General features: G+C 43.7%; 2 protein-coding genes across 2 annotated transcripts in view; both read left to right on the forward strand.

The window, feature by feature from the left end:
- Positions 1–20711: 20711 nt before the first annotated feature.
- RAB11B (RAB11B, member RAS oncogene family) lies at positions 20712–52908 on the forward strand. Its single transcript, XM_053463822.1, has 5 exons — positions 20712–20834; positions 30596–30791; positions 39627–39820; positions 51240–51320; positions 52447–52908. The coding sequence occupies exons 1-5, from the start codon at positions 20795–20797 to the stop codon at positions 52590–52592; spliced, it is 657 nt and encodes a 218-aa protein (XP_053319797.1). The 5' UTR covers positions 20712–20794; the 3' UTR covers positions 52593–52908.
- Positions 52909–70896: 17988 nt separating this feature from the next.
- The window catches only part of MARCHF2 (membrane associated ring-CH-type finger 2), a 33154-nt gene continuing 31961 nt past the window's right edge, over positions 70897–72089 (forward strand). Inside the window, exon 1 of the mRNA XM_053463812.1 lies at positions 70897–71160. Within this exon, the coding sequence (XP_053319787.1) occupies positions 71122–71160 (39 nt within the window). The 5' untranslated portion in view covers positions 70897–71121. The remainder of the gene's footprint in view (positions 71161–72089) is intronic.

The raw sequence follows: 72089 nt of genomic DNA on the forward strand, positions 1-72089 counted from the left end.
CATGTCCGCCAACCACTGTTCAAAGTGATCGCGTGTTTTCTATGACTGGAAACATACTGAGTCCACAGCGCTCACGCATGGCACCTCATCTGATGGAGCAGATTGCCTTTCTTAAATTCAATCTGCCCAAGTTGGGTTACCCAGCTCTTAGCTTGGAAAGTTAATTTTTTTTCTCTGTAATGTTTAAGGTAGTTTCTCCCCCTGGTTGCACGTGTTTGTGGTGTGGCAACGTCTGCTACCTCCGCCGGTGTAGCCAATTTACGCTAGGGACTAGTGTCTGAGTTCTGGAAGTCCGCTCCCAAACGCCATGGACTGACAGTGTTTGGATGCTTTGCTCTGGGGTGGAACAGGTGAGCGGGTCGTCAATTACCCACTCATTCGCCTTTCCCAATTCTGCTGCTGCTGCTGGTGGTGCCAGCGTCTCTTCTCTGCCAGTTCGCTTCCTGGCTAGTGTCATGCCTCAAATGTCCCTAATGGTAAGGGCAGTTTCTCCCCCCTGGTTGCACTTGCTGCAGTGTGGCAACGCCTGCTACCTCCGCCAATATAGCCAGCTTACGCTAGGGCCTTGTGTCTGAGCTCTGGAAGTCTGCTGCCAAACGTCTAAGACTGACAGTGTTTCGGTGCTTTGCCCTGGGGTGAAACAGGTGAGTGGGTCGCCAATTGCCCACTCATTCGCCTTTCCCACTTTTCAATGCTGCTGCTGGTGGTGGTGGTGGTGGTGGTGCCAGCATCTCTTCTGTGCCAGTTCGCTTCCTGGCTAGAGTCATGCCCAAAATGTCCCTAACGGTAAGGGCAGTTTCTCCCCCCTGGCTGCGTCTGTTTGCGGTGTGGCAACGCCTGCTACCTCCGCCGGTGGCCAGCTTACGCTAGGGCCTTGTGTCTGAGCTCTGGAAGTCCGCTGCCAAACGTCTAGGACTGACAGTGTTTGGAGGCTTTGCTCTGGGGTGAAACAGGTGAGTGGGTCGCCAATTGCCCACTCATTCGCCTTTTCCATTTCCATTTCATTATTTTCCTTCTGATACACAACCAACCAACCAAACATAACACACACAATAACACAAATAACACAGTGACATAACACACATAACACATATAACACAGTGACAACACACATAACACACATAACACATACACGTACAATGCACAAATCACAAGGACCTTTCCTCTTGTTATTTGTCCTGGCCTTCACTTCTACACTCACTAGCATTAACGCTATAACTTTTTCAGGGACAGTCCTGCTTTTTTCCAGTCCTGTCCCATCTAATTTAGCTAAACTAGGTATGCAAATACACGTTGGTAGTTATAGCTCGGTAGGTAGCACTAGTATAAACATTAAATAAATATAATAAAGTACTAAATAATAAATCTAACTTTAAAATACATTTAAATAAACCCCTAATTTTTTTTTAAAAACCCATTAAAATTAAAATTAAATTATTATTTAGACATAATACATCTTTAACCAAACCAGTGCACTGCTACTAATCTTAAACATAACCGTACATTAACCCTAAGCTATTTTTTAGTTCTTGTCCAACATTTTTCCATCCGCATACCTGCCAACACACCCAAGATTTTGGTGGACAGTCCTGCTTTTTTCCAGTCCTGTCCAGTTAAAGTTGGGTTGTTGCAAAGTATGCCATTGTAAATAGGTAGCAAATGTTAGGCATGTATTACAAGTGGTCCAAAATCAATTTAAAAATGTAAAATAATCCCTATTCTTTTATTAAACATCTATGGATGTGTGATTGTGTTTGATAAACGGAGGCCAAGTTCCTTGGAGCATTTGTCTCTAGGTCATTTTGTGTACAGTACACCTCAGTACGTGTGTGCAACTCTATTGGTCGTTTCGGCAGGGGGCTGGCCTGCCATCAACGAATGAAGTGCGTTCTGCAATTCACTCGTTGATGCCAGACCAGCCCCCTGCCTAAACGACCAATAGAGTTGCACACACGTTTCTTCACGGCAGCTGCTGCTGCTCCGATGTGTTGTTAACCCTGTATTAACCCCTGCTAGGCAACCGGGAAGGAAACGAAGATTAAACGAGCACGAAGAATGTCCGCGAATATTCGCCCGAAGAGAAGACAGGAACGGGCGAATATTCGCGGAATACAAAGGTTTTTTTCCCCCCGAAGACGAGCACGAAGACGAACACGAAGAGCCCCCTGGTGCCCAAGTCTAGTTTTTATAAGGAATTTGTATTTAGTGTTAATCCATTGAAAAATATTTATACTTCTACAAGGAATTAGGAAAGAAGACTCTCTTTTCACTGTTATTAATATAAACAAGTTTTATGGGCATATTGCCTGGATGCGCATTGTTGATGTATTTAATTTTGTAAGTTTCAATGACATGGGATACTTAATTTCACTTGCATGCTCTCAACTGAAACTCACAAAACTTAAATCCACATGCACCTGCAAATAACTCTTATGTAAATAAATATATAAATTGTTTTGCCAGTATAACCATATATCAAAGATGCGCATGTTAAAGATATATTACTATGTACTCTTGTTCCTACCAGTTAGCAGTAATGGGTTAGTGATGAATCAGCACCAAAACACCACAAACACCGCATTTCTTCTTAGCCTCATTTGGCCCATCTAGTCTGCCTGTTTTTCCTGATCTGAATATCCAAACCTTGATTCAGGAACATTACTTGAAATTAAACAAATGCATGCAATGATCAGAAATGTCACCTAGATATGTATGCACATACATACACAAATGCACCTTATTAGCAGAGTTGTTTTAATTCAGCCACTTAGGATTGTTTTTGAGCATGAACTTGCTTTTAAACCCCTTGGTGACAATGCTTGATTTTATTTTTTGTATCCTTAGTGACCATGTGTCAGGGGCTGGGTCCATACAGATGACTGTATTGACCCATAGCGCCCAATGATGGGATTCTTGAGTTAATGCACAATAGCGGCGTCAGACAAGGCCTGGTGCAGGGCAACTGCACTCTCCAGGGTGTTGAGCACCTAGGGTTGTGCGGCCACATACCAGGGCCCTAACATAGCAGCAGTTTTTGTCCAGAACAAAAAAGTGATATCCTGCAGGCACCCTGGAGCAGGCATGAGACATAGCTCAACAGAGAAATGTGCAGGATGGGAGTAAGGAAGCTAAGCACACTAACAGCAGAAACATAGCAAGCAAGGGACCTCCCCCGGGTTAGCCCCATATTAAGAGTTTTAACAAACTTCAATTTGTTAGATCTTTCTTAGATCAGGTTAGATCAACAGTTTTTTTCATTAGATCTACTTTAAAATATGCAATATTAATAATCTTTTTCAGGGGGGCAAACCTGTAGCCAGCCCTCCCTCAACAAAAAATTCACGAAACTGTTATTAATTATGATAGCTCTGCATTAGATCAGGTTTGATCAGACAACATTTTTGTTACTATAAGACAAAAGAAGAAAGATCCCAAAAAGTCACATATAGAGTGAAAAATAATAATATTACATCTAGGGCTGCAACAACTAATCGATAAAATCGATAATAATTGATAATGAAAATTCTTGCCAACGACTTTAGTTATCGATTAGTTGAATCTATTTTTATCGATTATAAAATGAGGGTTTTTTCAGAGCAAATGCTCTGAAAAATACTCCTCGTTTTATAATCCGTTTTATTCAGTGTGACTCACAGCAGCAGTTACTACTTCCAGTTCCTCCCTGCAGTCACTGCTGATTGGCCCCGCCCCTTTCTTCCAGTCCCTCCCTGCAGTCACACTCAAGATTGTCCCCGCCCATTTCCTATAGCGTCCACATGGCTCAGACAGTCATCTAACTGTGAGTATAAAATTAATATTTGGATTGCTGAAAGTTAGGGGAGGTGGGGCTTAATTTAGGGGCAGTTATGATTAATGGGGTGTTTAGGGGTAATTTAGGGACAGTTATGGTTAATGGGGTGTTTAGGGTTAAGTTAGGGGCAGTTATGGTTGATGGGGTCGTTAGGGTTAATTTAGGGGCAGCTATGGTTGATGGGGTCGTTAGGGTTAATTTAGGGGCAACTATGGTTGATGGGGTCCTTAGGGTTAATTTAATGCGGAGGACTGAGGGTTAGTTTAATTAATTTCATAAAGTTAACTTAAAGTGCATTTAGAGGTAAAGGGGGCAAACTAAGGGGAATCTAAATTTGGTTGCATTTAATTACTCAGTCATCTGTTTTGGGTGCTTTATTTTTGGTGTGGTTTTTTTTCTTCTGTGTGCTGCAGCTCAGTTAATTGAGGGGAGTGGTTACCTAGCTTCACCTGTGTGGGGTTATCTATATAAAGCCCCAAGTAACTCACAGAGCTTGCTCACTTGAGTTGCTTCTGCATTGAGATAGTCTCTTTCCAAGTAGGCTATTTTAAGTAGGAGTTAAAAAGAGTTGGAAAGATAAAAAGGGGTTCCGCATGGTATTGTATTTATACTGCTATATATTTATTGGACTGTTTTTGTTGAACTATAGTTCTGTACTTTTAAGTGCTTATTTTTGACGGGTGTTCTTGTTTAACTGTTATTTTGTAGATTCTCATTTATTTATTTTTTTCTCTTATACTTGATTGTAAGTATGGTTATGGGAGTTAGCAAGATTGATGATCTGACTCAATGCACATCTTGCTTCAGGAATGCATGCCTGGATGAATCCATCCAGGGTCCATAACTCTGTGGCAGGTGTGAGCAAGTGGTTTCTCTGGAAGCTCATATTAGAGATCTGGAGAAGCAAATTGCAACTTTGAGAGAGATGGACAATCTTGAAAGGAGTCTGCTGCTCACTGAGCAGAGTTTAGTGGGTGCAGGTAGTGAAGAGGGAGGAGATAAGTCAGCTGGGGAACAGGCATGTAGCTGGGTAACAGTTACACGTGGTGGTAGAGGGGGAGGAAAGAGGAAAGGTTTAGCTAGTCCTGACCTTGTGCAGCCTAACAGATTTGCCCGCTTGAGTGAAGATGTTGGGTACATCAGCTCAGGAGTAGCTATACTGGAGGAAGCTATTCCTTCTAAAAGCCGAAGGAACAGCCCCTCTAGTATGAGTTGGGTTGAGAGCGTAAGAAAGGCTAGACAGGTTGTGGTGGTAGGGGACTCTGTTATTAAGAGAGTAGATAGGGTAATCTGCCGCTCTGATAGGCTCAACCGGACAGTTTGCTGTCTCCCGGGTGCTCGGGTCCGGCATGTTGCTGACAGAGTGGATGGATTATTGGGAGGGGCTGGGGAAGACCCGGCTGTCATGGTCCATATTGGTACCAATGACAAAGTCAGTGGAAAATGGAAGGTCCTAAAGAATGTTTTCAGGGAATTAGGAGATAAACTGAAGAAAAGGACCTCCAAGGTAGTATTTTCAGAAATATTACCTGTGCCACGCGCAACAGTAGAAAGGCAGCGGGAGATCAGGGAGGTAAATGCGTGGCTAAAGTCATGGTGTAGGAAGGAGGGTTTTGGCTTTCTAGAGCACTGGGCTGATTTTGCGCTTGGGTACAATCTTTACAGTGGTGATGGATTGCACCTAAACGGAAGAGGGTCTGCTGTGCTAGGGGAGAGGATGGCTAGAAGGCTGGAGGGGTTTTTAAACTAGCGGTAGGAAGGATATAAAGGAAGCCAATAAAGCATGCAAAAAGGTGATTAGATGGGCTAAACTAGAAAATGAGAGGGTGATTGCCAAAGAGAGCAAAACTAACCCCAAAAAATTCTTTAAGTACATAAATTCTAAAAAAAAAAAAAAATGAAAACGTAGGTTCATTAAAAACAGAGAGGGGAGTGTTGGTTAAGGTGGACCAGGAAAAAGCAGAAACTTTAAATTACTATTTTTCCTCAGTATATATTAAGGAGGAACCTATGGCAATAGATATACATAGGACCACTGAGAAAAATTTTCAGTCAAACTGTGAGTGGATGGCTCAGGACAAGGTGCTGCAGCAACTAAAGACAATTAATGTTAACAAAGCTCCGGGGCCTGACTGTATTCACCCACGAGTACTTAAGGAGTTGAGTCAGGAAATAAGTGAACCTCTGTTTCTAATCTTTCGGGATTCTTTTCTTTCAGGAATTGTACCGGAGGATTGGAGGAAGGCAGATGTGGTTCCTATTTTCAAAAAGGGTTCAAACTCTGTGCCCGGAAATTATAGGCCTGTGAGCTTAACTTCCGTGGCTGGTAAAGTATTTGAAGGGCTGTTTAGGGATAATATTCAAGAATTCCTCGGGAAGAACAGTATTATTAGCAAAAATCAGCATGGTTTTATGAAACATAGGTCCTGTCAAACTAATTTAATTGCATTCTATGAAGAAGTAAGTAGAAGTGTCAATCAGGGGGTTGCAGTGGATGTAATCTACTTGGATTTTGGCAAGGCGTTTGACACGGTTCCACACAATAGGTTAGTATTCAAACTGAAGGAAATTGGTCTAGATGTAAAATCTTGTTCTTGGGTAGAACATTGGCTTAGAGGTAGAGAACAGAGAGTTGTTATAAATGGTAAATTTTCAAGATGGTCAAAGGTGTCCCTCAGGGTTCTGTTCTGGGACCAATTTTATTCAACATATTTATAAATGACCTGGCAGTAGGCGTTGAAAGTCATGTTTCTGTGTTTGCAGATGACACTAAACTAGGTAAAGTTATACAGGGCGAGCAGGATATTACAGTGCTGCAGAGGGATCTAGATAGACTGGGGGAATGGGCACACAAATGGCAGATGAAATTCAATGTAGATAAATGTAAAGTTATGCACTTCGGGGTAGCGAATGCACAAGCAACCTACACCCTAAACGGTAGTGAATTAGGGGTAACGACAAATGAGAAGGATTTGGGAATTGTTATAGACAACAAACTAGGCAACAATGTGCAATGTCAGTCTCCGGTTGCTAAGGCCAGTAAGGTATTGTCGTGTATAAAAAGGGGCATCAAGTCGCGGGATAAAGATATAATTTTGCCTCTGTATAAATCAATGGTAAGGCCGCACCTTGAATATGCTGTGCAATTTTGGGCACCTATTCTAAAGAAGGATATCATAGCACTAGAAAGGGTGCAGAGGCGGGCTACAAAATTAATAAAAGGAATGGAGCACTATAGTTATGAAGAAAGGTTAACTCATTTAAATCTGTTTAGTTTAGAATAACGTCGCCTCAGAGGGGATATGATAACATTATGTAAATATATTCAGGGCCAATACAAACCATTGTGTGGAAATCTGTTCATAAACAGGACTATGCATAGGACACGTGGTCATGCGTTCAGACTGGAAGAAAGGAGATTTAGACTAAAGCAAGGGAAAGGGTTTTTTACAGTAAGGACAATAAGGATGTGGAATTATCTGCCTGCAGAGTCTGTACAGACGTTTAAACTGCAACTGGATGGATACCTGGAAAAACATAATATTCAGGGATATAATCTTTAATTATGGGGAAACAGCTTATTGATCCAAGGAGAAATCTGACTGCCATTTTGGGATCAAGAAGGATTTTTTTTCCCTGGTTAGTGCAAAATTGGAAAGAGCGAAACCGGGGTTTTTTTGCCTTCTTTTGGATCAACAGCAACAAATGAACAGATATAGGAAAGGCTGAACTTGATGGACGCATGTCTTTTTTCAGCCTATATAACTATGTAACTATGTAAATCCTGGGGGCAGTGAAAATTAACCCTGTATTTATTTATAAAAGTATTGTGTCAGTGTTCTGTGAACGAGTATGACTCTATGAGGCCACTCTGGAATATCTGGGGGGTATAAGGCATATTAGGGGGTATAAGGCATACTGGGGTGTAAGGCATATCTGGGGAGGACGAAGTGGCATATCCGGGGGTATAAGGCATACTGGGGTGTAAGGCATATCTGGGGAAGATGGAGTGGCATATCCGGGGGTATAAGGCATACTGGGGTATAAGGCATATCTGGGGAGGACAGAGTGGCATATCTGGGGTATAAGGCATACTAGGGTATAAGGCATATCAGGGGGCACAGTGGCATATCTGGGGGTATAAGGCTTATAAGGTATATGAGGCATATGTGGGGGAGGCAGCGTGGCATGTCTGGGAGGCAGCGTGGCATGTCTAAAATCAGCCATTTAGCCTATACGGTACGTGAGTAACCATCTCATCGCTGGAGCGCCTTGCATTTTTACTGCAAAACTTATTTTTGCTGTAAAAGTGATTTTTTTTCTCCCTTTACCATCATTTCTTTGGGATTGAAGGGGAAAGAATGGTGTGTGCTTCTGCGAGTGAATGTATGGAAAGTATGGTGTGTGTTCTGCGAGTGAATGGAGATATGAAAGGCGTATGAATGATCAGTAATTAGGGTTGAAGCCTTGATGTGGCATTACTGCTCACGTAAGAAGTTAAATTTTGGCACAAAAAGTACATATTTGCAAAAACTACACCCCTTGGCGCATCAATTGAGGGGCTGCATGTGTTTCTAGTACAAACCTGGAGTGCGCAAGACACAAATGAACATGTCGCTATGGTTAGAAAAAACATATTTTCTATCCAAAGCGACATATTCCATCATTATTTGTGCACTCAACTTTTGTCCTAGAAATACATGTAACCCCTCATTTGAAGCTCCAAGGGGTGTAGTTTCTTGAAATATGTACTTTATGTACCCTAATTGAACTTCCCAGATGTCTAGACCACTTTAACTTCAGATATGGCAGATTGGAGAATCTTGTTAAAAAATTGTGTTAAAACATTTAGGGGTAATGCCTGCATTTAGACAGCTCTAGACAGCTGGTAAGTTAAATTATGGTACATAAAGTATATATTTTCAGAAACTACACCCCTTGGCGCATCAAATAAGGGGCTGCATGTATTCGTAGCACAAGACTGGAGTGCGCAAGACATAAATGAACTTGTCGCTTTTAATTTAATTTTTTTTTATTTTTAGAAGTGTGATATTCACTTATTTGTTGTGCACGTCAGATTTGTGATACAAATACAACTAAGACCTCATTTGCTGCAGCTGGGGGTGTAGTTTCTAAAAATATATAGTTTTGTTGGCATATTTTAACATCCCAGGCAGCTAGAGCTGTTAAATTGACGGCAGCCATGCATTAAATGTAAAGATGTCTTTTGTGATGGTCTAATAAATTTAACTTTTAGCTATAAAATATTAGAAAAACACAGTCTACTGTTCTCAATTTCTGTTTATTTTAGACCGGTTACCTACTACAAATATTTAGCAACACAGCTTTTGATATTAGAGTTTAGAAAAATAACATTACAAACTAGTTTTTATTGAGTCGGAAGTGAAAAATTACACTTTCCCCCCCCATTTTTGGCTTTATTTTGCAAACCTAATGAGACATATACATATGAAAATGGTATATTTGGAATCTGCTGGGTGTGCTGACAAAACAATATATGGTTTGTATAGTTTATTCCCAAGAAATGTACTAAACGCGTTTAAACGTGAAATGCACCAAAATGCCAAAAACCAGCTTAGCACCAGGGTGGGAAATGGCTTAGCAGCCAAGGGGTTAATATTGTTAATGAATTTTTTTGTCCTATTTTGCTGTGTTACTTACTTTAAATAAAAGTGTGAGATTTTTTTATGGTGGGGGGTCATATTCGGTTTCGGACAGGCAAATGCTGCATTTTCGGTTTCAGTCCAGAAGTTTCGGTGCATCCCTAAGCCAGACAATGAAGTGGTAGGCCTACACCACATCAGTGTTTGGCTTAGTATATAGTGATAGGAGTTATGCTCCACTATTATCAATATCTGGCTCAATGTATAGTGATAGGGATTACGCTGTACCACCATCAATGTCTGCCTCAGTATATAGTGATAGGTGTAATGCTGTACCACGGTCAATGTCTGCCTCAGTATATAGTGGTAGGTGTTATGCTGTACCACTGTCAATGTCTGCCTCAATATATAATGATAACAGTAATGCTGTACCACCTTCAATGTCTACGTCAGTATATAATGATAGAAGCTATGCAGTTTTAAAGTGTTTATGTGTGTGTGGGGGGGTGCCACATACAGGATCCACCCCAGGTGCCAAAGGTACGCCCCTGTCTTCAGTTCTGTGCTCCTGTCCCTATTGTGACCTAGCTACCTTGCCTATTTGATTGTTCCCTGAAGTTGACCTCCCTGACCTCGGATTACCTACTGACCTTGCTTGTTGATTGCTGCCTGAACTTTGACCTCAGATTACCTACTGACCTTGCTTGTTGATTGCTGCCTGAACTTTGACCTCGGATTACCTACTGACCTTTCTTGTTGATTGCTGCCTGAACTTTGACCCCGGATTACCTACAGACCTTGCTTGTTGATTGCTGTCTGAACTTTGACCTCGGTTTACCTACTGACTTTGATTTTTGGATTTCTAGTCACCCCTGCATATTGGGCTCCTCCTCCCTTCACACCACAGGTACAAGACGGTGCCTGTCAGTAATGCTGAGAAAACGGATGGAGACCTCCCCAGGTGGCAGTCCTACAGATCTGGTCAGGATAGTTGATCTTTCTACCCAGGAGGAGAATATGGCATGACTAGAGTGGACCCGGATCCCAGATCAAGGACACTGACCAGCTGCAGAATAAGCCAGACTGTTGACCGACACAATTCACTTAGCAATGGAGTGCTTTGAAATACTCAGTCACCTGAAAGGACCAGATAAAGCCACAAACAGGTGCAAACACTTCCTGAAGGGCAGAGTCCGTTCTAATTAGATAGAGAGGCACCTCTTAAGGTCCAGAGAGCGTAGGACCTCTTCCTCAGTTGACTATGAAAAATGTCTGCAATACAATGCTGATTGTTATTCTAACTCAATCAGCATAACAGAGTGATCTCCAGCCTTGTCCACATCAACACTCTCACCTGTTTTTACGAGAGAATCACTGACATGATGTCAGCTGGTCCTTCGGCAGGGCTGAAATGCAGTGGAAATGTTTTTTGGGATTAAGTTCATTTTAATGGCAAATAGGGACTTTGCAACTGATTGCAATTCATCTGATATTTCTTCATAACATTCTGGTGTATATGCAAATTGCCATCATATAAACTGAGGCAGCAGACTTTGTGAAAATAAATACCGTATTGGCTCGGATATAGGCCGCCCCCGTATATAGGCCGCAGCCTAAAAGTTTGGTGCTTTTTTAAAGAAAAAGTTTATATCTCTAAAAAAGCACAAAAAAAACATGCTGCCACTCTGTCCCCCCCCCCCGAGAAATGCTGCCACTGTCCTCCCCCCCGAGATATGCTGCCACTGTCCTCCTCCTCCCCCCCCGAGATATGCTGCCACTGTCCTCCCCCCCAGATATGCTGCCACTGTCCTCCTCCTCCCCCCGAGATATGCTGCCACTGTCTTCCTCCTCCCCCCCGAGATATGCTGCCACTGCCCCCCCCGAGATATGCTGCCACTGTCCTCCCCCCCCCCCGAGATATGCTGCCACTCTGCCCCCCCCCGACTTACCAGAGCAGACTCCCGGGTGTCTTGCGGGGCCGGCAGGGGACATCTACGCAATACCCGTATACAAATTCCGGTGCCGGCACTCAGCGGATGTGCCTGCACCGGAAGTTGTATACACGTATTGCGTAGATGTCCCCCGCCGGCCCCGCAAGACACCTGGGAGTCTGCTCTGGTAAGTCGGGGGGGGGAGAGGTAAAACGCATCACGCGGACGGTCACCGGCTGCGGCGATGCGGCTAAACAACCTCCGCTGCCGGAGGCTGTTTATCCGCATCGCCGCAGCCGGTGACCGTCCGCAAGATGCGATTAGACAACCTCCCGTGCCGGCACCCCCCCCCCCCCCCGTGGAAAGTGCTGGCAGGGGAGGCTGTCTGAGCGTATCAGAGAGTAGGATACAGGTCCCCTGCACCGCTGCGGGGGATCTGTATCCTTAACCTGCTGCCTGACCGGCACCCGGGACTGCATGTCCCTGGCGTCGGGCGCTAGACCCCGAATATAGGCCGCACCCTCACTTTAAAGACTTAAAGTGGGGGAAAAAAGTGCGGCCTATTTTCGAGCCAATACGGTATTTGTGTCATTCTCAAAACCTTTGGCCACGACCAGTGGTTGTATAGGGAGAGGAATTAGCAGTAGAAAGTTAGAAGAGCTCATGCTGTTGTGCAAAGCACTGGTGAAACCTCAACTGGAGTATTGTATCACCAGAAGCATGTACATGACTTGGAGAAAGTTCAGAGAAGGGCTACTAAAATAGTTCATGGATGACTTTGATGCCATCTAGTGTGAAAAGGGAATATCACACACTTAATACAGAATAAGATATCGGCAGTAATTGTATTGTAATCCAATAGTAGTGAGAATGAAATACATATATTAGCTGACCATTAATTTATACGCAAATATTAAATGTATTGCTTCCCAGACATCTGTTCCACAGGGTATTAAATTGGACAGTCTCTTAATTTTACAAAACAACATGCTCTACAGAAAAATATCGTTTTATTAAAATATATGAAAAAAAGTAATCCCATAATTTCACACTGCATTCAGGAGAGGCAGCAGTAATCCACCAAATCGACATGGAGAAGCCTCAGTAACCAGCTCACTCCTGATTTAAGATTACTTTTTTTTAGCCATTTCAATATTGGTGCTCCATAGGATCATTGATTATTACTGGTTCCCCACAAGCCTGCAGGGCTGAAGACGTCTGCAAATGCATCATAGAATAGGGTGGCTTTTGACAAAGAACATATATACATTTGTGGACCATCCTCCTATCACTGTTGATTATTTATGTTTGGATCTTTTTAATAAGTGCCAAAGGTATTGTTTGCTGTTTGTATTCAAAATCTTATCTCTTATCTGCATCTACATTTATAATCTGGACTGAGCTGGCTATTTTGTGTGAAGAAGGTGGGCATATTTAGGGTGACCACATCTGCCATGTTTTCCAGGACATATCATTTTTACATATTGCTGACCAGCCCAGACAAGACCAGGTAGAAAAGATGGAAAGAAAAAACCTTTTAGAAGGAAGTCAATGAAAAAAGAATAAAGATTTTAGAGTTTCATACATGATCACCGATTTTATATGCACAAAAACACGTACAAGATATACAAATAATAAGTTTAGAGTTATTGTCACTCTAAGAACATAGTATATCTATTACAATGTTTATGTGGGGCCCGATATGTAGGAAGAACTATTAGTCCTCTAAAAGAAAGGCTGTTAGAACATGTAGGCAATATCAGAAATAATAGTGTTAAACATAGTGTACCCCGACATTGCAACACATGTCTAAATTTTAAATTCTAAACTTTTTTGAGTATAGGAATTGACATTGTTCTAAAACAAAAAGTTTTCTAAAAAGGGCTTTCGGGACCCAAAACAAGATACTTTCTATAGGTTGGTCACACACACCCCTCTTATACCTCCACAAACTAAGAAACACATTGCAGTCAGATTGCCCGGTGAATTGCTGGAGGGCAATTGCACGCAGAGGGCAGTAACTACATTTTCTATTCAGCTGCACATAAGGTGTATTCCCAGACACTTTTTACTTGAAACATTGTCACCTGGGACATTGGTCAGATGTTGAGGCTGGAATCTACTCTCACAAAGCCAGGATATGTTGGAAGCTAAATGACTCCCCCTTTTAGACAAGGTGGTGGTAGAGGCAGACAAGGTGCTTGACCAGTATTTGTGGGAGAATTTGTCCCATAGTTATGTGTCCCAACCTTTGGTCTGGGAAACACATAAATGTCATTCAGCGATATTTCACAAAAAAAATATCTTAAAAAGACCCGCACACAGGAGGTAGCTAGTTTTATGGGGCAGATCACAGTCCTTGAATCTAAATACAAACTGCTGTCCACGGACAAGACATTTGTGGAACCCTTGTAGTTCAGACAGCATCTCTTATTTATCAATAGATACAGATATTTCTTTCCATCAAGAAGGCTTTTTATGAGCTGTGACTAGTCTGCCTGATGAAATACACAGTGTCCATCATACTACACTGATGATCTCCACATACAAGCAGTCCCAGTGCAAGGATTCTTGCTACCTTAGGCAAAACCTTGTTTTGTTGCCCCCTTGGCCCCACCCCTTTGTGCCCTGGCCTTGGGAGTACATCATACACATAACTTGCCCCCCCCTGCAAAGATGGTGCCCTTTGTCCATTTCTTTACTGTGCTAGACCTCTCTTCCCCTCTACATGTAGTTCAAGTATAGATCAAATAAACAACACATGGAATCACAGGTAGAAACCCAGAATGCAGGTAACAGCAGGAGCACACCTCAAATATAGGACACGTCAGGATAGCCAGGGTCTGGTACACGAGAGAACATGTCAGGATAGCCAGGGTCTGGTACACGAGTGAACACGTCAGGATAGCCAGGGTCTGGTACACGATAAGGGCAGAAAGGAAAATACAAGGAACGGGTACTACACGGTAGAGCCCTGCGCGGGACTGCTTTTTTAATCCCGCTCCTGCGGTTTTTAATCCCGCTCCCGCAATGTGGGTGTTCCGCTCCCGCCCGCTCCCGCCACATTTGTGGCCAATCCCGCCCGCTCCCGCCACATTTGTGGCCAATCATGCCCGCCTCCTTACCTGATTTCCCGCGCAGTCCCGCGCGGCTGCCCTCGAGTTGTTCCCTTACGGCGTCTCTTCTCTTGCTCCGCCCAGGAACAAGGCGGAGTCACAGGAAGTGACGTCACATCACGTGACTCCGTTTTGTTCCTGGGCGGAGCAAGCTAGGAGACGCTGTAAGGGAGCAGCAAGAAGGCAGCCTTGCGGGACTGCGCGGGATTACCGGGACCCGCAGGTACAGTGCCTGACCGCCCGCAGCCCCAGCAAGACCACCCGCGCCCGCAAGTTTTTTGGCGGGTCCCGCGGGACCCGCCTCCCAGTGCAGTCCTCTACTACACGGCACAATAACTGAGCACAATAACTGAGCACTGAATGAGTCTCAGTGCTGTTTTTGAACTTCCCGCTAGTGATCGCCACGCCCATAGACGTGACATCACTCGCGCGTGTTCATCGACGGCTGTGGCGAGGAACACATAACGTTTGCTGAGGGCGCGCGCCTATAACAGACCACGCGGCCGGTGGAGGAGGACGGAACAGACGCAGCGCGGGACCTTCTTCCCGGAGCCGGTGAGTAGTGGTGGCGAGAATCCCGCCGTGGGTTCTGACACCATTGCAGGTATAGATCAACTGAAAAATCACAAGCAAATTCAGCACTGAAGGTAAAGATCAAAATAAATACTGTATGGAAACTGTAAACCGCAGGCATAGCTCACAGGTTACACACACCAGAGGCCAGTACTGGCACCCAGATTAAACTCATAGGATTCGCCTGTAGGGTGACCACATCAGCCATGTTTTCCAGGTCATGCATGTTTTAATATTGCTGACCAGCCCAGATAAAAATGCTGCCCTGCCACTTTACCTGTGCTGGTTAGCAATATGTTAGACTCACCTGACACAGCTGCTCAGGCTGCGACTGCTTCCCCAACCAGCACATAGTACCGAATGGAGACTCTACGGCTAAAGTATGCCCAACAGTCATTCTATAATTTAGTCGTAGCCAGACCTTGTGATCCATTGGTTTGCTGCAAGAGGCGCTCAGCAGTGACTTCTGGACTGGGCCAGCCCAAGACATTGAAAAAAAAACATGCTCAGACGCTCTTGAGCTCTTACTAACTTAATGTCTTCCTACCTTCCTGCCCACTGCTTCAGTGTCCCTGTCTACTTTCTCCCAGTCCATCTTCTTCTCTGAAATCTTCTTGTCTTCTTCCTCCTCATACACTCTGTGACGAAACCCTCCATCACTGGGGCCACCGGAGAGAGCCTCCTCCCTATTGACTATGGGCCCTGACTTTGTAAAGACTTCTGTGGCTACCCCCAGCAGGATGTAATCTCATTATTTGCTGAGGGGATTATCTCTGGCAGACAGCAAGGATTTGCAACCAGGGAGTGACCATAGTTTTAGTTTAATATCAGACCCCTTCACCCCATGGTGCACTACTATGTTGTCCCCCTCCCTTCCCCCCAGTTCCATCACTACAGACATTTACCCCGGCCAAACCTTGGAACTGATTTGGGCCAGTAATAGAAAGTAGAGGTTGGGACCCGATTGTATTGTTAATCCCTTTACTGACCCTGTTGTCTCTGTGAGGCAGATTAAGGGGGTGATTTGTATCCCAATATCTTGATTTATGTTAATGTGTTTTTTGCTGGCTATATCCAGCCCTGTGTGCGAAAAATAAAGCAGTCTTCATTTTGGTTTATACCCTACACTGAGTCTCGGCTAGTGACTGGGAAACCGGGGAAGGAGTGTGTTGTCCCAGGCTAAGGGAGGACAAGTCAGCGGAGGTAGTCGGTTGGACTATCCAACTTCGTGACAACCTGAATCCTCTGGGTCGTGGGAGCAGGGTCTTGACACGCCCCACTCTTTTCCCCCTTAAATGGGAGTGTTTTTACTGTCAGCAGGAACACCCCCAACGTCAGCAGGAACGCCCCCCACGTCAGCAGGAACACTCCCCCCGGGTAGCCGGAGCGAAGAAGTTCCCAGGTATGCCAATGACACAATATACCCAGGCACTAGGTGACCACATGTCCCGGATTTCCCAGAACAGTCCCGCAATGGGACTTTAAGTCCTGGGCAGCCTCAATCTGGGACAATGCATTTTCCTGGAATTAAAAGGAGAAGAGAGGAGAGAGAGGGGCACCAAGCGGTCGCTGATGAAGTTTTCAGCAACCACTCTGTGCCCCTCAGTCTCCTCCGCGAGGCCTCTAGCTCAGTCGGGGTGACGGCATGCCATGCTGAGCGCTGAAATATGACGTCATATTCTGGCGCTCAGCAGTGAAGCAGCACGCACCGAGGCAGAGCAGGGAGGCCTCGTACTCCAAGAGGACTGAGAAGGGAGGAAGAGGGGGTAGATAGTGAGAAGGCGGGGTCGATAGTGAGCAGGCGGGGAGAGGGGGTAGATAGTGAGAAAGGAGGGACAGGGGTTCACAGGAGGATCCAAGTCCCCTGCAGCGCTGGGGGGGATCTGGATCTTAGTGTTATAGTCAAACCTCTATTTGAGGTCTGATTATAAAGCATCATTGAATATAAGACGAAGGGTATTTTTCAAAATCTTGTCTTATAATCGAGCAAATACGGTATATATAAAATGTATATTATTCTTTATTGTTTTGTATAACGCCATCATATTCTGTAGTGGTGTACAATAGGTAAACAGGGCATAATTAGTATATATCATAACATTTTGACTCACAGAAACAACAGGTGGGGAGCAGAGCCGGCCTTAAGTATTCTGGCGCCCTGTGCGGACTACTCTTCTGGCGCCACCCCCATCCCCTTCTCACTGCCCCTCCCCCCACTATGCCCCTTCTCACTGACCCCCCCTCTTCCCCTTCTCACTGCCCCCTCCTCTGCCCCTTCTCCCTATCCTTACTTACCTCGTTGCCGGAGTCCTGCGGTGGAAGCGAGAGGCGTCCGTCTTCCCGATCTGCCGCGGTGCGCGCTTCACAGCTGAGCGCCGGAATAATAAGAGTGAGGGCCGCCGACATCATCCATGTTAAATAAAGTTAAAAAATACTTTATTTAACATGGAGGATGTTAAATAAAGTTAAAAAAAAACAACTGAAAAACGGTGCTTTAATTTAAGTCCCGGGCAGGCTCCCCTGTTGCCATGGCGCCCTGTGCGGCCGCACAGGTCGCACACCCCTAAGGCCGGGAGGGCCCTGCTCAAAGTAGAGCGGTATAAACTAACAAACCATAGAACCATTTAACCCCTTGACTGCTAACGACGGCATGGTGCCGTCGCTAGCAGTCCCAGTCAGGTGCTAACGACGGCACCATGCCGTCGCTAGCACTCTCCTACCTTGATGGGGGTCTGTGGACCCCCATCACCACCTACCCCGGCGATCTGCCCCTCATTTTGAAGGGCATCGCTGGGACCACCCGATCCGGCCGGTGACGTCGCGCGTAATGACGCGATGAGGTCACCGCGCAACTTTATTGAAAACTGACAATTGTCAGTTTTCACGGTATGGGGGCATGCTGCCTAGATGCCTGTATCTCAGGCATCTGAGCAGCTACAGACGCCCAACATATACCGTTAGAAAGGTAATCGCCTCACCTTTCCAACGGTATAATGCTTGTAAAAAAAGAATAAAAAATATTATGTTAAAAAAATAAAAATGTACAAAAAAAGTAAAAAAATGATTTGGGGGTCTCTAAAGGCAGATAAATAAAGATCAAAATTGCCTAGAGACCCCCAAATTAAATTATCTAAACATAAACTGGTTTAACTTTAAAAAAAAAAAAGGTTTAAGTATTCTAGCTAAATGATCACTGTGGTAGCCAATGTTACCACAGTGATCATACAGCTATAAAAAGTCACATTCCCTTTTTAAAAATGGCCGATACTAAATTTTAACCCCATGATCCCTTTGATCATGGGGTTAAATTTAGCCAATGGTAGAGGAAGGCAATTTTTGAAATCCAGATGAACTGCAAAAATCAGCCGTATAGCCTGTAGTACGTAAGTTAACCATGTCATCCCTGGAGCCCCTTGCATTTTTACTGCAAAACTTATTTTTGCTGTAAAAGTGATTTTTTTTCTTCCTTTACGATCATCTCTTTGGGATTGTAAGGGGAAAGAATGGTGTGTGTGCTTCTGCGAGTGAATGTATGGAAAGTATGGTGTGTGCTTCTGCGAGTGAATGGAGATATGAAAAGCGTGTGAATGGTCAGTAATTAGGGTTGAAGCCTTGATGTGGCATTACTGCTCACGTAAGAAGTTAAATTTTGGCACAAAAAGTACATATTTGCAAAAACTACACCCCTTGGCGCATCAATTGAGGGGCTGCATGTGTTTCTAGTACAAACCTGGAGTGCGCAAGACACAAATGAACATGTCGCTATGGTTAGAAAAAACATATTTTCTACCCAAAGCGACATATTCCATCATTATTTGTGCACTCAACTTTTGTCCTAGAAATACATGTAACCCCTCATTTGAAGCTCCAAGAGGTGTAGTTTCTTGAAATATGTACTTTATGTACCCTAATTTAACTTCCCAGATGTCTAGACCACCTTAACTTCAGATATGGCAGATTGGAGAATCTTGTTAAAAAATTGTCTTAAAACATTTCGGGGTGATGGCTGCATTTAGACAGCTCTAGACAGCTGGGAAGTTAAATTATGGTACATAAAGTATATATTTTCAGAAACTACACCCCTTGGCGCATCAAATGAGGGGCTGCATGTGTTTCTAGGACAAACCTGGAGTGCGGAAGACATAAATGAATTTGTCGCTTTTAATTGTATTTATTTTTTATTTTTATTTGTGTGATATTCACTTATTTGTTGTGCAAGTCAGATTTGTGATACAAATACAAATAAGACCTCATTTGCTGCGGCTGGGGGTGTAGTTTCTAAAAATATATAGTTTTGTTGGCATATTTTAACATCCCGGGCAGCTAGAGCTGTTTAATTGACGCAGCCATGCATTAAATTTAAAGATGAATTTTGTGATAGTCTAATAAGTTTAACTTTTAGCAATAAAATATTAGAAAAACACAGTCTACTGTTCTCAATGTCTGTTTATTTTAGACCGGTTACCTACTACAAATATTTAGCAACACAGGTTTTGATATTAGAGTTTAGAAAAATAACATTACAAACTAGTTTTTATTGAGTTGGAAGTGAAAAATTACACTTTTTTCCCATTTTTGGTTGTATTTTGCAAACCTAATGAGACATACACATATAAAAATGGTATATTTGGAATCTGCTGGGTGTGCTGAAAAAAACAATATATGGTTTGTATAGTTTATTCCCAAGAAATTTACTTGAAACACGTTTAAACGTGAGATGCACCAAAATGCCGAAAACTAGCTTAGCACCAGGGTGTGAAATGGCTTAGCAGCCAAGGGGTTAATCACGTTTTAGTTGGGCTGCCACGATCAATAGCTTGGGATGGTTTATGGCTTACGTGTAGTAGTTTTCTTATTTTTATAATCTCCCAAACAAGGCAAGGGGTTAGTTTAGTAAGTTATATGTCAGCGGTTGCTAAATACCAGCAGCTAAATTTCTTTATAGCCCTTGCTGACGCCTACATTTGAAGGGGGGGGGTTGTCAGTCACCCCCTTTGTTAATAGGGGGTCTTATTATTTAATGTGGAGGGGTGTGTAATTTTGCCCTTAACTGACCCTTCCACTTCTTAGTAAATAGACCCGTGACATGCCCACACATGGACGAAATCCGGTAAATCCCAAAACACAACTCAGGCTTCGCCTTCAATTGGTCCTCGGGCTTAATTACAGAGAACCAAGGTTTATATGTTGCCAGATGGCTAAGCAATATGCTTAAAGCACCAGGTTTAACTTCAGTTCCACATACTTATTTCTAATTGGAAGACCTTAGAGAAGCCAGCGATGCCTAATAGGTGATGAAGACCAAGGCCCACCGTGATTAGTGGAAGAACTGCATTTTATATCTGCAGTCTGTGAATCACACGGTGGTAGGTTTCTTTACAATGCGTTAATTGGTCTTTTCCACAAGTCAATCATACATCCTTTTGTTTTATTGGTTTCACTTACTATCGCTGATCAGTCGCTTATTCAATCACACATTCCGTATTAATTCCGTTACTATAAACTGTTGTTGGATTGGGCAATTTGCCTGTCATACACTACCCCTCAAGAGGTGGTGATCGCTATCCCTAAGCAGCGCTACCATTGGCCAGTGACTTCTGTCACTTATCTTGTCTGCAGCAGTGCGGCTCCATGTGATTGGGCGTCACCCCCGTCGCACCCGAGTCTAAGCCACGCCCTTGGGCCCAGCGTTAGTACCGCTGGCAGTTTGTTTGGTACTGGGACAAGGTTGCGGCGAAAATGGGAGCAAGAGACGACGAGTACGATTATCTCTTCAAAGGTAAGCAAGAAATCCGTACTTCCGTTATTTGGTTTTCTCAGACTTCAGTGGTTTCTCCCACGACCCTTCCTGATGCGTAATAACCGAGTTGCCCTGGTGACAGTACACCTCGATGTATTTCAGTATTTCAATGTAGCAAGCCATTTTGCGCTTTGATGTACACCCGGTGTGTGGGTCTGTCCCTCCACAGCTACAACCGGGTCATTGTGTACCTGGTAGTGTAAGTGCAGTCGCATTAAATATGTTTCTGGCCTTTTTGTTTCCCTTAATACTGGTGCAGAAATTACCTGCTGCATTTTCACCACTCCAAGTTGTGCCTTTTCCTTTTTCCTGCTCTTTGCATCATGTCCTCTTTGATGAGGTGGTTTGTTTAGTAATGTCATAAAAATATACAGACTTTGATCCATGATTGCTGGCTACAGTCTAACATTAATAGCTCTGACAGGGATATTGACAATGTGGTTTGTGACTACTGCATTGAGGTAAAGTTCTATCTCCAGGTTTACTAATGGCATCCTCTCACCTGTTGGGTTTTTACATTTGGGATAGTTCAAATAGTCTGCAAAATTTGATTAAACTGACTAGATTTTACAATGCTTTTGTGCTTATGTATGTGTTATGTATATTATGTTATAAGCTTACACAACATACAAACATATATATGTGTATATATAAACCATATGGGCAAGAACATACCATCCAGCCCAAAATTTTATTTGTATATATATATATATATATATGTGTATATGTGTATATATATATATATATATATATATATATATATATATATGTATGTGTGTGTTCATCCCCATATGGTTTATGGCCTAGGTGTAGTGACATAAGGAAATCATTTGTACCAAAGGTGTGTATGTTGAGGTTTTTTCCAGTTTCAACCATGGCTTGATTATTTTTTAGTCAAATGGGAAAAAATCCCAGGGGTCTGTTAGGCACGACTCCCAGTTTTTTTTGTTTTTTTTTTTTTATCTCTTTTTGATCTGACTCCTAACCTTTTTCCCCCCATTTTAAATTAAAAACAAAAAAAAACTCATTGATGCATATTTCTGTACTGTAGGTTGTTTGTGCCCCCACAGATTTTAGTACAGATGCCGATAAAGCAAATTTTAACTAGACAGTGCATGTTCAGATTCCATAAGGGAACCTCATTTATCATGAGCTTTCTGCATTAGAGGGTCTGAAACACTGGTTAAAAGGGTGGCTATTGTTCTGAAAGGTATCGTAGTTATCAAATGTACTGCACCTCTAGAAGGGAAGAGACAATTTATTAGGAATATTTGTTTTCTCAAGCAACTGCAATGGAATTTTTTTTATTTCATTTTATACAGCAAAAAAAAAACATTTTAACTGGATCTGTATTCTCCCAGGCTAAGGTTTTACAACTGTAATGTGCCTTTTAACTTTTAACATGAACTATTAGGTCATTGTGATAATACGAGCATTGAAAATCCTCCGCATCTTTAGTTGAGAAGTTGGGTGGAATTGGTCCAGGACAAAGTTTTGAAGCTTGTCATTTGTCAAATTTTTATATGTAAACTATAGATGAAATATATTCGAGAGAAAAATACCTCTCGTCTTATATTCAGACCTCAAATAGGAGGCGTCACTGGGGACTGATATATCTGCTTTTTGCGGGAAGCTGCTATATGGATTAGTTAACAGTGGCAGTGGAAAAACATGGAATCTCCAATGTAAGAAAAAAACTTATCGAATAAATATTTTTCTACTTACCTTGCGGCTTTCTGCCTTCTACGTATACTGCCTTGAGGAAATCCATATCCAAGAAGAACACAGATCCTTCTAAAAGGGCTATTTTATGCCCAAAGATTTGTTGTGTACGTATTTTTTATTCACTCACACATGGATGGCTAAGCCACACAGATCCCACCGTTATTTGTTTCTTTTCATTTTCTTTGTAACAAAATCAGCAGTTAGGTCTGGTTTTATAACATGCAGCACCGGCACGTTTGTGTTTCTTTTATGCTAGCGCATCACTTTATTTGTTTTAAACACAAGAAGTTATACATTATTTAACCCCTTCAATCCCAGGGGTTTTTGGTACCTCAAAGCCCAGAGCAATTTTGCCATTTTTGCGCTATGTCGGTTCAGAGATTATTCTCTTTTCCTGTGAATGGTGTACCCATGTAACCTATATATTGTTTTTTTCAAGGAGAGATAGAGCTTTCTTTTGGTACCATAGTTGGATGATTAGCTGAAAATTTAGAATGAAAAATTGAGTAAAAACTAAAGAAAATTAGGGGGGAAAAAATGATTTTTTTTTTTTTTTTACATTTTCCCTCTGAATCCTCACAAAATTAGGTAAAGTGATGGAAAATCCCCTCCAAGTTTATCAATTCAGGTGTCCTGATTTCAGAAATACCTAATGTATATAGATTTTTCATATTTTCCCAGCACCAGGGAGCATACTATAAGGTGTACATTTTTTGTATAATCTTTATGCCTATGACTTAACGGGTTTGGGGGTTGTGAACGGGGGCAGGGGGGTTATACTGGCTAGATGTTATGCTAGGGCAATGGGATGTAAGGTTTTTTTAATTATTTTTTTATTTTTTTGTATTTTTTATATATTTTTTTTTTTACACAAAAATTGTTAGAGGTCCTCTTAGGGAGCTCCTGAACATGCCAGTGATGTCACAATGACATCACAGCTCACATTATAATTTTTTTTAGTATTTATATTATTATTGATTTTTTTTAATATTTTTTTAAATGAATTAACTTTTTTTTTTCTGTTTTAGGACGGGAGGGGGAGTGAGAGACATGGTTTCTCACTCCCCTCCCCGCGATCCCCCTGCACCGATCACACTGTGATCTCTATGCAGGTCCTCGCAGACCTGCACAGAGATCGCAGCGTCTCTGTGCCTCATCGGAGGACAGGATATCCCCCGCAGAGGATATCCTGTCCTCCCATGACCTTCCGGGTTACGTCAGCAGTGACTCAACCCGGAAGGGAATGCCTGATTTCAAACGCCCGATCGCGCGAACGGGCAGTTTGAAATGTAACAGCTTACCGTCCGGAAGCTGTTACAGCAGATCGGACAGCAGAAAGCCGGCAATGCCGGCTTCTGCTGTCAGTGGGGAGTCCAGGCTGTCAAACGACAGCCTGGTCTCCCGTGCAGCGGCAGGGATATGTCCCTGACGCTGCAAGAAAGGCTGGACGTACCGGGACATCCAAAGGGGTTTCTTAATAGGCGTTTTTTGGACGTCCCGGTACGTCTATAGGGGATTGAAGGGGTTAAGTACACAATTAGTATTTCTATTTTTTTTTTCCCTTCTTTCCATGCATATACTGCACTGCAATCGTCGTGTCATTTAAACCATTAGATTAGGGCTGCAACTAACTATTATTTTCATAATCGATTAGTTGGCCGATTATTTTTTCGATTAATCGGATAAAAAAAAAATTTCATTTCTTTTAAATTATTTAATAAAGTAACATAGGATGTTAAAAACAAACGGCAGAATAAAAAGTTTCTTGTTTTTATTTCCCCACCCTGCCCCCCAGTTATGCATATTTGAGCCCAGACATGCCACACTGCCCTCCTCACATATGCCTTATATACCCTATATGCCTTATACCCCCAGATATGTCACTCCTTCCTCCTCAGGTATGCCGTATACCCCCCTGATATGCCATAGTGCCCTCATAGGATTTGCAGACTCCTTCACAGACACAATACTTTTATAAATAAATACAGGATTAATCTTCACTGCCCCCAGGATTTAGATTCCCCTCAGTTTGCCCCCCCTTTACCTCTAACTGCACCTTAAGTTAACCTTATTAAATTAATTAAATTAACCCTCAGTCCTCAGCATTAAATTAACCCTGAAGAGAAGACCCCATTAACCACAACTGCCCCTAAATTAACCCATTAACTATAACTGCCCCTAAATTAACCCTAAACACCCCATCAACCACAACTGCCCCTAAATTAACCCTAAACACACCATCAATCACCACTCCCCCTAAATTAACCCTAAACACCCCATTAACTATAACTGCCCCAAGTTAACCCTAAACACCCCATTAACTATAACTGCCCCAAGTTAACCCTAAACACCCCATTAACAATAACTGCCCCTAAGTTAACCCTAAACACCCCATTAACAATAACTGCCCCTAAGTTAACCCCCACCTCCCCTAACTATCAGCAGCCCAAATATTAATTTTATACTCAGTTAGATGAGTGTCACAGCCATGGTGATGCTAAGGAAATGGGCGGAGCCAATCGACAATTTGGCTCCGCCCCTTTCTTCCTCCCTGCAGTCACTGCAGATTGGCCCCGCCCCTTTCTCCAGCAGCGATTGCAGGGAGGGACTGGAAAAAGGAAGTGGGCGGGCCAATCTAAGTAGCGACTGCTGATGTGACTCATGTGAGTCGCACTAAACGGATTATAACACGAGGGTTATTTTTCTGAAAAAACCCTCATTTTCTAATCGATAAAAATCGATTCAACTAATCGATAATGAAATTCGTTGCCAACGAATTTCATTATCGATTATCATCGATTTTGTCGATTAGTTGTTGCAGCCCTACATTAGATACTACGAACCGACATGCTGGAGTCATACTGTTATGTTGCATTGTCGCAAAGCGAGCGTACATAAACAGGTCAATGGTTGTGCTGCAACTATGTCTTTAGTCACAAGTGTCCTAAAAAGGGGAAATGCCCTTAGTACAAATGTAGCAATTTCGACTTACAGATGCAAAAGGTGGGTGGGGTGCTCAAATGAGTTGACAATCTAGAAAGTGTGTTCACAAATTGGAAGATGCCTGCTTTCGAGTTTGCATAAGCGCTATGCAAATGTTATGTTCTTCCTTGGAAGGTCATTCAAGTTGCACGTTAGACTACTTCTAGTTATGCAACTTTTGGAAATTAACCCCACCAAGGTGAAACTCTACAGTTGTGGTTGCAAGTATTAGTTGTTTGTATGATAACATTACTTTTTCTATTATATATACAAACAAAATAACATTCCAGGTAGCTTACATTTCAGTATTCTTATACTGCTCTTAACAGTATAAGTATAATTATACAGCTTGTGGGATATAATGTGTATTTGCATTGCATTTATTTATATAGTACCAGCAGATTTCATAGGGCTGTTACAATTGGTGGCATAATTTAACCCCTTGACAACCTTTTCAGGACCGTCACGCAAAAACAGTCACTTAACCTTTGCCGGTCCTGAACCGTCCTTAAATTAAATAAGCTTAGAAAGTGATTGTTAATCACTTTCTTTGCTTAAACGGTGTTGCTGTAATGCCTCGATGTCGAGGCATTCGGTAACCCTCCCCGGGACGTCAACATCCGCCATACATTGTATGGCGGCGGACGCCTGTTTTTAAAAGCGTTTAGGAGGCAATCAACGATCGCCTCCTAAACTTCAATGGTGTCGCTGGAATGCCTCGATCAGGAGGCATTCAGCGATACCAAACACTTACCCCAGGATGGGCTGTGATCGTTCCGGAGAGCGGTCACAGCCACCACTGCAAGTGATCTTCGCCATCCGCAAGATGGCAGCCGCCCTGTAAAAAAAAAAAAAAAAAAAAAACACAATGAAGTTGAAAAAGTTCGCTAGATGGTCTCCAGACCCTCTAGAGAACTCTGGCTCTACTTGCAGGTTGAATACAGGTACTGCATTCAACCTTGCAAGTCAATGGAGCCCAGCTTTCTAATCACAATGTGATTAGTAAAATATTCAAAAAATAATAAAAAAAATTTATGGGGAAAAAATGTGCTAACATTTAAAAATATTTATGCAGTTATGTCACCAGAGGAACCATCCAGTACCAGCAAAATGTGTAAAAAAAAAAAAAAAAAAAAAAATTACGTTTCTTATTTTGAGCAAATGCTAAAATTTCTAAAAAAAAATCTCAACATAGAAAGAGTTAAAATAAAAGCACTTCAAATTCCCAAGGGGTGTCTAATTTAATAAAAAATTGGCTTGATGGGGTAAATTGGTGTGGTCGGGCTCAAAGATAGGGCATAGGTACAGACCAAAATGGAGAAAAAAAACGCACTTCCCAAATGTGGCATTTTAAATCTCAAACAACATGACAAATCCACGCTTGTGGGGTACAGGGCTGCAACTAACGATTATTTTAATAATCGATTAGTTGGCCGATTATTTTTTCGATTAATCGGATAAAAAATTCAATTTTTTTAATTTAAAATAATGTAATAAACGTACAATTTATTTTTACTCTTTATTGCAATGGCCTTCTTATTTTACTGACATAATAAAAGCTACAAGAACCCAAACGGTGTTTCTCAAACTAGGTTTTAATACAAAGTTATTAGTAAATATTAATTCATATGTTAACTATTTTTCATATTTAATAAAAACTGAGAAAAAAGCCTTGTTTATATTTTCTTTTATTTACCAAACTGCCCCCAGTTATGCACATCTGACCCCCAGCTTGCCACTCTGCCCCATATATGCCTTATACCTCTTATATGCCAGAGATTCCACTGTGCCCCTGATATGCCACTGTGCCCTGATATGCCTTATACTCCTTATATGCCAGTGATATCCAACTGAGCCCCCTGATATACTTTTTACCACAGATATGTCTTATGCCCCCCTGATATGCCTAATATCGATATGCCTTATACCCCCTATATGCCACTGTGCCCCCTGATATGCCTCATAACTTCCAATATGCCACTCGCCCCCATTTATGCCTTATACCTCCCTATATGCCACTGTGCACCCTGATATGCCACTCCGCTCCCCATAAATGCCCTGCACCACCCTGAAATTCTCCCTGATTCACCACTCTGCCTCCCCCAGATATGCCACTCTGAAATGCATTATACCCCCCATACAGCACTCTACCTCCCCCTATACACCACTCTGCCTCCCTGAAATTCATTATACCCCCCCATACACCACTATAACTCACCCATACACCGCTCTGCCTCCTCCCCCCCTCCCATACCCCACTCTGACTCCTCCCCCCCTCCCATACCCCACTCTGCCTCCTCCCCCCTCCCATACCCCACTCTGCCTCCTCCCCCCTCCCATACCCCACTCTGCCTCCTCCCCCTCCCATACGCCACTCTGCCTCCTCCCTCCCATACGCCACTCTGCCTCCTCCCCCCCTCCCATACACCACTCTGCCTCCTCCCCCCTCCCATACACCACTCTGCCTCCTCCCCCCTCCCATACACCACTCTGCTTCATAGAAGTCTCAGCGTAAGTGAAGGGCAGTAACGGAGGCTGTCTGTGCGATGCAGATCCCACCAGCTGAAAGAGAGGATGATCCTCTGCAGGAGACCTCGATTCTCTGTCAGCCGGTAGGGGTCTGCAGAGAAAGCCTCAGTTACTCACCTTCACTTACGCTGAGGCTTCTATGAAGCTGCAGTGAAAGTGCCTGTCAGCAACGGAGGTTCACAAAACACCAGGGAGTCGGGAGAGAGGCAGAGCAGTGTATGGGAGGGGGGAGGAGTCAGAGGGGTGTATGGGAGGGGGGAGAGAGACGGAAGTGAGAGACCGGCCGACAGTGAGGGGAATCCAGGTCCCCTGCAGCGTTGCGGGGGATCTGGATTCTAGTGTTATAACCCGATCTCTGTTTGAGGTCTGATTATATAAGGATAAAATCGATAAAAATCGATTCGACTACTCGATAATGAAAATCGTTGACAACGATTTTCATTATCGATTAGTTGTTTCAGCCCTAGTGGGGTATCAGTGCACTCGGGAGATGTTGCAGAACACACATTAAGGTGTTTGATAATGACGCATACCAGGAGCTATGAATTCATTCCTGAAGTACAATTTGTGTGGAAAAAAAAAATACAAAATATTTAAAAAGGTTAAAATACCAACATTTGAAATACTTTGTGGTGTCTAGTTTTCAAAAATATATAGTTTGGGGTAAATTGAAGTAGCCGGCTTCAAAGATGTTCCAAAGGGGCAGAATGACCAAATGACCACCTGAATTACGCATGTCCCAAAAGTAGCTTTTTACCAGCCAAACAATCTGACAAACCTTTACATGTGGGGTATCTCCATAATCAGATGTTGCTGAACACATATTGGGGTGTTATATTTATAACTAAATTACAATAAGTGTGAAAAAAAAATTACTACTACAAAGCTTGACAAAGTGTCCTTGTATAATTAGTGCATGGAAAGGGTTAAAATACCAGTATTTGAAATACCCTGGGGTGTCTATTTTTCTAAAATATATGGTTTGATGGGGATTAATTGAGTTAACCGCCTTCAAAGATGTCCAAAGCGGAGATGGAGGCAGAATGACCAGATTTGGAAAAAAGGTTTGGAAATCATAAAAGCTTCTTGTACTTATTGCCCAATAACTTACAAAAAACAACAAAAAAACATTGAGTATTTCTAAACTCAGGACAAATAGTAGAATCTATTTAGCTAGTTTTTTTGTTTTTTTTTTTAACTTTTGTAGGTGAGTAAAAGATTTTTCAAAGAAAAGTCTCCATGTTTTATTTTTTTTATAGTAAATAAGATATGATCAAAACATATGGTATCTGAAGAAAGCCCATCTTGTCCTGAAAAAAACAATATAAACTCAAGCACCGCAGGAGTGTTAAAACGGCCTCGGCCCCAAAGTTTACAAAAAGAAAAAATGAGCCCGGTCCTTAAGGGGTTAAAGTCACACACAATAACAAACTGGTATAAAAAGAGGAGGGGGCCCTGCTCTTGCGAGTTTACAATCTAGTCTGTGGATAGGGATGAGCTGATTTGTTAGTTATCAAAATTATCGAATTACCAGACATTCCATTTATGCAAGAATTTACCATTAAGGGACACTCAATGCATATGACAAGGGTTGTTGATATATTTTTATTTATATAGCACCAACAACCTATATAATAGATAATGAAAATCGTTGCCAACGAATTTCATTATCGATTAGTTGAATCGATTTTTATCGATTATAAAATGAGGGTTTGGTCTGAAAAATACTCCTCGTTTCAGTGTGACTCACAGCAGCAGTTCCTACTTACCAGTCACTGCCGATTGGCCCGCCCATTTCCTTCTTCCAGTCCCTCCCTGCAGTCACTGGTGATTGGCTGCAAGAAGGGACAGGGAGAAAGGGGCGGGACCAAAACGCCAGTTGGTCCCGCCCATTTCCCATAGCGTCCACATGGCTCAAGAACTCATCTTACTGTGAGTATAAAATTATTTGGGCTGCTGAAAGTTAGGGGCAGTTAATGGGGTGTTTAGGGTTAACTTAGGGGCAGATGTGGTTGATGGGGTATCTAGGGTTAATTTAGGGGCAGATGTGGTTAATGGGGTATCTAGGGTTAATTTAGGGGCAGATGTGGTGGATGGGGTATCTAGGTTTAATTTAGGGGCAGTTGTGGTTGATGGGTGCCGGTTCCACGGACTAAGCATATCGGTGACATCCTCCGCTGATGTCAGACTCCCTTCTTATTAAGCTGAAACAAAGACTGCAACTTGTGGCCTTTTCGGCAATTATGGCTCCCGTACGGTGTATTGGACACTATTTGCAGCCCATTCCGCGTGGCGTTGTAGTGTTCCGAGTGTAGGGAATGCCAGAGCATCGTTGGTAGGTGAGTATTTGTGTTGATCCTCCAGGTAATTAAAATGACGTTTTAAAAGGACTTGAAATAGAACATTTGGTATGTTTTTAATGTTTTCTTTAAAAAAGTATTGGGGGGTTACTCTTCAAAAATTGGATGATTTGCACTTATTTTCTATTTCACTTCTTCTTTCAGTGGTGTTGATTGGTGATTCTGGAGTGGGGAAGAGTAACTTACTATCTCGTTTTACGCGTAATGAATTTAACCTGGAGAGTAAAAGCACCATCGGGGTGGAATTTGCCACTCGGAGCATCCAGGTTGATGGGAAAACTATAAAGGCTCAAATCTGGGACACAGCTGGACAGGAACGATATCGAGCCATCACCTCTGCGTGAGTTCTATCCAAATGTACCTTCATTACTGGATTTGTTTCTTAAATATAAATATCTACATGTTTATACAATAGACGTGAACAGACATTAATGAATCCAGAAGTATTATTTTAGCTGATGCTTAATTTTTTTTAGAAGTCCTCATACCTATGAAGGCTAAAAAAATACTGCCTGCTAATTAAAAGCACTAATTAGTCGCCAGTGACGGTAGTGAAATTGAAAAATGTATTGATGATCTACTTAACTTTTGAATGGATGTTAAAACGAGGGTCTCACACTAAGAAACACTAGCCACTAGTTGGATTGTTGCAGACTACTCTGCTGCTGCCGGCGGCTCCACCCACCCTCCTCACTGAACGGGGCTGTCACCGCCCACGAAGGTCACTGAGTCGAGCTGGCCAGCTGACGCAATTCTATTTCGGATCAACGGGGGCGGCTTCTTTAAATGCCACCCCTGTCAGCCGGGGCTGCTCAATAACTTTCGTGGGCGGCAACAGTGCTGCACAATGACCTTTTGTGGGCGGTGCCATCCCCGTTTAGTGGGGAGGGTGGGTGGAGCCGCAGCAGCAGGGTTGTCTGCATCACACAGGTGTTTGACAGCAGGAATTCAACAGAGTGCACATCGGGGTCTTCGATCAGGTAAGCTGAATAAACTGGGGGCATGCTTGGCAGTGGGAGGCTTGAACAAAGATGGACTGGGGGCAAAGGCAAACTCTGTCCCCAATTTCCTATAGGCATCGTTGTCACTAAATTAGGGCTGCAACTAACGATTATTTTAATAATCGATTAATCGGCCGATTATTTTTTCGATTAATCGGATAAAAAAAAACAATATGCAAATTTTTCGTTTATTTAAAAGAATTTAATGAACTGGATGTTAAAAAACAACTTAAAATTTACATTAACATTCTTATTTTGTTATGATGTAATAAAAAACAATATTTTCAAAGTACAAGAACCCAAACACAATATTTATGAAACAAAATAACCCCAAACATTCTGAAAAGAGGTGGACTATTACTGTTCAAGAAACTTTGCCCCAGCACTTTGCACTTTGCACCCAGCACTTTGCACCCAGCACTTTGCACCCAGCCCTGGCACTTTGCACCCAGCACTTTGCACCCAGCCCTGGCACTTTGCCCCAGCCCTGGCACTTTGCATCCAGCACTTTGCACCCAGCATTCAGCACTTTGCACCAGCACTTTGCACTTTGCACCCAGCCCTGGCACTTTGCACCCAGCACTTTGCACCCAGCCCTGGCACTTTGCACCCAGCACTGGCACTTTGCACCCAGCACTTTGCACTGTGCCCCTGCACCCAGTCTCTAACTCTGCCCTGCACCCAGCCCTGCCCCCACATTCTGCCCTGCCCCCACACTCACACTCTGCCCTGCACCCACTCTGCCCTGCACCCACACTCACACCCTGCCCTGCATCCCCACCCCCACTCTGCCCTGCACCCAGTCTCCCACTCTGCTCTGCACCCACACTCACACCCTGCATCCCCACCCCCACTCTGCCCTGCACCCAGTCTCCTGCCCTGCACCCCCCACCCCCACTCTGCCCTGCACCCCCACCCCCACTCTGCCCTGCACCCACACTCACGAACCGCTCTGTGCGAATGGAGCCACTCGCACAGAGCGGTTCACTCTGTGCGAATGGAGCCACTCGCACAGAGCGAACCGCTCTGTGCGAATGGAGCCACTCGCACAGAGCGAACCGCTCTGTGCGAATGGAGCCACTCGCACAGAGCGAACCGCTCTGTGCGAATGGAGCCACTCGCACAGAGCGAACCGCTCTGTGCGAATGGAGCCACTCGCACAGAGCGAACCGCTCTGTGCGAATGGAGCCACTCGCACAGAGCGAACCGCTCTGTGCGAATGGAGCCACTCGCACAGAGCGAACCGCTCTGTGCGAGTGGAGCCACTCGCACAGAGCGAACCGCTCTGTGCGAGTGGAGCCACTCGCACAGAGCGAACCGCTCTGTGCGAGTGGAGCCACTCGCACAGAGCGAACCGCTCTGTGCGAGTGGAGCCACTCGCACAGAGCGAACCGCTCTGTGCGAGTGGAGCCACTCGCACAGAGCGATTCGCTCTGTGCGAGTGGCTCTGTGCGATCCGTGCACATAGACATGAAGAATACTTACCTCCGGAACGCGTCACATCCGTCACGTAGCTAAAAGAAGGCGGAGACTGCAGAGCGTGTAGCAGAAGCGGGGAACGCTCGCGGAGGTAAGTAAAAGGAGCCGAGTGCTCCAACAACGAATTGATCACTCGATTAATCGATAACGGAAATCGTTATCGATGATTTCCGTTATCGATTATTATCGATTTTATCGATTCGTTGTTTCAGCTCTACACTAAATAGCTTTCCATAGTCCCATGTTTAGTGACAAAGATGCCAATGGGAAACTGGGGGCAAAGGCAAATTCTGTCCCCAGTTTCCCATAGGCATCTTTGTCACTAAACATGGGACTATGGGAAGCTATTTAGTAGGGCTGAAACAACTAATCAATAAAATTGATAATAATCGATAATTAAAATCGTTGACAACACTATAACACTAGAATCCAGATCCCCGCAACGCTGCAGGGGACCTGGATTCCCCTCACTGTCGGCCGGTGGGTGTCCGTGCGATGCGCACAGACAACTTCCGCCTCTCCCCTCCAGACACTGCCTGAGTCTGTGTGTGCGTGACTGCCTGAGTCTGTGTGTGCGTGACTGCCTGAGTCTGTGTGTGCGTGACTGCCTGAGTCTGTGTGTGCGTGACTGCCTGAGTCTGTGTGTGCGTGACTGCCTGAGTCTGTGTGTGCGTGACTGCCTGAGTCTGTGTGTGCGTGACTGCCTGAGTCTGTGTGTGCGTGACTGCCTGAGTCTGTGTGTGTGTGTGAGACTGCCTGAGTCTGTGTGTGTGTGTGTGAGACTGCCTGAGTGTGTGTGTGAGACTGCCTGAGTCTTTGTGTGTGTGTGACTGCCTGAGTCTTTGTGTGTGTGTGTGACTGCCTGAGTCTGTGTGTGTGTGTGTGACTGCCTGAGTCTGTGTGTGTGTGTGTGACTGCCTGAGTCTGTGTGTGTGTGTGTGTGTGACTGCCTGAGTCTGTGTGTGTGTGTGTGACTGCCTGAGTCTGTGTGTGTGTGTGTGACTGCCTGAGTCTGTGTGTGTGTGTGTGACTGCCTGAGTCTGTGTGTGTGTGTGTGACTGCCTGAGTCTGTGTGTGTGTGTGACTGCCTGAGTCTGTGTGTGTGTGTGACTGCCTGAGTCTGTGTGTGTGTGTGACTGCCTGAGTCTGTGTGTGTGTGTGACTGCCTGAGTCTGTGTGTGTGTGTGACTGCCTGAGTCTGTGTGTGTGTGTGTGACTGCCTGTGTGTGTGTGTGTGACTGCCTGAGTCTGTGTGTGTGTGTGTGTGACTGCCTGAGTCTGTGTGTGTGTGTGTGTGACTGCCTGAGTCTGTGTGTGTGTGTGTGACTGCCTGAGTCTGTGTGTGTGTGTGAGACTGCCTGAGTCTGTGTGTGTGTGTGAGACTGCCTGAGTCTGTGTGTGTGTGTGAGACTGCCTGAGTCTGTGTGTGTGTGTGTGAGACTGCCTGAGTCTGTGTGTGTGTGTGTGAGACTGCCTGAGTCTGTGTGTGTGTGTGTGTGAGACTGCCTGAGTCTGTGTGTGTGTGTGTGTGAGACTGCCTGAGTCTGTGTGTGTGTGTGAGACTGCCTGAGTCTGTGTGTGTGTGTGTGAGACTGCCTGAGTCTGTGTGTGTGTGTGTGAGACTGCCTGAGTCTGTGTGTGTGTGTGTGAGACTGCCTGAGTCTGTGTGTGTGTGTGTGAGACTGCCTGAGTCTGTGTGTGTGTGTGTGTGTGAGACTGCCTGAGTCTGTGTGTGTGTGAGACTGCCTGAGTCTGTGTGTGAGACTGCCTGAGTCTGTGTGTGTGTGTGAGACTGCCTGAGTCTGTGTGTGTGTGTGTGTGTGAGACTGCCTGAGTCTGTGTGTGTGTGTGTGAGACTGCCTGAGTCTGTGTGTGTGTGTGTGTGAGACTGCCTGAGTCTGTGTGTGTGTGTGTGAGACTGCCTGAGTCTGTGTGTGTGTGTGAGACTGCCTGAGTCTGTGTGTGTGTGTGAGACTGCCTGAGTCTGTGTGTGTGTGTGTGAGACTGCCTGAGTCTGTGTGTGTGTGTGAGACTGCCTGAGTGTGTGTGTGTGAGACTGCCTGAGTCTGTGTGTGTGAGAGACTGCCTGAGTCTGTGTGTGTGAGAGACTGCCTGAGTCTGTGTGTGTGAGAGACTGCCTGAGTCTGTGTGTGTGAGAGACTGCCTGAGTCTGTGTGTGTGAGAGACTGCCTGAGTCTGTGTGTGTGTGTGAGACTGCCTGAGTCTGTGTGTGTGTGTGAGACTGCCTGAGTCTGTGTGTGTGTGTGAGACTGCCTGAGTCTGTGTGTGTGTGTGAGACTGCCTGAGTCTGTGTGTGTGTGTGAGACTGCCTGAGTCTGTGTGTGTGTGTGAGACTGCCTGAGTCTGTGTGTGTGTGAGACTGCCTGAGTCTGTGTGTGTGTGAGACTGCCTGAGTCTGTGTGTGTGTGAGACTGCCTGAGTCTGTGTGTGTGTGAGACTGCCTGAGTCTGTGTGTGTGTGTGTGACTGCCTGAGTCTGTGTGTGTGTGTGTGTGACTGCCTGAGTCTGTGTGTGTGTGTGACTGCCTGAGTCTGTGTGTGTGTGTGACTGCCTGAGTCTGTGTGTGTGTGTGACTGCCTGAGTCTGTGTGTGTGTGTGTGACTGCCTGAGTCTGTGTGTGTGTGTGTGTGACTGCCTGAGTCTGTGTGTGTGTGTGTGTGACTGCCTGAGTCTGTGTGTGTGTGAGACTGCCTGAGTCTGTGTGTGTGTGTGAGACTGCCTGAGTCTGTGTGTGTGTGTGAGACTGCCTGAGTCTGTGTGTGTGTGTGAGACTGCCTGAGTCTGTGTGTGTGTGTGAGACTGCCTGAGTCTGTGTGTGTGTGTGTGTGTGTGTGTGTGTGAGACTGCCTGAGTCTGTGTGTGTGTGTGTGTGTGAGACTGCCTGAGTCTGTGTGTGTGTGTGTGAGACTGCCTGAGTCTGTGTGTGTGTGTGTGAGACTGCCTGAGTCTGTGTGTGTGTGTGAGACTGCCTGAGTCTGTGTGTGTGTGTGAGACTGCCTGAGTCTGTGTGTGTGTGTGAGAGACTGCCTGAGTCTGTGTGTGTGTGTGAGACTGCCTGAGTCTGTGTGTGTGTGTGTGTGTGACTGCCTGAGTCTGTGTGTGTGTGAGACTGCCTGAGTCTGTGTGTGAGACTGCCTGAGTCTGTGTGTGTGTGTGTGTGAGACTGCCTGAGTCTGTGTGTGTGTGTGTGTGTGAGACTGCCTGAGTCTGTGTGTGTGTGTGTGAGACTGCCTGAGTCTGTGTGTGTGTGTGTGTGAGACTGCCTGAGTCTGTGTGTGTGTGTGAGACTGCCTGAGTCTGTGTGTGTGTGTGAGACTGCCTGAGTCTGTGTGTGTGTGTGAGACTGCCTGAGTCTGTGTGTGTGTGTGAGACTGCCTGAGTCTGTGTGTGTGTGTGTGTGAGACTGCCTGAGTCTGTGTGTGTGAGACTGCCTGAGTCTGTGTGTGTGAGAGACTGCCTGAGTCTGTGTGTGTGAGAGACTGCCTGAGTCTGTGTGTGTGTGTGAGACTGCCTGAGTCTGTGTGTGTGTGTGAGACTGCCTGAGTCTGTGTGTGTGTGTGAGACTGCCTGAGTCTGTGTGTGTGTGTGAGACTGCCTGAGTCTGTGTGTGTGTGTGAGACTGCCTGAGTCTGTGTGTGTGTGTGAGACTGCCTGAGTCTGTGTGTGTGAGACTGCCTGAGTCTGTGTGTGTGTGAGACTGCCTGAGTCTGTGTGTGTGTGAGACTGCCTGAGTCTGTGTGTGTGTGAGACTGCCTGAGTCTGTCTCTGTGTGTGTGTGTGTGTGTGTGCGCGCGTGACTGCCTGAGTCTGTGTGTGTGAGGTTTTTAATTTTTAGTACGAAATCTCGGAAGTGGTTATTAAAAAAAATAAATAAATAAATAAAAAAAATTGAATCCCACCACTGCCCAACAGCCTCACTGTGTACTTACTGAGTAGTGGCTGGAGCATATTTATACACTTGTTTGAATGCCAGAACTAAAGTATGGGCATCCTTTTCTGATGGTGCCAAGGGAACCACTGAGAAACGGTGTAGAGTCTGTTGGTATCTCTGTTCTCCTCTCTGGTTGCGTACTCTTCAGTCATGCAAAGCCCTGTTTCCAAGTTAATATATGATCAATGTAACTGGGGGTTTTTTTCTGACCAAGGCCAACTATAATGTAAAACCACATGCTACTTTTTGTCTATACTTCTAAAAACCCTCTGCATTCAAACTATTTAATCCACGCTGTTTCCTTTAAAGGTACTTTTCCACCTAGCGTGCGTCATAAAATATCATTAGATAAGCTCTGCATCCTGTATAAAACTAAGCAGAAATGGCATGAATCCCCCCCCCAATCCTAGTCCAACAAAAACCACATTATAAGAAATTAATTAATCAGCATTGCTTAGCACCAGAGTCCTGTATGTTAGATTGGTTGAAGGAGCTTTGCTGATGTCCATAATAAGGAGGCTCGATCTGGCACACTGAGCAAATGCACCCTCGACATTTGTCTGACAGCGCTCCACTCCAGCAGCAGATCAGATGCTGTAATATACAGCTCATTTTGTGAATGTAAAAGAAAACAAACGCTGGCTTAAAGGGACAGGGCTGCTGTGTCATTCACAGTCCGGCCCTGGTAATGGCTAAGCATAGCATATCATATTGGCGTCATTGTAAACTTGAGTCCCCACAGGGAGTTATTTACAAAACAAATTACAGGGAAACTACAGTGTATTTTAAAACTGGTAAACTAATTTAGCATGGAAACAGCAGAGGAATAAAATGTCAGTAATAATGGGGGGGGGTAGATTGAACAGCACCTTTTAACTTGTAGAGCAAAAACTTTTTCTTGTATGTCTTACTAAATACTAAGATTGTCTGTTTAGCAGTGTTTAAATGGCTTAATTCCAAGCAGTAAGGAGAAATTAATGAAATGTATAACTGTATGTACCCTATTTGATTTTGTCTGTGTTTTAGTATATTCCCTCATGTCACAAGAAACTTTTATAAAAACTAAAAAAACGATATAGTTCCTCACCTTTTTTGTGATATTGAAACTTTGAAATAAAAGTGCAGTTTTCCAAAGATAGATAGAAATCTATATACCGTATTGGCTCGGATATAGGCCGCACCCGAATATAGGCCGCACCCTAAGGCTAGGTTTCCACTTGTTTTTTTTTGCTAAAAACGCCAATAGCGCCACCTGGCGTTTTTTAGTGAAAAACCGCTGCAGCCAGATGTTAGCTGTTCTTCAATAGGAAATCGCACAATGCCATATCCACTTGGCGGCTTTTTGTTTGGCATTTTTTCAGTCCTCTTTGGCGTTTTTTTGCTTTTTTGGGCTCTGTGGCAGTTTTTCAAAATCGCAGCATGTTGACACTCTGGCGTTTTTTGCAAGGAAATCTTGGCGTTTTTCTCCAATAGAAGTCTATGGGAGAGAAAAACCGTCATGAAAAAGCCATGTGGGTTTTTTGCTTTGGCGTTTTTTTCCACAGTTACAATGCAGAGGATGGACCCAGTATCTGTGTGTCCTACGAGAAATAGGCTGGAAACAAACAGTTTCACACAAAACAAAGTTCATATTGAATTTTACACCATTGGGAACAAACATACCTTTACAAACAAACATACCCAACTGGATCCTGCGTGCCAAAAGCAACAGCAAACAATTTGCACCATCATTTGGGGCCAATCTTCCTAGAGGAGCAGACATTCGGAATAAAGCATGCCTTACAAACCACAGAAAAGAGACAAAAGGGTCCGCCGGGCCGTGTTTAAGTAGAACTCTACCAAGTAAATGACATCAGGAGGGGGCAGATACTTGCTATTTATGCCAATCCCTTTTAGCTGGGTGAAACTTGTAAAGGCTGGAAAAACTGCCTAAGGTCAAAAAAAGCAATTTCCACAGAAAGGCCAAAACGCAGGTAAATGCAGTGGCAGTTTTCTTGGCGTTTTTCCTGGCGTTTTTTCTGGCGTTTTTCATCAAGAAAAAAACGCAGGACAAAAACCCAAGTGGAAACCTAGCCTAAAAGTTAGGTGCTTTTTTTTAATGAAAAAAAGTTTCTGCCCCCCGCCCCCGAGATATGCTGCCACTCTGTCCCGAAGATGTACACCCCGAGAAATGCTGCCACTCTACCTCCCCCGAGATATGCTGCCACTCTACCTCCCCCGAGATATGCTGCCACTCTGTCCCCAAGATGTCCCCCCCCCACCAGACTTACCGGTGCAGACTCCACGGGGTCTTGCGGGGCCGGCGGGGGACATCTACACATAACACGTATTCAACTTCCGGTGCCGGCACTTCCGCCGTGGGAAGTACCAGGAAGGAAGATTGTTCGCACAGACGTTCCCTGGCAGCGGCGATGCGAGCAGAAACAACCTCAGCTGGGAAGTGCTGGCAGGGGAGGCTGTCTGAGCACATCCGAGAGTAGGATACAGGTCCCCTGTATCCTAACCCCGCTGCGCTAGACCCCGAATATAGGCTGCCCCCCCACTTTAAAGACTTAAAGTGGGGGGAAAAAGTGCGGCCTATATTCGAATCAATACGGTAGATATGTTTTTCTTTCAAATGTTTTTTAATACAGTAGTAGAACATTGCAATCAGAATGTATTTTCTTTATCCTCATGTAAAATGACAATCATGCATCTTAATCATACATTAAAGCCTTCACACTAACAAACACATTTTCTCTAGTTATTACAGGGGAGCCGTGGGAGCTCTACTGGTTTATGATATTGCTAAACATCTAACATATGAGAATGTGGAGCGTTGGCTCAAGGAGCTGAGGGATCATGCAGACAACAACATAGTCATAATGCTGGTTGGGAACAAAAGCGACTTGCGTCACCTTAGAGCTGTTCCAACAGACGAGGCACGAGCGTTTGCAGGTAATGTTCAATGTGCACTTAGAAAGGAAATGGTGTAAACTAATTTACAAGTTAATAAACAAGTGATACTGAAAATGGTATAGCGTCTTTGTATAGTACACATTAATCTTTGAAGCTGCTGTGTATATTTTATATCTTGATAACCATTTAATGCTTTGTGTAACGTTTAGGGCTGCAACTAACTAGGGATGAAACAACTAATCGATAATAATCGATAATGAAAATCGTTGTCAACGATTTTCATCGATTAATCGGATCAATTTTTATCGATTTATAAAAAGAGGTTTTTTTCAGAGCAAATGCTCTGAAAAACTCCTCTCCTTATATAATCCGACCTCAAACAGAGATCGGATTATAACACCGGAATCCAGATCCCCCGGTACGCTGCAGGAGACCTGGATTCCCCTCACTGTCGGCCGGTCTCTCACTTCCGTCTCTCTCCCCCTCCCATCTGCCTCCTCCCCCCTCCCATACATCACTCTGCCTCTCTACCCGGCACCATTACTGAAGGCACTTTCCCTGCAGCTTCATAGAAGCCTCAGTGTAAGTGAAGGTGAGTAACGGAGTCTGTCCGTGCGATGCAGACCCCCACCGGCTGACAGAGAATCATCCTCTCTGTCATCCGGTGAGGGTCTGCATCGCACAGACAGACTCCGTTACTGCCCTTCACTTACACTGTAGCTTCTATGAAGCTGCAGTGAAAGTGCCTTCAGTAACGGAGCCGGGTAGAGAGGCAGAGCGGTGTATGGGAGGGGGGAGGAGTCAGAGGGGTGTATGGGAGCCACCCTCCAATACACCACTCTGGCTCCTCCCCCTCTCATACGCCACTCTGCCTCTCTACCCGGCTCCCTGGTGTCTTGTCAGAAACGGAGGTTCACAGGAGGCAGAGTGGAGTATGGGAGGGGGGAGGAGGCAAAGTGATGTATGGGAGGGGCAGGAGCCAACGTGATGTATGGGAGGGGGAGGAGGCAGAGTGGAGTATGGGAGGAGCCAGAGTGGTGTATGGGAGGGGGAGGAGCCAAAGTGATGTATGGGAGGGGAGGAGGCAGAGTGGCATATGGAAGGGGAGGAGGCAAAGTGATGTATGGGAGGGGAGGAGCCAAAGTGATGTATGGGCGGGGGAGGAGGCAGAGTGGTGTATGAGAGGGGGGAGGAGCCAGAGTGGTGTATGGGAGGGGGAGGAGCCAGAGTGGTGTATGGGAGGGGGAGGAGCCAGAGTGGTGTATGGGTGAGTTATAGTGGTGTATGGGGGGTATTATGAATTTTTAGGGCATATAGGGGGTATAAGGCATATGGATATTAGGCATATCAGGGGGACATAAACATATCTGGGGGTAAAAGGTATATCAGGGGGCTCAGTGGCATATAGGGGGGTATAAGACCTCGATGATAGGCATATCAGGGGGGCATAAAACAAATCTGGGGGTAAAAGGTATATCAGTGGGCTCAGTTGCATATCACTGGCATATAAGGAGTATAAGGCATATCAGGGGGCACAGTGGCATATCAGGGGGCACAGTGGAATCTGGCATATAAGGGGTATAAGGCTTATATGGGGCAGAGTGGCAAGCTGGGGGTCAGATGTGCATAACTGGAGGCAGTTTGGTAAATAAAAAAACTTAAACAAGGCTTTTTTCTCAGTTTTTATTAAATATGAAAAATAGTTAACATATGAATTAATATTTACTAATAACTTTGTATTAAAACCTAGTTTGAGAAACACCGTGTTTGGGTTCTTGTAGCTTTTATTATGTTAGTAAAATAAGAAGGTGAATAGAGAGAGGCCATTGCAATAAAGAGATGAAAGTGTAAATTGTAAGTTTTTTATTGCAATTTTTCTTCAATTTAAAATAATGTATTTTTTTTAGGGCTGCAACTAACGGTTATTTTAATAATCGATTAGTTGGCCGATTATTTTTTCGATTAATCGGATAAAAAATATGAATGTAAATTTTTCATTTATTTAAAATAATTTACTAAACAAATGATGTTAAATACAAACAGCAGAATAAAAAAAACTTTGATAATACATTTCTTGTCTTTATTTCCCAACCAGCCCCCCAATATATGCACATTTGAGCCCAGGCTTGCTACGCTGCCTCCCAGACATGCCATGCTGCCCCCCCACATATGCCACGCTGGCTACCACAGCACTCCACGCTGCCTCCCACATATAACACACCATGCTGACTCCCACATCTGCCACTCCACGCTGCCTCCCACATCTGCCACTCCACGCTGCCTCCCACATCTGCCACGCCACGCTGCCTCCCACATCTGCCACGCCACTCTACCCCCCACATGCCACTGTGCCTGATACGCCTTATACCCCCTGAAACACCACTCCATCCTCCCCAGACATGCCACCCTACCCTCCCCACATATGCCACGCCATGCTGCCTCCCACATCTGCCGCTCCACAATGCCTCCCACATATGCCACGCTGCCTCCCACATCTGCCACTCCACGCTGCCTCCCACATCTGCCACTGTGCCTGATACGCCTTATATCCCCTGATACCCCACTCCATCGTCCCCAGACATGCCACCCTGCCTACCAGACATGCCACTTCTCTACCCCCAGATATGCCACTCTACCCCCAGATATGCCTTATACATCCTGATACACCACTCCGTCCTCCCCAGACATGCCACACTGCCCTCCCCACATATGCCTTATATACTGTATATGCCTTATACCCCCAGATATGTCACTTCACTGCCCCCAGGATTTAGATTCCCCTAAATTAACCCTAAACTCCCCATTAACCATAACTGCCCCTAAATTAACCCTTAACACCCCCTTAACCACCCCTTAACCACAGCATCCCCTAAATTAACCCTAAAGACCCCATCAACCACAGCATCCCCTAAATTAACCCTAAACACACCATTCACCACAACTGCCTCAAATTAACCCCAAACACCCCATTAACCACAGCTGCTCCTAAATTAACCCTAAACACCCTATTAACATAACTGCCCCTAAATTAACCCCCACCTCCCCTAACTTTCAGTAGCCCAAATATATATATATATATATATATATATATATATATAATATTACATACATATATACACATATACATATATATATATATATATATACACACATACACATTATATATATATATATATACATATACTTACAGTTAGATGAGTGTCACAGCCATGTGGTTCTGGCCTGGAGAAGGAAGGGGCGGGGCCAGTTGTCACAGTGATTACAGGGAGGGGGAGTAAGTAGGAGCTGCTGCTGTGAGACGGTGAGTCAGACTAAACGGATTATATAATGAGGGGGATTTTTCATTATGAAAAAACCCTCATTTTATAATCGATAATCGATTCAACTAATCGATAATGAAATTCGTTGCCAACGAATTTCATTATCGATTATCGATTTTATCGATTAGTTGTTGCAGCCCTAATTTTTTTTATCCGATTAATCGACAAAATAATCGGCCAACTAATCGATTATTAAAATAATCGTTAGTTGCAGCCCTACAACTAACGATTATTTTGATAATCGATTAGTTGGCCGATTATTTTTTCGATTAATCAGATAAAAAAATGTAAATTTTTCATTTATTTAAAATAATTTAATAAAGTAACGTAGGATGTAAAAAAAAAACAAACAGCAGAATAAAGAAAACTTTAATAAAAATGCATTTCTTGTTTTTATTTCCCAACCTGCCCCCCCCAGTGATGCACATTTGAGCCCAGGCTTGCCACACTGCCTCCCAGATATGCCACTCCATCTTCCCCACTGATATACCCCCCTGATATCCCATAGTGCACTCATATATTTGCAGACTCGTTCAGACACAATACTTTTATAAATAAATACAGGGTTAATCTTCAGTGCCCCCAGGATTTAGATTCCCCTCAGTTTGCCCCCCTTTACCTATAACTGCACCTTAAGTTAACTTTATTTAGTTAAATTAACCCTCAGTCCTCAGCATTAAATGAACCCTGAAGAGAAGACCCTATTAACCATAACTGCCCCTAAATTAACCCTGAAGACCCCATCAACCACAATTAACCCTAAACACCCCACTAACTATAACTGCCCCCAACTTTAGCCCAAATTAATTTTATACTCACCAGTTAGATGAGTTCTTGAGCCATTAGGACGGTATAAGAAATGGAAGGGGACAATTGACACTTTGGCCCCGCCCCTTTCTGGCTCCCTGTCCCTGCCTGCAGTCACTGCCGATAGGCCCCTTTCTCTCTGTCCCTCCTTGCAGCCAATCGGCAGTGACTGCAAGGAGGGACTGGAAGAAGGAAGTGGGTGGGCCAATCGGCAATGACTGCAGGGAGGAACTGTAAGTAGGAGCTGCTGCAACTAATCGATAATGAAATTCGTTTAGTTGTTGCAGCCCTAGTAAAGTTTTTGTTATGTAGGGATTACTGGTAAATTAAGAGTTTGAAAGAAAGGGAACCTTTTTCTCAGCTTGCTCTAAAAGTAGAGTAAGTAGTTCAGAATCCTTTCATTGGTAACAAGAGAAGCTTTTGGGTAATACCTGTTATGTTGAGAGCTTACAGAATGAAACTGTAGGTTACATGTAATGTTAATGCCAAGCTTAATTTTTCACTTAAATGCACAAAATCGTCTACCACTACTGCTTACATTATAATATTTATGTTCCTAAAGAGAATATTATTACAATTACAAAGTAGTAAGATCATTCCTTATTCCTATGTCATGCTGAATTCCTACACCAAGTCTGACAACGATAAAAAAAAAAGAAGAAAAATTGAAACAATTCAATGCCATCGATGTAAGTCGTGATGTTGGCTCTGATTAGCAGAATCCATATTGTAACAAACTTACCGTATTTGCTCGATTATAAGACAACCCTGATTATAAGACGACCCCCCCAAAATCTGAATATTAATTTATGAAAAAAAGGCTGAATATAAGACGACCCTATAGGAAAAACGTTTTACCAGTAAATGTTAATTCATGTAAACTGTGAACAATTGTTTGCTAATAAAAGCTACGATTGAGAAAAATATTTTGTTTTTTTTTCCTTTTTTTTAACCTGCCCCCCCGCCAGTTATGCACATCTGTCCCCAGGCTTGCCACTCTGCCCCAGAAATGCTGTATACCCCATATATGCCACTGTGCCCCATGATACATCTTTTAACCCTCTATATGCCACTGTGCCCCATGATATGCCTTTTAACCCCATATGTGCCACTCTGCCTCCAGAAATGCCTTATACCCCTATATCAGGGCTCGACAAATCCCAGGCGCCAGGTCGCCATGGCGACAGAGAATTTTGTCCTGGCGCCTAGGTTTTGTCAGCCTCTTACATCCAGAAAAAATTGTGGATGTAAGAGGCTGAGTCACCACACGGGGGCACTGCTGCTGTCTGCCCAGAAGTCTGGGCAGACAGCACAGCCACTCCGAGCCCGCCCTCGAGCCTGAGATCACTCCCACGGAGTCATCCTGTAGGCTGAAAACGCGGTTGCTGGAAAAGCAGCACTCGTGTTTTCAGCTGCCACAGGCAGCCTCAGGGAAGGGGTTTGTGTGTTGATTGGGTCCCCACACAAGTCTTGGGACCTCACCCAACACCCCCAGCTGCCTGATCGCGCCATGGGAGCGACAGCGCACAGTTAACCCCTTCAATGCCGCGATCGCGGCATTTAGGGGTTAATTCCCGTTTTGGGGGCTTTGCTGCTGGTGGTCTGCCTGGAAGCCCAGGCAGACCAGCAACAGCAAAAACGAGCCCCCACAAGCCCTTTGATGACTCCTGTAGGTATGGAAGCCTACAGCAGTCATCAGAGACTCCCCCTGCAATGGCTGGTCTATAGACCAGCAATTGCTTCCCAGCTGCCAGATGCAGCTTCAGGGACAGGGGGAGAGGGTTCTTTGGTCTCGCCATGAGTGTGGAGACCTGACACAACACCCCCCTGCTGCCTGATCGCTCCATGAGAGCGACAGTGCAGCGTTAACCCCTTCAATGCCACAATTGTGTATGACACATTCGTGGCATTGCAGGGGTTAACATTTGTCCCCACAAGCTTGTGGGGACTAAATATCTGTCAATGCTGTGCTCCAATGGAACATCAGCATCGAAAGAGTTAAATAAAAAAATTAATTAAAAAAAAAAAACAAACAGCACTGACCTGAAAGTCCAGGGTGCTTCCAGGTCAGATGCTGTGAGTTTAGTAAGTGGGCTGATGATGATCAGATCACTCCTAACCAACTGTTAGTTTAAAAAAATCCTGGCTCCTAACTTTTTTACCTGGCGCCTAGATTCACAACAAATTTGTCAAGCCCTGCCCTATATGCCACTCTGGCATTTAGAGGGTTAAAAGGCATATTATGGGGCAGAGTGGCATATAGGGAGGTATAAGGCATTTCAGGGGGCAGAGTGGCATATAGAGGGTTAAAAGGCATTTCTGGAGGCAGAGTGGCATTAAGGGGGTTAAAAGGCATTTCACAGAGCACTCTGCCTCCAGAAATGCCTTATGCCCCCCATTTAACACTCCCTCCCCTCCCTCCTCCAAACTTACCGGTGCTTCTGAGTCCCCCGTTGCTTAGTCCGGGCAGCGTGTAGAGCTCTACACGCTTGAGTGGAAGTTGTCTACCCGAATCGCATAGAGCTCTACACTCTGCCCGGACTAAGCACCGGGGACTCAGAAGCACCGGTACCTCACGGACAGTAATGTCCGCCGCTGGAGGAAAATGCTCGCAAGGGAGCGGTATCGGAGGTCTTTAACAGACCTCCGGCTCCCTTGAGTGATTTTAAGCCGGTTCCCTTGAACCGGCTTAAAATCACTCAAGGGAGCCGGAGGTCTGTTAAAGACCTCCGATACCGCTCCCTCGCGATCCGCGCGGCAACTGCTGCTGAAGCAACACTGAAGCCGCGCCCACCGCCGTCCGTGCCCTCTGAACCGGAAGAAGACAGAAGAAGAGGAAGAAAAGGAGCTGACTGCTGCAAGAAGAAAAGAGGAAAGGTAGGAAATCTTTCAGTGAGAGTGGATTGGTATGTGTGGAATCTGTGGATTGGTATGTGTGGATTGGTATGTGTGGAATCTGTGGATTGGTATGTGTGGAACCTGTGGATTGGTAAATGTGGATTGGTATGTGTGGAATGTGTGGATTGGTAAATGTGGATTGGTATGTGTGGAATCTGTGGACTGGTATGTGTGGAATCTGTGGACTGGTATGTGTGGATTGGTAAGTGTGGATTGGTATGTGTGGAATCTGTGGATTGGTATGTGTGGAATCTGTGGATTGGTATGCGTGAATTGGTATGTGTGGAATCTGTGGATTGATATGTGTGGATTGGTAATTGTTGATTGGTATGTGTGGAATCTGTGGACTGGTATGTGTGGAATCTGTGGACTGGTATGTGTGGATTGGTAAATGTGGATTGGTATGTGTGGAATCTGTGGATTGGTAAGTGTGGATTGGTAAGTGTGTGAGAGTGATGGGTCTTATGCTGTACCATTTCCAATGTCTTTTTCATTATATAATTATGCTCTAAAGTACATCATAACTCCCATCACTCTATACTGTTCCATACAGTGGCAGAGCTGGGAGGCAGGGGCCTTGCACCCCCACCGCAGGACTCCTGAAAGGTAAGTGAACTTCAAAGGGGGGAGAGGGTAGATAGCTAGGAGGGGGTAGATAGGGAGAAGGGAGTGAGACGGGGGGATAGGCGATAGATAGGGAGAAGGGAGTGAGAAGGGGTAGATAGGGATAAAGGAGGGTAGCAAGAATATTGAAATAAAGAGTCAGAATGAGAGAGCGAAAATGAATGGATTAATGTGTGGATGAATTGTGTGAATGAGTGAGAGAATTAATGAATTTGTGAGAATGCAACAATGAATGTGTAAACAATTTGTGTGAATGAAAGTGAATTAGTGAGTGACTGTAAAAGTGTTTGTGTTAATCATAGGTGTATAGTTGATTTGTCAAAAAGGCAAAGATGGTATAAGCAGGGTGTTTATGGGACAAAAATGGCACAGGCAGGGTGTTTATGGGACAAAGATGGCACAGGTAGCGTGTTTATGGGACAAAGATGGCGTACACTCGGCTGTTTGGGAACAATGCTGACTCATGCTGGGCTGTTTGGGGGCAAAGATGGCACGTCCTATGTGTGTGTAATTTGGGTGCTGGTCAGGTTCTATGTGGGCAATGTGGACGCTGTTTTTTTTTGGAGGGTTATTAAAGAAAGCTCTATTATATGTTCAGTAAATGTTATTTAAACGTGTTTATTTTACTTATAAGTTATTAATTTATTTTTTCAGATTTTACAAATTGGTTACAAATTGGTGCAATAAATATTCTTGCCAACATAATTTTGTAGATGTCTTTACATTTGGGGGGGGGGGTGCCACTTACAGGATCCGCCCCGGGTGCCAACTACTCTAGGTACGCCCCTGGTCTGATTATAAGACGAGGGGAATTTTTCAGAGCATTTGCTCTGGAAAAAAACTCGTCTTTTTTAATCGAGCAAATACGGTAATTCTGAAGAACTTTGCTTTGTATCCCCAGCTGTTGTGCATGTAACTACCGTATTTGCTCGATTATAAGACGAGGTTTTTTTCAGAGCAAATGCTCTGAAAAATACCCCTCGTCTTCTAATCGGGGTCGTCTTCTAATCAGACCTCAAATAGAGGTCTGATTAGGAGACTAAGATCCAGATCCCCCGCACTGCTGCAGGGGACCTGGATCCTCCTGTCTCACCCCCCCCCCCATCATACACACACTTACCGGTGCTTCCTTGCTTCCTACTGCGTTGCCGGGGCAGCGGGTTGACGTCTACGCGATCCGCGTAGACAACGTCCGCTGCAGCCGGAAGGAGGTGTGGCTAGCAGCGGGGGTTGTCTGCGTCCGTCGCATAGACCTTCCCCGACTGTCAGAGATTAGAGTTCCCCGCACCGGTGCCGCACCGGTGCGGGGAACTTTGATCTCTGACAGCCGGGGAAAGTATACGCGACGGACGCATACAAACCCCCGCTGCTAGCCACACCTCCTTCCGGCTGCAGCAGAAGGCGACGTCAACCCGCTGCCCCGGCTGGAAGCACCGGTAAGAGAGGGAGGAGAGCGGGGGAAGGGGGGTGAGAGAGGGGGGGAGAGAGAGAGAGAGAGAGAGTGTGTGTGTGTGTGTTAGTTAGTTAAATGGGGGTATAGGGTGTGTGTGTGTGTGTTAAATGGGGGCATAGGGCATTTCTGGAGTGGCGTTAAGGGGGGATTTAATAGCGCACTCTGCCTCCTGAAATGCCTTATACCTCCCTATATGCCACTCTGCCCCATAATATGCCTTTTAACCCCCTAAATGGCAGAGTGGCATATAGGGGTATAAGGCATTTCTGGAGGCAGAGTGCTCTATACAATGCCTTTTAACTCCCATAATGTCACTCTGCCTCCTGAAATGCCTTATACCTCCCTATATGCCACTCTGCCCCATAATATGCATTTTAACCCCCTAAATGCCAGAATGGGATATAGGGGTATAAGGCATTTCTGGAGGCAGAGTGGCACATAGGGGGTCAAAAGGCATACCATGGGGCACAGTGGCATATAGAGGGTTAAAAGGCATATCATGGGCCACAGTGCCATATTGGAGTGGCAAGCCTGGGGGCAGATGTGCGTAACTGGGGGACAGGTTGGAAAATACAAGAAATAAAAACAAAAAAAATCTTTTTCTCAATCATAGCTTTTATTAAAAAAAATAGTTTACATGAATTAACATTTACTGGTAAAACTTTTTTCCTTTGGGGTCGTCTTATATTCAGGCTTTTTCTTTTTTTCCTAAGTTAATATTCAGATTTTGGGGGGTCGTCTTATAATCAGGGTCGTCTTATAATCGAGCAAATACGGTATTACAATTTGGCATTAGAATTACAATTTTTTTCGTCTAATTTCCTTTTGGGTTTTCAAAAATGTATCAATAGATTGGCGTGTGTCATGACTTAGTACTTATTATTATGGTTATTCAACCATTCTTATATGGGGGGGGAACTAGAGCTCAGTCTAGCCCTTTTCTGGTGATGATCCATTAGCAGTATTTGGCTGTAGGTGTGACTAAGGTTCTCATGGCGCCATTTGGAAAAAAAAATTGTTTTTTTGCAATTTGTTTCTCAGAAACTACCCATCAGATTTGCATGAAATTTGAAGGGGTTGCCAGGAATCCAAAAGTCAATAGAACCTTTGTTCAAAATTAAGTATTGATAGCACTACTTTTATCAATAAAATTAACCAAAAGTAAATCAGAAGGAGCAAAGCTGAATATTTAGCAATATAGAAAGGGTGGTAATAAGGGACCAAAGCAGACATGATGGCTGAAAGTAGGGAAGGATTAGAGGAATAATTTAGGGCTGAAACAACTAATCAATAAAATTGTTAATCGATAATCAAAATCATTGTCAACGAACTTTATTATTGATTAGTTGAATCGATTTTATTGACTGTAAGATGAGGGTTTTTTTCAGAGCAAAATGCTCTTAAAATCTTATAATCCAACCTCAAATAGAGGTCAGATAATAACACTGAGATCCAGATCCCCCGCAGCGCCGCAGGGTACCTGGATCTTCCTCTCTGGCAGCTAGCCGGCGTCTGTACGATGCATGCAGACATCCTTCACTTCTGCCCTCCACTTCCGCCGGGGCTTCTATGACTGAGCGCCAGCACCACATGATTTTCCGGTGCTCCATCATAGAAGCACCGGCATAAGTGGAGGGCAGAAGCGGTGGCTCAACGGGAGCCCCACTAGACACCAGGGAGTATGGGAGGGGGGCATAGTGGCTTATAGGGAGGTATAAAGAATATCTGGGGGGGTGGCATATAGGGGGTATAAGGCATATCAGGGGGCATAAGGCATATCAGGGGCTATTAAGACATATTGGGGCAGAGTGGCATATAGGAGCTATAAGGAATTTCTGGCGGCAGAGCGGCAAGCCTGGGGTCAGATGTGCATAACTGAGGGGCAGGTTGCCAAATAAAAGGAAATAAAAACAAGAAATGTGTTCTTGTACCTTTTTTAACCCCTTAAGGACAATGGGCGGTCCCTAATCCCTTTGAAAACAATGCATTTTGAGCCTGTACGGGCTTTGTCATTAAAGGGTTAAAATATAGCTGTTTTGTCAGTACATATGTCAGTAAAATAAGAAGGGAATTAGGGAAATGCCATTGTGATGGAGATAATAGGGTTAATGACACGTTAATTTAAATTTATAGTTTTTTTTTTTTTGTCTGTTCATTACATTATTTTAAATAAAAAATTTGCATTTTTTTTTATCTGATCAAAAATAATTGGCCAACTAATCGATTATGAAAATAGTTGCAGCCCTAGAATAATTGTTAGATCCCTGAGTAGTTTGCATCTCGTTTGGGCAGTCTGTATTTCAAACAATGCTGCTCAGGTACCATTCTTCTTATGTTTTTTTTCCCCCCATTTTAGAGAAGAACAACTTGTCATTCATAGAAACTTCTGCATTAGATTCAACAAATGTGGAGGAAGCCTTCAAAAACATTCTTACAGGTAATCCCACAGGGATAAAGCACTGAATCACTGTGTTTGGAGGAACACAAACTGTCAATGTTCTACTATATATTTAGAAAGTAAGGGTGTTTTTATGCTTGTCCTCAAAACACCTAAACTATATATTAAAAGTTAAGGTTTGCACAACTGTTGTGTAAACAGATACACTAACTGGTGAGTAGAAACCGTCACCAGCTGCGTTACTTTGCTGATTCTCGCTTGGATGTAGATTACAGAGTATCACCTGGGATTCATCCATATTGTTTCTTAAATGTGCACTGCGTAGTGTTCTCAATCCTTTGTTTTATTCCATTTGTATTTTCATGACCTCCCAATCTTTGAGTGCAGCCTAGATTCCACCATTATGATTAATATACAAAATGGTGGAACTAGATCAGAGCAAGAGTAAACAAGTAACAAGTAAACAAGTAAGGCCACAGCGATGGTCACCAAGTTTCTTTAACACTTGGCTTACTGACACTGCCATGTGGTGCTGGATTCCAGCAAAAGTCTGAATTATGTGAAGCAACTTCTTCCACTCAAGGAGCACTAGTCTAAAGCAGTTATTTCTCAGCGAGGCAAGTCAGACCCCCTTTTATATACTCTAGTATTGTTACTACAGTCTTTACCTTAAGATGTTCAATAAAAACTAATTTCCTCGCACCTATCACACATTGTAACGCACTGGTTATTTGGACCTGCACAGCTTTGCTGCTTCACATGCTGCAGCATGAAATGGTAGGTGGGAGTGTCTGTAGGCGGTGAGACTGTTCTAATGCAATACATATGGAGGGCTTTGGATCAACAGGAGGGTTTCTTGGCAAGGGTAGTATTTCAATAAACTCAATCAGTTTACACTCTTATTGTTCTCCTTAATGCTCCCAGTCATTTACAGATGGCATATTTGAAACTGTTATGAATGAATAGCCTTCGTACACTTGTATACAGCTGCCTTTTTAATGTGTTGAGTTGCTGCAGGAACCACCTGTTTTGGAACTGGTTATATACATTATCAAAAGTTCCTATCTAGTTTTTTTTCTTGTATGAATTATGTATGCATTTTATTTCTAGTCATTTACCACAGGGTGGCGTTTGCCCATTTATTTTCTTTTTACTTTTTTTGCAGAAATATACCGAATTGTGTCACAGAAGCAGATTGCAGACAGGTCTGCTCATGATGAGTCCCCTGGTAATAATGTTGTGGACATCAGTGTGCCTCCCACCACAGATGGGCAGAAATCCAGCAAACTGCAATGCTGTCAAAACCTTTAACTGAATCCCACACCCACAACTTGGAATCCGGCTGGAGAACACTCTTGGATCATATGCTGATTAACGTTATCAACTCTATATGCTCTTCCTCTTCTCACACAGAGACAAACCAGATCTGAAGAAGAAGTGCTTGCAATTGGTTCCACTTATTGGATGGGGTTTCTCATGCAGTGGAATGAAGGTGGCTCACTGGACAGGAGGCCTCACAAATTCTACAGGAGTTTATTTCCAACCCCCAGCCCCTCCCCGTTCACAAACACTCCCTTTCTACATGTGCACACCTACAATTATTGTAAATGAATGTCATTGCAGCTTCGTTGTTTGTCTCATTTTCTTAAAGAATGAATATAAGAGGGGGTTGTCTCTTGAAATAATGAAAACCCGCTTATTAAGTATGCTCCTAGCTGATTGATATATCACAAGCACTACATTTTCTTAGAAATGCATTTGTTTTTTTTCTTTGTTTTTTTAATTCTTTTGTTGCCCAATGAAAATACTTCTATTGACCTGTTTGAAGATTAGAGGGTCATCCACATCTTGTAACTGATTGATTTGTAGTATAAGTCCTTTAAAACAACCTTTCCCAAACTGAACACACAACAAGTTCATTTTATAGACAAAGATTCAACGGTTAGCATAGATTCCTTTTGATTCAAATGCAATACAGTATTTTATTAGTTTTTAAGTATAGATTGTTTATATCGGTCAGTGTAGCACTGAGACATAATACAATGTGGAAACAATGATGTGATCATCTTTTATTTTCCCCTGCTGTTTGTATAGAACCCATATACATTCTATACAGTTCCTTGTTCCATGTCTAACTCTAGGTAGGAGAAATGGAAACCAGAACATAATGTAAATAAGTTTTTTTTCAAGAGATTCACCATTTTCATCTTGTCATTCCACAGTCCATGGACTAACAGTCCATTATGTACTACGAGGTTCCTAAGTTTTGAAATTAAATGGCTGTATTCAATGTAATGAAAGATCATGACACTGACCAGCAGTATGTATGTATGTGTGTGTGTGTGTGTGTGTATATATACATACATACATACATACATACATACATACAGAGTACCGTCAGCTGCTTGACTATTTTGGAAAAAATCCCTGTGTGCATATTGTTTATGTATTGATATTCATATAAGAATGGATATCCACCTAAAGTGTGTGTATGTCTATATATACATGTGCATTACTGATCAATTGTAAATAACAATTGTGTATATGTATAGATATATGTACTAGTTGGTGTGTATGCATAACATATTTGGCTTGGGGAATATGACAAGGCATTTTTACATTCTTATGCCTGTATTAATACAATCAGTTTGCTTTAGTTGGCACTGGCTAGTTTTACATGTCTTAGTAATGGTTTTCTGGCCGCTTAGACTCATTGATGCATGCAAGCATTTGTTGTTGAAACTTGTGTTTTTATAGTTGCATTATAAGCTTCCTCCTTATCATTCATTTTTGTAAGATTTCCTTTCCGTTTGGATGTATTCGTAAACACAAATTAAAGAACCACCAGGCATTCATCGGTTAAATATAGCAGTGTGAAGTCTGTCCACCTTTCTGGATGAAACATTACTGCTGCAGAAATAGTAGTGCCAAGTTATTTACCTACACTATGTCTAATACTTTATGCTTGGCTTTGAATGACCTCTGTTCAAAGCATGCTAGAAAGTTTGCAGCCAAATCATATATGTACACCTTTCCTACTATGTTCCTGGCATACTAATATTTGCCCCCTATAAAACCACTATTTTATTAGTGTTGAATAGAATATGATTAATATCTTAACTTATCATGCCCCTTCATGCTTATTAAACATTGTGCAGCCACAGTAAGATTCCTGGATTTTCATGCTTCAAACCTTTTTGAAATGTGACAAATCAAAACGTTCTGGTTCTCAGTAACTGCATCAATTTTCACATTGTACGAAAGGCATATTTATATACTTTCTGAAAAAAAACATTTACAATTTGGTTATTTTTATTTTGCGGTTGTGTATATAAAAAAAAAAAAAAAGAGAAAACACTTCATGGGAAACTATTAATGATGTACACCGATGTGCGACCTTTCTTTTGTGACTCAAGTACAGGGCAAGTCTTACATTCCAATCGCATCAATCTTGTTTTCAAAACCGTTAATGAAATAAAGAATAGAGACTTCTGTTTCTAGTTTGGGTTTGTGCAAAGGTGTGTACTGCGGAGAGGTCAGACTGATCAGCAGCCTCATTTAAGAAATATATGCCTTGTACCATGCCATCAAAGGTAAGTGTGCCAGTAGGTTGCTAGCTCATCTATAGTTTAAAATTATGAACATTCACTTTTTTTATACAAACAAATGAGTAAAACTTTTGTGGGCTACGACTCCATCACCCTTAGCCAGGCTTAAGGTGATGAGAGCTGTAGTCCACAAGTGAGTGCACCAGAAGAGCGAAAGGCTGGCATTATTGTTTCCTTGAGTATATTGTGGCATTTAATTACTAGATTTTACTAAAACATGTGAAGTCATGATTTTATGAAAGACACGGAGGTGAATATTGTGCATTAACCCTTTCTTTACTCCAAACATTAGCAAAAAAAATATGATCTTGATGAAAGCAAAAACCAGTAAATGAGAGAATACATCACCCCTCCAATATTATAATCGTAACTATGACAATATAAAAGGACAAGCACAGGCCATAATCTTCCTCTTTCTTGCTTTGACACAACTCAGTCCATAAGGCAGGAAAAAAGGAAAAAGCCCAATCTGGAAAAAACGCAATAGAACGGCAACACCACAAACTTGTGAAAGGAGAGAACGCTTCCTTGATCACGAAGTGAAGGTGAAGACAGAAAAATCAACGTGAAAAACATAAAGGGACAGAGGATGTGGAACCAATTAGTCCAAGGAGACAGGAATTGGAAAAATACAATCCTCTACCGTAAACATATCAAAATATCTGTAAAAAACTAAATAAATAATAATATACGGATAAGGAGTTGCAGCTTACAACACAGACGTCCTAATAATGGAAAAAAGGACATAACACCAGACCTGGAAACCGTGGGATCCTCCTGAAAAGACAATGCCACCAAAACATAACCCATGGAAGGGAAAAACAATTTGAAGTATGAGAAAGAAAAATTGAAGGGCGGGACAATATTCGCCTCCGTGTCTTTCATAAAATCATGACTTTACATCCTGTTTTAGTAAAATCTAGTATTTTATTTCAAGCCATGGAGGCTCATATTGTGCAAGTTTAAAGCTGAGAAACAACAGAAGAAAAAAACATGTTCAATAGGCTTGAAGTAAAATTCCTTAACCCCTTAAGGACAATGGGCAGTCCCTAAACCCATTGAAAACAATGCATTTTGAGCCCGTACATGTACGGGCTTTGTCATTAAGGGGTTAAAAATGGATTCTCGAGACCAATCTGCTGAACGAAGGAGATCCTCCAGACAACCCCCCTTCCAAGGCCAATGTCTTAGACCCTGCAGCACTTCTGGTGGAATGAGCTCCAGGCCCATAAACCATTTAATCCATTGGGATAACGTAGGCGAGGAGATAGGAAGATGAGGATGCCTGGAATACAAAAACAGTTGCAGAGAATCCTCGTGTTTGAGTCGAGAGGTACGAGCTTCATATTCTCTAAGACAGAGGACTGGGCGCAAGATATGTCAAACCTCACTTGAGTTGCTTCTGCATTGAGAATTATTTTAAGGCTATTTTAAGTAGGAGTTAAAAAGAGTTGGAAAGAGAAAAAGGGGTTCCACAAGGTACTGTATTTATACTGATATATATTTATTGGACTGTTTTTGTTGAACTATAGTTCTGTACTTTTAACTGCTTATTTTTGACAGGTGTTCTTGTTTAACTGTTATTTTGTAGATTCTCATTTATTTATTTTTTCTTATACTTGATTGTGAGTATGGTTATGGGAGTTAGCAAGATTGATGATCTGACTCAATCTTGCTTCATGTATGCATGCCTGGATGAATCCGTCCAGGGTCCATACCTCTGTGGCAGGTGTGAGCAAGTGGTTTCTCTGGAAGCTCATATTAGAGATGTGGAGAAGCAAATTGCAACTTTGAGAGAGATAGACAATCTTGAAAGGAGTCTGCTGCTCACTGAGCAGAATTTAGTGGGTGCAGGTAGTGAAGGAGGAGATAAGTCAGCTGGGGAACAGGCATGTAGCTGGGTAACAGTTACACGTGGTGGTAGAGCGGGAGGAAAGAGGAAAGGTTTAGCTAGTCCTGACCTTGTGCAGCCTAACAGATTTGCCCGCTTGAGTGAAGATGTTGGGTGCATCAGCTCAGGAGTACCTATACTGAAGGAAGCTGTTCCTTCTAACAGCCGAGGGAACAGCCCCTCTAGTATGAGTGGGGTTGAGAGCGTAAGAAAGGCTAGACAGGTTGTGGTGGTAGGGGACTCTGTTATTAAGAGAGTAGATAGGGTAATCTGCGGCTCAACCGGACAGTTTGCTGTCTCCCGGGTGCTGGGAGGGGCTGGGGAAAACCCGGCTGTCATGGTCCATATTGGTACCAATGACAAAGTCAGTGGAAAATGGAAGGTCCTAAAGAATGATTTCAGGGAATTAGGAGATAAACTGAAGAAATATTACCTGTGCCACGCGCAACAGTAGAAAGGCAGCGGGAGATCAGGGAGGTAAATGCGTGGCTAAAGTCATGGTGTAGGAAGGAGGGTTTTGGCTTTCTTAGAGCACTGGGCTGATTTTGCGCTTGGGTACAATCTTTATAGTGGTGATGGATTGCACCTAAACGGAAGAGGGTCTGCTGTGCTAGGGGAGAGGATGGCTAGAAGGCTGGAGGGGTTTTTAAACTAGTGGTGGGGGGGGCACAGAGATCTTGAAAATGGAGATCAGAACAGAGGAGGTATGTATTAATAAAAATTCTCATAAAATTCAAGAGACTCAGGGTAATATTAAATGTATGCTTGCTAATGCAAGGAGCCTAAATAACAAAATGGGAGATCTAGAGGCAATAGCATACACTAAGCAGTATGATATAATAGGCATAACAGAAACATGGTGGGATGAGACCCATGACTGGGCAGTTAACTTAAAAGGTTATACGTTATATAGGAAGGACAGAAAAAACAGGAAGGGAGGAGGAGTATGCTTGTATGTTAACAACGAGCTAAAGTCAAATATTAAGCATCTTGAAGGCGACAAGGGATTTGCGGAAGCTTTATGGGTAGATATCAACTTGGGGCAAAAAAAGGAAAAGAACTACTGGTTGGGATATGTTATAAACCACCTAATGTTAATAATGATGAGGAAGAACAGCTGTTAGAGCAAATTGAGAGCTGCACATCTGGGTAACACGTTAATTATTGGAGATTTTAATTACCCGGACATAAATTGGGATAGAGGGACTAGTAGTTCTGCAAGGGGATTCAGGTTTTTGAACCTGTTAAATGACACATTCGTGTCACAACTGGTACAAGCACCAACTAGAAAGGATACTTGTTTGGATCTGGTGATAACAAACAATGTTGATCTTGTGTCTAACATTCAAGTGGGGGAGCACTTGGATAATAGTGATCACAATATGGTCTCTTTTGAAATAAACTCAAAAAAGAAATTGCCCATGGGGAATACTAAAACGTATAATTTTAAGAAGGCCAATTTCAATAAGATAAGGGCAGCTTTACAACTTATTGACTGGCAAAAACTCTTCAGGGATAAAAATACTGAGGAAAAATTGAGTATTTTCAAACAAATATTAGCAGGGTACACTTCTCAGTATGTACCACTAGGAAACAAATATAAAAGAAACAAATTGAAACCGATGTGGCTTAGTGGGGACGTTAAGCAGAAAATGAAAAATAAGAAAATGGCTTTTACAGCATTTAAATGAGACGAATCAGAGGCATCCTATATAAGATATAAGGAAGCCAATAAAGCATGCAAGAAGGTGATTAGATGGGCTAAACTAGAAAATGAGAGGGTAACTTCCAAAGCGAGCAAAACTAACCCCCCAAAAAATGAAAACGTAGGTTCATTAAAAACAGAGAGGGTAGTGTTGGTTAAGGACCAGGAAAAAGCAGAAACTTTAAATTACTATTTTTCCTCAGTATATATTAAGGAGGAACCTATGGCAATGGATATACATAGGGCCACTGAGAAAAAATTTTCAGTCAAACTGTGAGTGGATGGCTCAGGACAAGGTGCTGCAGCAACTAAAGAAAATTAATGTTAACAAAGCTCCGGGGCCTGACGATATTCACCCACGAGTACTTATGGAGCTGAGTCAGGAAATAAGTGAACCTCTGTTTCTAATCTTTCGGGATTCTTTTCTTTCAGGAATTGTACCGGAGGATTGGAGGAAGGCACATGTGGTTCCTGTTTTCAAAAAGGGTTCAAACTCTGTGCCCGGAAATTATAGACCTGTGAGCTTAACTTCCGTGGCTGGGAAAGTATTTGAAGGGCTGTTTAGGGATAAAATTCAAGAATTCCTTGGGAAGAACAGTATTATTAGCAAAAATCAGCATGGTTTTATGAAACATGGGTCCTGTCAAACTAATTTAATTGCATTCTATGAAGAAGTAGAAGTGTCGATCAGGGTGGATGTAATCTACTTGGATTTTGCCAAGGCGTTTGACACGGTTCCACACAATAGGTTAGTATTCAAACTGAAAGAAATTGGTCTAGATGCAAATTCTTGTTCTCGGGTAGAACATTGGCTTAGAGATAGAGAACAGAGAGTTGTTATAAATGGTAAATTTTCAAGCTGGTCAAAAGTGGTAAGTGGTGTCCCTCAGGGTTCTGTTCTGGGACCAATTTTATTCAACATATTTATAAATGACCTGGCAGTAGGCGGTGAAAGTCATGTTTCTGTGTTTGCAGATGACACTAAACTAGGTAAAGTTATACAGGGCGAGCAGGATATTACTGTGCTGCAGAGGGATCTATATAGACTGGGGGACTGGGCACCCAAATGGCAGATGAAATTCAATGTAGATAAATGTAAAGTTATGCACTTCAGGGTAGCGAATGCACAAGCAACCTACACCCTAAACGGTAGTGAATTAGGGGTAACGACAAATGAGAAGGATTTGGGAATTGTTATAGACAACAAACTAGGCAACAATGTGCAATGTCAGTCTGGGGTTGCTAAGGCCAGTAAGGTATTGTGTATAAAAAGGGGCATCAAGTTGCGGGATAAAGATATAATTTTGCCTCTGTATAAATCAATGGTAAGGCCGCACCTTGAATATGCTGTGCAATTTTGGGCACCTATTCTAAAGAAGGATATCATAGCACTAGGTGCAGAGGCGGGCTACAAAATTAATAAAAGGAATGGAGCACTATAGTTATGAAGAAAGGTTAACTAATTTAAATCTGTTTAGTTTAGAAAAACGGCGCCTCACAGGGGATATGATAAAATTATATAAATATATTCGGGGCCAATACAAACCATTGTGTGGAAATCTTTTCATAAACAGGACTATGCATAGGACACGTGGTCATGCGTTCAGATTGGAAGAAAGGAGATTTAGACTAAAGCAGAGGAAAGGGTTTTTTTTACAGTAAGGACAATAAGGATGTGGAATTCTCTGCCTGCAGAGGTAGTTTTATCGGAGTCTGTACAGACGTTTAAACTGCAACTGGATGGATACCTGGAAAAAACATAATATTCAGGGATATAATCTTTAATTATGGGGAAACAGCTTATTGATCCAAGGAGAAATCTGACTGCCATTTTGGGGTCAAGAAGGATTTTTTTTCCCTGGTTAGTGCAAAATTGGAAAGAGCGAAACCGGGGTTTTTTTTTTTTTGCCTTCTTTTGGATCAACAGCAACAAATGAACAGATATAGGAAAGGCTGAACTTGATGGACGCATGTCTTTTTTCAGCCTATGTAACTATGCATTCCAGTCCAGAACACGTATGTCAGAAACCAGTTTATATGAAATGAGGCATAGTGACATGGCCAATTTTGCCGATAAATGTCCAAAGAGAGATCAGAATTCGGAGGCCACGACAAAAACAGATTCAAGACCACATTAACCAGGTGGAAGAGTATTTAGGTTTAGGGGGTCTAGAGAGTCGTATCCTCTTGAGTAATCGACAGATAACAGAGTGCTCACCCACCGGGACACCGTCAAAACCCAAATGAGCCACGGAGATGGCTGAGCGGTAAAGATCAATGGTCCTGTAAGCTCGTCCCTGATCAAAGAGGGACGAGAGGAAAGGATTAACACAGGTTACAGGGGCTGAAAAGGGATCCAAATCCCGTTCCAAGCACCAAGAAGCCCAAGCCTGCACGATAAGATCTGTGAGTGCTTGGTGCCCAAGCTCCTCCCAGGAGCCGCTGAGCTGAGCTTGAAATGCCAGGCATCTGCCAGGGATCCCGGAAAGACTGCCCTCCTGGATTAGAGGATGTGGAGCTCCGTAAGGGTTCAGAAGCAGATGAGACGGTGAGTGTAGCACCCGAGGGACCGCCACAATCAGGTCCAGAAGACTGGGGAACCATGGTTGTGACGTCCAGAATGGCACCATGATCACTACAGTTGCCCGTTGACGACGGATCTGGAGAAGCATTCTGGAGATCATTGCGAAGGGGGGAAAAGCATAACGACAACCCTCGGACCAATCTTGTAGGAAGGCGTCCGTCGTGAGAGCACCTGGATCTGGTCTCCAACTGAAATAGACTGGGAGGCGTGAATTCAGCCGAGAGGCGAACAAGTCTATGTGGAGCGGACCCCAAAGATCCATAATAGATGAAAAAAAACGATTCCGCTAGGGTCCAGTCGCTGGCGTCTGACAGGTAGCGAGAGTTCCAGTCTGCCACCGTGTTGGAAAGACCAGGTGTATATACTCCGCTTGGATCGTGATGTTGTGATCCAGACAAAACGACCAGAGGTCTTTGGTCATGTCTGCCAAAATCGCCGACTGAGTGCCCCCCAAACAGTTGATGTATCGCACGGCAGAGACATTGTCCTTGTGCAACCTGATGGAGGAATTGATGCAGTTCCTGGAGAAACTCTTGATGGCAAACGAGCCCGCAAGGAGCTCCAGGCAGTTGATGTGTAGGCCCGCCTCCGTCTCAGACCAAGGGCCCCCTGTGGACTTCTCCCCGCATCTTGCACCCCAACTGTGTAGGCTGGTATCTGATTCGATGGATAGTTCGGGCTTGAGACCAAAAATCGATTTGCCATTCCAGGCAGTCATGTTGGCTAGCCACCAACGCAGTTCGTCTAGACTTTGAGAGTCCAGATCAATGAAATCCGCGTAGGACGCCCCCTGTCAAAGATGACTGATCTTGAGGCGTTGTAACGCTCTGTAGTGGGGCGGGAAAAATCGTCTGGATGGACGCAGACAATAGAACAATTATCCGGACGAGACGACGGATGGAAATCGTATGCAAGCATAGCACTCTGCAAAGTTTTTTCTTGATGGAATGAATCTTGGAGGATCGACGATCACCTCCTAAACTTAAATGGTGTCGCTGAAATGCAAAAAAATTTTAAAAATATATAAAATATATATATATATATATATATATATATATATATATATATATATATATATATATATATATATATATATATATAATATTTTTATGAGCAAGTCCTAAAATTAGCACTTTATCTTCAAGCAATTCTAGCATGGAAATAGTTAAAATACTGGCATTGTAAATGCCCATGGAATGTCTGAATGTATGATTTGATGGGGTAAATTGAATTGGCCGGGTTCAACAATGTCCCAATTAACACAGGAGGATGGATGACCACATGTCTAATTTACAATTCGAAAAATGCACACGTCCCAAATGTGGCCTTTTACCTCCCAAGCAACATGACAAACCCATTCATGTAGGGTATCACATATTGGGGTGTTGTGAGACAGTAACATATACCAGGAGCTGTAAATTCATACCTGAAGTACAATTTGTGTGGGAAAAACTCTGATGTTGAACTTCCCAAGGATGACAGACGGAACATCAGAGGAGAGGAAGAGAGGAAGCCATGAGTGGTCAAGAAAGATGTTAGCAGGGCCAGGGGGATGGTATATAACAGCAATGCGTAAATAGATGGGATTAAATATACAATAGCATGGACTTCAAATGAGGAGAAAGAGAGAGTGAAGGAGCAGAGGGAATAGGTTGAAAAGTACATGTTGGGGAGAGTAGGAAGCCTACCCCACCACCATGCCTGTCATCAGGTCTGGTAGTGTGAGTGAGGTGGCCACCATAGGAGAGAGCAGCCGGAGAAGCAGTGTTACAAGAAGTTAGCCAGGTTTCAGTTAAAGCAAGAAGGTGCAGGGATGTAAAGCTGTTAGTTTGTGCCACACAGAGCATGCGTTCCAGAGTGCAAAGGTAAAAGGGGGTAGGAGAAGCGGCAGGGTATGTGGACAAGATTGTTGAAGTTTCTGGAATGTTGACTGGGAGAGGATAGGAAAGAGAGCACCAAAGGAGGGCCAGGATTTGGGGAATATCCCCAGCTGCTAAAAGAAGAAGCGATAGTGAGAGAAGGTGAGAATAGGACTTGTGTGAGCAGAGAGATTGCTGGGAGTGAGAGGAGGTGGGGGAAAGGGAGGAGGTGAAAAGTGCTTGTGATGAGAGAAGGGGAGAAGAAAGTAATGAGGGAGCAATACAGACATATTGTGGAGGTGCTGGTTGCCGGAGAGAGATCCTAACAAAAGAGGACAGTGAACATGGTATCTGGAGAATGAGGGTAATGGGAATGGAATGGTGGTCGAGCAAACACAATAAGCAGTAGGCAGCACCTGATGACAGTCCAGTGGAGTATTGATTGCAGGGAGCCTCCTGACCTGTTGTCCTCCTTGGTGAACTCCTACAACTGGCACTTGGATGGAAAGTGGCACACAGATGGAAGGTGGCAGAGTGCTCAAGCTTTGGGGAAATTTTCTGAGAAATCGAGCTGTTCCAATACAGTACAATTCTATAATGGTAGCCTTTATAAACAAAACCGAATGGCACTAGAAGAAAATCTCTGGATCATCTCACAGCTCAGATTTGCCAATGAGTGGAAATAACTCTGCTAGACTTTTCTGCAGTACACGTCAAGGTATACCTGACCACGAAGGCAGATTTTCTCAGCAGAAAACCCATCCTGTCAGGAGCATGGAGCCCACATCCAGAAATGTTCCAAATGATCACACACAAGTTGGGTACTTCCCAGATGGATTTAAAGACTTCTCACATAAACAAAGAAGTAAAAAAAACATTTAGGTGTAGAGTTTGAATTTCACACTAGATTGCAATTTTCACCTCTACTTTTAACTTATCGAGTACTCAAGAAGTTAAGAGAAGAGAAAGCTACAGTCATTCTGGTAGTACCGTTTTGGCTAAAAGAGGATATGGTTCTCGGAACTTCTAAGATTAGCCATAGGTCATACTCCGCTGCACCTTCCGGCTCAAAGAAATCGCCTCCTCCAAGTACAGACTGCTAACATCACATGTAACTAATATATAGGTGGTTTGCCATTCTATGTTATTTAAAACAGAGGTCCCCAACCTTTTTGGCACCAGGGACCAGTTTTGTGGAAGATAATTTTTCCACGGACCACGGGCGGGGTGTTTTAGGTTTGATTCAAGTGCATTACATTTATTGTGGATTTTACTTTTATTATTATTAAATTTAAAACATAATGAAATATATTTGCCACTTCCCTGGTTGTCTTTCCATCTATAAAAAGCACATACAATTGTGCCACTCTGCCCCCCAGATATGCCACTCTGCCCCCAGATATGCCACTCTGTCCCCTGATATGCTTTATGCCCCCCCTAGATATGCCACTCTGCCTCCTGATATGCTTTATGACCCCCTACGTATGCCACTCTGACCCCCTGATATGCCACTCTGCTCCCCTGATATGCTTTATGGCCCACTAGATATGCCACTCTGACCCCCCCTGACTTACCAATGCACCCCCAGACTCCCTGGTGCCTAGTGGGGGCAGCCGATCTACATCTGCGCGATGGGCTTAGACAACCTCTGCTGCTGCTCGTCACATCCGCCGGGGCTTCTATGCCGGCGCTCCGTCATAGAAGCCCCGGGCGGAAGTGCTGGCAGTGTCGGAAGTTGTCTGCGCGCATCACGCAGACCTTCCCCGGCAGCCCGAAAGGAGGATACAGGTCCCCTGCAGTGGGATCATTGTCTATGGCAGCCGGGGGAAGTCTGTGCGATGCGCTCAGGGCTTCTATGGTGAAGTACCAGAAGGTTATGTAACAATGGCACTCCTTCATAGGATGAGGAGAAAAATTCTTATAATCAAGCAACTACAGTATTTATTTTTTCTTTTTTTGTTATTTTTTTGGAATTTGTAATATTGGATCGAGAACTGAAAAATTATATTTTATTAGTCACACTGTTTGGTTATTTCATCCTAATGGATTGCCAGCGTTTCACTTTTTCATGTGTGTTAGTGCTGTCGTCTAGCTGTGTTTCAATGAAAAGTGAGTGCGGCCCACGTACACATACATTTCTGATGAAGTGGCCCACTGCAGAAAAAAACTGGACACCCCTGACCTATTTGATCAGCTTCTTTAAAGTACTTTTCATGATACAGTCTTTACCGCTACTGTATAATCAGGATTTAGCCCCTTTATTTGACAGCGGAAACAATCCACAATTAGTCTGCACAAGTTGCAACAAACAAAATATAGCCTAGGCCTAAACCTTCTGGATGTTGAGGATTACAATATGGCAGCACTTCTAAGACAAGTCATTGAATGGATCTAAGGTTCCGCTAAATTTTCCTTTAGACTCTTTCATTACAGCAGATGTAACCTCTTCCTGCACCACCCACCATCACTCCCCCAGGTCATCCCATACTAACTGCCTTTTCCATTATAACTGAAGAAGAGCTTGCCACTCTTCTTTCTACATCTCACCCAACAACATGTTCCCTTCACCCCATCCCATCAAATCTCTATAACATCCCTTGGTCCATCACTTACCCACCTATTTAATCTTTATCAACTGGAACTACCAAAAACCTTCAAGCATGCGCTAATCACACCCATCGTAAAAAACTTGCTTAGATCCCATTTGCCTAACTACCGCCCTATCTCTCTGCTTCCTTTTACCTCTAAGTTTCCTGAACAATTGTGTACAATCACCTTACTAACTTCCTTCCTTGACCTTCTACAGTCTGGCTTCAAACCCCTTCATTCTACTGAAACGGCTTTAACAAAAGTCTCTAATGACTTGCTCTCTGCTGCTTTTAATACTGTTGATCACTACCTTCTTCTTGACTCACTTGCTTCTATAGGTATTCGAGATCCAGCTCTCTTCTGGATCTCCTCACATCTGTCTAACCGTTCCTTCTCTGTCAAGATATCATCACCTCTTCCACTTTCACTTAGTGTTCCCCAAGGATCAGTCCTTGGCCCTCTGCTGATCTCTCTTTATACTTCATCTCTTGGCAAACTAATCAACTCATTTGGGCTCCAGTATCATCTATATGTAGATGATACCCAAATCTACCCGTCTCTCATGTCCTGTATTACCAACTGCTTGTCTGCTATTTCTTCATGGATGTCACAACACTTCCTGAAACCTAATCTTTCTAAACCTGAACTCATTATCGTCCTTCCTTCCATCTTCACCCCAGTACCTAAATTCTCTATCACCATTAACAACACGACTTTCTCTCCTACTAACCAGGCCCGATGCCATGGGATCATCCTTGACTCAACCTTCTCTTTTGTCCCTCACATTTAGTACCTCACTAGATCCTACCACTTGCACCTAAAAAACATCTCTCACATCTGCCCATCCCTTAACCAAGAATCCACGGAAAACCTGGTTAATTCACTTATCATTTCCCGTCTTGCAACACTATTTCTGGTTGGCATTCCACTGTCTCGACTTCCTCTACAGTCTAGGCTTATTTTCCTTGCACGCCGCTCCTCTTCTGCGGCTTCCTATTACCTTTTAGAATTACATTTAAAATCATTGTACTAACACTGCTCCCCCATACATTTCTACTCATAAACAAATACTTCATTACTCGACCCTTACATTCTACCTATGGGCTAAGGCTCTCCTCCTCCCTTATCACCTCTTCCATTTCACGTCTACAAGATTTCACTTGCGCTACCCCACGAACCTTCAGCTTTAACAAAACCCACTCATTCAGAGAAGCATACCACCTTAGTTGCTACAACTTCCCTGTCACCGATATAACCACCACAGTACCTCTCGCCTTTCTCTGTTCCTTATGTGTGTCCTCACCCCATTCCCTCAAGATTGAAAGCTTGCGAGCAGGGCTTTCTCCACCTAATGTTTGACTTAGTCTGTCAATTCTAGTCTTGTCATGTGAATATATGTATTGTAAGAAGTGCTGTGTAAATTGTTGGAGCTATATAAAAGATAATAATGAAGGCTGGACACCCTACCAGCAGGATATACTCCTTTATATGTAGGCAACAGCAGTGGCATAACAGAGTTGCAGTTACCCGGGGCTGAAAAAAAATGTGCGCGCCCCTCCATGTAACCCCCCATGACAGATATAAAGTGTTTACATTTTGCTAAGATGCACCATTTGATTGAGAACACAACCCCTTGATAAACAGTTAATGTAACGTAGCTGTTCAGCTATATACTTCATTTTTTCTCTACCTAACACTAAAAAACAAAAAAGTTATCAGTGTCAGCTGACTGAAAGGAATGAGAATCTTCAGGCAAATGAGTGAAGGATATATATTTTTTTAAGTTTTGCTAAGATGGACAGTTTGCTTGTACAGTCCTCTAATTGTTTCTAAATGTTTTCTTATATATTTTTCTTTATAAATATATATATAATCTAGATTTGAGCTATTTTGGCCCAATAGATGTCAACTGGACTGGATCTTAATTTAGGCTGTTTTGGCCCAATAGGTGTTACTGGTCTAGATCCCAATTTATGCTATTTGTCCCAGTAGGTTTCCCTGGTCTGGATCCCAATTTAGGGTATTTTGGCCCAATAGGTGTCATTGGCCTGGATCTCAATTTCTCAATTTAGGCTATTTTGGTCTGGTAGGTGTTACTGGTCTGGATCTCAATTTAAGTTATTATTTTTTTGTCCAATAGGCAGTGTTAGGCACAACAAACGTGGAGACACACAGAAGAGCACCTGCACCAGGACCTACCAGATTCATTATCGGCTCAGCGTTTGTTGCGTTGTCACTCCAATGGGAGGAGCCTAGCGTGAGGACTAGGGCTGCAACTAATGATTATTTTCACAATCGATTAGTTGGCCAGTTATTTTTTCGATTAATCGGGTAAAAAAAAAAAACAATATGCAAAGTTTTTGTTTATTTTAAATAAAAACTTGACATAATTTACATTAAAATGTGCCATTAACACTTTTATCTCTTTATCACAATGGCATTTCACGATTTGCCTTCTTATTTTACTGACATAATCAGGGGCGTAACTAGAAACCTCAGGGCCCCGGTGCGAGAATCCCCCCCACCCCCAACCCATCTATCCCTTTCTCACGATCTACCCACTCCCTCCCTACCCCCCTTCTCACGATCTACCCACTCCCTCCCTACCCCCCTTCTCACGATCTACCCTCTCCCTCCCTACCCCCCTTCTCACGATCTACCCACTCCCTCCCTACCCCCCCTTCTCACGATCTACCCACTCCCTCCCTACCCCCCCTTCTCACGATCTACCCACTTCCTCCCTACCCCCCTCTCACGATCGACCCACTCCCTCCCTACCCCCTCTTCTCACGATCTACCCACTCCCTCCCTACCCCCTCTTCTCACGATCTACCCACTCCCTCCCTACCCCCCCTTCTCGCGATCTACCCACTCCCTCCCTACCCCCCCTTCTCACGATCTACCCACTCCCTCCCTACCCCCCCTTCTCACGATCTACCCACTCCCTCCCTACCCCCCTTTGTAGGTCACTTACCGTCAACTCCTGTGTTGGGAGCGTGAGGCGTTTGTCTCGGGTGCCGGAGCTTCACTGCTGAGCGCCGGCATATGACGTCCCAACACTGCACTCTGGGCAGCGCTGAGGCAGGCGGCGGCAGCGGTAGCAGCGGCATCCTGGATTTCTGTCAGTCAGGGGGGCCCAAGAGTTGCCGAGCGGTCGTTTTCAGCAACCGCTCGGCACCCCTTGGGCCCCCCTGACTGGCAGAACTCCAGGGCCCGGTCACAGTCGCGACCCCGGTAGTTCCGCCACTGGACATAATAATTAAAGCTATATGAGGGACTGAAACGAAACAAGCTGATACTTCTGCTGTTGTCTCTATTAACGTCACACAGCAAACAGTGGAAGTATCAGCTTGTTCCGTTTCAGTCCCTCAACTACATAAATAGGTTTGTTGCCGGATACCCCGCGGGCAACTAAGCTATTTAGCTGACGCTGAGGGACTGACGGAGATACAGCAGCAGTTGAACGGAAGCATCAGCTAGGAAACAGTATGGTCTCACTCTTTCTGACTCTAATTGCACCTACGCAGGGCCAGCCTTAGGTGTTCAGCACCCTTTGTGGACTACTCCTCTGGCGCCCCCCGCCCCACAAGAAAGAAAGGAAAAATATCTTGTAACAAACAACCAGTTTTAGTTAGAGATTATTTATGTGCAAGTGCAAACAAGTCCAATAATATTTAACTGGAAACATTGGTAACAATAATGTACGCTAAATACATTAAATATGGGGGGGCAGCTAACAATGCAATCTTTGCAATCTGTGTTTTAAATATTTAAAACATTAGACCCTAGGCAAGCATGTCCTTGGGCCCCCCCAAACCCTAGCATGCAATCACTCCCTCCGTTACCTCACTAAAAAACAATAATCATCCAAGAGTCCCTTTATCCCCTCATTTCCTTTTTCGCTGTAGTTCAGTTATAGATGAAATAAACAACACATGTAAACAGCATTTGCATGTGTAAATCAACTGAATAAGACACACAAACCCAACTTTGCATGTATAGATCAATTGAAAATCACATGCAAACTCAGTACTAAAGGTATAGACAATACCTCCTAAATTACCGGTACAGATTAGAGGATTGCACTGGGAGGCGGGTCCCGTGGGACCTTGCGGGCGGTCTTGCTGGGGCTGCGGGCGGGAGCGGGCGGTCAGGCACTGTACCTGCGGGTCCCGATAATCCCGCGCAGTCTCGCAAGGCTGCCTTCTTGCTGCTCCCTTACAGTGTCACCTAGCTTGCTCCGCCCAGGAACAAAACGGAGTCACGTGATGTGACGTCACTTCCTGTGACTCCGCCTTGTAGCAGGGAACAGAGGAAACAAAAGAGTGCCAAGCAGTTGCTGAAACTTTTTCATGATCGACCGCTTGGGGTGCCTCTCACTCTCTCTCCTCCGCTCCCTGCCACCTCGGTGCGCCCCTGGCGCCGTGCCCCCTTGCCTTCTGCGCCTGGGGAAGTGTTACAGATCGCCACCCCCCCCCCATAGATACGCCACTGGGCAATATACAATAGTAATCTCATCCTTTGGTATCCCGTACTGTGCATAGTGCAGATAGTCCTGAGGCAGAGTTGCTCCATAGGCTATGGACATGCCCTAGAGTGTATGGTTTACCATGGCAACCATACACTGCATTTTTCGTTCTTTCCTCACCAAGCACAACGCTCAGTAAACTTCTTCTAAAAATATCGGCCACCTCTACGAAACCTATACTCCTTTACTTACCGAGTTCTGAAATTCCATTGACGGGCCTTTTCAAAGCCAAACTATATTAAGTGTTTCACCTAGGTTTGCTTGAATACACAAAAGCCAAAGAATTTAGATCTAAGAAATCCTTTCAACTCTGGGAACCCTATGTCAAAAGTCGAGATGTAACTCTCTGTCGTTAAGCACCCATTCCTTAAACCTGGAGGGGATTGGTACAAGGGAAACGTCAAAGTTGTGACTTGTTTTTCCATCTCTTGTTGTTATTACGTTGATTGTCAACAAAAACAAGACTTAATGCTGATATTGATGGGTGTATGAGAGACCAATGGGGCAGTGTCATAGACTAATATTACCAGACACAAACGCCTGAAACTCCCTAAGGAACTAAAACTTACAGCCTTTCGGTTATGACTAATGCGTGACAGATGTAATATTTTAGACAAAATAAACCATGGCTCTCTACATTGATCTTATCTCACGTTGGTTCCGCAGCACCCTACAAAAGACATATGGATATGTTAATTTCCCCAACATCCCTCGTGTTTTACGGAGCGCAAAGTAAACAAACAAAGGCGGTGGTTCTCTTTCAGAGAACTGGTAGTCTATTGGTCCACATCATCATTCGCCCCACCTACACAGCTGTGACAGAAGACGCGCCGTTATTCTACGCCATTTGCGTAACATCTGTGTTTTCACGTTTTTCGCGTAGCCGCTGTACGCCAACGGCAGAGGGTTGCGCTGAAGGTTAAACCACTGGCTGGGGCGCAGCTGGATAGCAACACCAGTTGTGTTACGTCGGCTGCTTTATCAGATGGCGTAAGGTTACGCTGGTGGCATAGATACGCCTGTGGCGCAATTGGCAAGGGGGAGGAGGTGGACATGGCGGCTCCGGCGTGAGGCGGATGGGCCGGAGGGGGAAGAAGCTTGCGACCGGGAGGCAGGTAATGAGCGTTACGTTGATAATGGCAGTGGCGATAACTAGCAATGTAGGCTATTAAAATGTACCTCTTCCTAGCATCCCTTTATGATCCAGATCCCCCGTGGACAATGAGTCTGCCTGTACAGTAAACGGATTCATAATGTCCATGACAGCTGTGTGCTAGTCCAGGCACCCCTGACCCTTTAAAATGGTGTAGCCCTAGCGCTGATGATGTGCGCACAGAGTAGTCTGCCGCGGCAGCAAGGGTGCTGTGTTTTGGGCCACATAACTTCCAGTCTGACTTTTAAGGTGCTGTCTCCGTAGGGATCTATATGTGGGTTCTGTTTAAAAAATACAGGATGTAAGCGGCTGCTCTGTTTTTGTGGCGTTCACCTGGTTGCTTGCAGTGGTCCATAAACATCTATTACTGTATACAAGGTCTATGATCTAAAGACATTTTATAATAAATTGCAACACACTGAGGAAGAAAAAAATAAATAATGTATGTATGGTAAGTCTTTAGTATTCCTGTTAGGACTCCATAAAGAAAAATTGAGCATTTCTCCAATGTTATTGAGGCCCACAGTGTTTTTTCTTATACTTTTGTGCTTAATAGAAGCACTTTTGCCAAAACTAACACTGGTGCAAGATTTATAGGATGTTGTGAAGAACAGGAACTAAGTATATTCATCTGTCCAAAATTTATGACATGCTTTAGGAAATAACATTTTCATTATTATTAATTTCATTATAATCATTTTATTTACAAGAATGCAGATGCAGGGAAATACATAATCCCTTCTAAAAACATGTAGGAAGAGCATTACAAATATTGTTCTTAGAGCAGGAAGGTACAGTTAAGCGATGAGTGACAAATCTATTATAATTTTACTGCCCCACCACTTATTTTTTGGATCAGACACAAATTATAATAAGGTAACACAAAAAATC

The sequence above is a fragment of the Spea bombifrons genome, chromosome 1 (assembly GCF_027358695.1).
Source record: "Spea bombifrons isolate aSpeBom1 chromosome 1, aSpeBom1.2.pri, whole genome shotgun sequence".
Classification (NCBI taxonomy): domain Eukaryota; kingdom Metazoa; phylum Chordata; class Amphibia; order Anura; family Pelobatidae; genus Spea; species Spea bombifrons.

Bases quoted from the DNA above. Each gene is read 5' to 3' on its own strand.
- RAB11B (XM_053463822.1), top strand. From the start codon at position 20,795: ATGGGAGCAAGAGACGACGAGTACGATTATCTCTTCAAAG. The intron at 20,835-30,595 runs GTAAGCAAGAAA...TTCTTCTTTCAG, and splicing joins GTACGATTATCTCTTCAAAG to TGGTGTTGATTGGTGATTCT. The intron at 51,321-52,446 runs GTAATCCCACAG...CTTTTTTTGCAG, and splicing joins CTTCAAAAACATTCTTACAG to AAATATACCGAATTGTGTCA.